Source organism: Phocoena sinus, chromosome 20, assembly GCF_008692025.1.
Source record: "Phocoena sinus isolate mPhoSin1 chromosome 20, mPhoSin1.pri, whole genome shotgun sequence".
Classification (NCBI taxonomy): Eukaryota; Metazoa; Chordata; class Mammalia; order Artiodactyla; family Phocoenidae; genus Phocoena; species Phocoena sinus.
Window position 1 is genome coordinate 20,718,012 of NC_045782.1, and position 69,888 is coordinate 20,787,899.

At 55.6% G+C, this 69,888-nt stretch overlaps 1 protein-coding gene across 1 annotated transcript; it reads right to left on the reverse strand.

Annotated features, from left to right (window-relative positions):
- Window positions 1–7,953: 7,953 nt before the first annotated feature.
- TMEM132E (transmembrane protein 132E) lies at window positions 7,954–59,760 on the reverse strand. Its single transcript, XM_032617459.1, has 11 exons — window positions 59,664–59,760; window positions 58,304–59,082; window positions 57,999–58,176; window positions 19,423–20,353; window positions 17,799–17,945; window positions 17,346–17,538; window positions 16,545–16,688; window positions 13,891–14,096; window positions 11,543–11,828; window positions 10,402–10,593; window positions 7,954–9,527 (listed from the first exon to the last, which is right to left on the reverse strand). The coding sequence occupies exons 1-11, from the start codon at window positions 59,758–59,760 to the stop codon at window positions 8,472–8,474; spliced, it is 4,209 nt and encodes a 1,402-aa protein (XP_032473350.1). The 3' UTR covers window positions 7,954–8,471.
- Between the last annotated feature and the right edge of the window lie 10,128 nt (window positions 59,761–69,888).

Sequence of the window (69,888 nt, forward strand, 5' to 3'; positions counted from 1 at the left end):
AGGAGACTGAGTCACAGGTAGGGGTGAGCCTGAACAGTCGAAGGTAGGGTTCTTCCAATCTGGTCTTTGAAGATAGCTCCTGTCATGCCTGCCTAGTGGCTGTGGGTTTGGGTGGGCCAGGAAATGTGGGAGTTGCCCACTGTGTAGGTTGGGGACCAGCTGAGGCTGCCCTCCAGCCTCCGTGGGTCCCCAGTGGAGAAGAATCAAAGTTGGTGCCCTTTCCTCCCCGTCTAGCAGACGGCCCCAGAGTATAGAGCATCCCAAAGAGAATCACGTAGCAATTCGTTTCCATTTAATCTGGGAATCCTTTGTGGGTCAGTTGGGGCTGGAGATTTGGTCCCATTTTGTTTTGGTTGTGACCTCTACTCCCTGTTGAGATGAGCGGCTTCATTGACTGTAGAAATGCCCCCTTTAGGTGTGACCTGGGGAGAGGTTTCTGCTGGGACCCTACAGGGTGAAGGAGGGGCTGCGTAGGGCCTGGAGTGATGACTTACACCCTTCCCCATACCTACCTCAAGTTCACGTACCATTTCAACAGGTCGTGGACTCCCTGAGCCCATCCACAAACACCCAGCTAACAAGCCTGCTCTCAGGCTTGAATTCAGACCCTAGACCTGGTCCACCTCCCCTGAGCCGGGCCCTCCCTTCTCAGCGCCCCTTCTCCCCTGTGAGTTACCCACCCTGCTCGCCCCACCCTTGCTGGGATCCTTGCTCCTTGTTGTTGCTGGTGGGCCCTCCGTACCTGGGAGTACCCTCAGCTGCCTCCTACACCCAGGGCCACCCCAGGGTCAAGCTGCCCCTGGATGAAGCTGGGATGCTGGATTGGAGGCTGGGAGGACGCCCGGAGCTTGTTACATTGGGTTACATTTCCACACTGGGGAGGAGACTCTCCTGGTGGCGGACCCTGGTCTGAGACAGAGCCTCATTAGACCACCTTGCTCCCTCTATCTGGGTGTCACGTGCAATAATTTATTTAATCCTCACGAGAACCCTCTGAAGTACGAGCTGTTGAATCCCCATTTCATAGGCAGGGAACTGAATCAGGGTGGAGTCAGTTCCACCGCCTTCCATGCTAGGCCAGCTTGGCTAGGGTGACCCCCAAATCACCCGGGGTGCCCTTTCCTCCCAGCCAGCCTCAGCAGGGCTCTCTCCATCCACAGGTGTTTTAATAATCTCTCCAGGATCTCTGTCCCTTTCCTCCCAGAAATCTTCTTGGCTTCCATGCAGAGAATGTCAGCCCAGGAACCAGGGCACACCCTCTGAATGAGGGCTTCTGGTTCTACCTCACCAGGCACGGGCCCAGAATAAATCATTTCATTAGAGTTAATAACATAGTCCCTTTAACTGCAAAGTGTTTCCAAATAGAAGGCCCTCCAGTCTGCTTTAATGAACAGATAAGAATCTTTGTAATTAGCTCAGCAATGGCTTGCATGTGAATGGGTATTCTTCAGAGTGCTGTGAGACTATTTAGTTATTGTTTTAGGTATGGGGTAAATGTGCTCCTGACCCCTCCCTCCTTCCAACAAGCTTCTATACAAACCACCACCCCGGGAGTGTGTGTGTGTGTGTGTGTGTGTGTGTGTGTGTGTGTGTGTGTGAGGGGCATGCCCCTGCTTGTGCACATCTGTGAGGTTGGCAGGCGTGTGAATGAGTAGGGATGCTCGGAGAGAGTGCATTTGTGATGCATGCTCTGTGTGCATACGGAGTGTGTGCACACGTGCTCTGCATGCCCCGCCCACAAGAGCCCAGTTCCTCATCTTCTAACAAAGGCAGCACTTTAATTGCTGGATGCATCTGGTGCTTTGTTGTGTCTGTTCCTGAAGCAAGGTTTGCTGGGGCGGAGGGTCACCCCGTGGCTCTGGCATCACTGGAGATTTCCTCGAGATGTTGCAGCTGCTGGAGTGTTCTTTCCTTGCCTTCTTTTCCTCTCTTCCCTCTTTGAGGGATGTGGTCCTTGCCCGGTGGGCTAGCCACAGTCCAGCTCCCCTCCCCTGGGCCTGCCCCTTCCCTTGATAGAGAGCCATCTCACAGGGGATCTGGAATCTGGAACGGAGCCCGGAGGGGGCAGGGAACAGATTGTGGAAGAAGGACCCCATGGGCAAGTGTGTGTGAGGGAGGAGGCCCTGGAACAGCATCCCAGCTTCTGTCAATGCTGATGAATTGCATCCCATCAGGGGAGGGGTGGGCTTCACTCTCTGTGCCCCTTGGAGGGGCGGACTGTGTGTGTCGAGGTGGCTGTAGGGTGTACATGATAAGTCGGGGCAGAGAAAGGGGAGGCATGAAGGACCCTTCACCTGCTACCTCCCACCAACGGCATCCCTCCACCCTCCCTCCTCCCTGACATGCCTGGGGTGGGGGTCTGCAGGTGGAGTCCATTTCAGGGCCAGGGCTGGGCTGCTGGTTTCGGTATAGAGTAGGAGCACAGGGGTCCACTCCCAGAACACTGCTCATTTTTCCTTTGCTCCCAATCAGCTGTCCTAACTGGCAGGACCCCTCCTGATGGGAGAATCTACAGGAAGCAGCCCCAGAGCCCCTGCCCCAGTACAAGTCATAGGAGGCCTGTTGGGAGTTTTTGCAATGGAGGAGGAAGAAAGTCATTCGAGAACTGCAGAAGGTCCGGAGGGAAAGGGCACCCCTAGCCCTTCTGTGAAGCCCAAAGAGGGCTGGGGGGCTGCCTGAGGTCACACAGGAAGATGGCAGCAGAACTGGGGCTCAAGCCCTTCTGACCTTGTTTTTCTTGGGAGCCTCATAGTGGCCTGCCCCATGGGGCTGGGAACTCCGCCAGGGGCCGAGGCCCCGTCTGTGCACCAGGAAAGTCCTGGCAGGCACTTTGAGTTCTGTGTTTGAATCCACTTGATAGATGGGCTCACAGTTGGCCTCTGGATGGGGGCACAGAGGGTCAGTCTGGGGAGGGTCCTCAGATAGCATCTAGTCCAGACCCCTCTTCTCACAGAGGAGGGCCAGAGACTTGTGCAAGGTCACACTGCAGCTGTGGGGGAGCCAGGGGACTGGAAGCCAAGCAGCTCTCTTCTAAGCAGCCCAGGGCTTCTCCAGGGTCATCTGAGGGAGGGTCCCTTCCCCCCCTTCCCACGCCCACTTCTCTTAGCCAGGCCCCTGTGGGGCTCCATCCCCCAGCCACCGGGGTAAATCCATCCCACCTCCTTACCCTTAACTGTTTGTTTCTGAATTCCTGGCCATCTGGTAGACCCTTCTGAATGCCTCCCCTCAACCCACCTACAGCCCTGGTCCAGGCTGCCTTTCTGGATTAACTTCCCAGGTTCCACATTTATTTTACTTCTTCTGCTCTGTGGGCTAAGTGCATACCTAGGTTACTTTGCACTTATTAGCACCTGTTCGTATGTTTCACTGAATGCATGGTGGCATTTCTTCGGGTGTGTCATTCCCTCAGACTGGAAGCTGCTATGGGACAGGGCCCAGTCCTCTTCCATCAGACTGGGATCTCCCTGTGGGCAGAGGATCTACACGCTGAACTTTCAAGCTCTGTCTTAGCCCTGCGACTCGCTGCTTCTCTGGCAGACATACAGAGATGGTTACCGTTCCCATCCCTCCATGCTCCTTCCCTATGGACACCCCCCCCCAAATCTGGCAAAGTCCAAACTCACAGGAGCAGCTACCAGTGGCAGCATCAAGTAGAGGACGGCAGAGCTGGCAAAGCTTGGAGAACCGCTGAGGACCGTTGAAACTGTTACCCGCCTCCTGCCCACAGCATCTCTAAGAGCGTGGAGGGTGGAAGGTATAAACTAGCAGGGCTGGGCAGTGCCCTGGGCTTCACACCTGCAGACCTGAAAACCATTAAGACTGAAGGCACTGAGGGGGCCATCTGGCCCTGGATTCTAGTTGAGGGTCCTGGCTTGTTCTAGACATGGGCAGTGCCAGGCTCACGGCCACACAACTAGTCAATGGCAGAGAGAGAACCCCCATCAAGCCCCTGGACTCCCAGCCCAGTGCGCTTGACACTGTCAGAATCATTCTCTGAACTCCCGGTCCCCACGGAGGAGGGCAGTGTGGGGCAGAGGGAAGACGGGAGACTTGAGCCAATGTAACCTGGGTATGAATCCTGGCGCTGCTATTTGTTTGCTGTGTGACATGAGACAAGTTACATAACTTCTGAGCCTCAGTTTTGTCATCTGTAAAATGGATATAATGACAGCACCTACCTTACTTGGTTATTGTGAAGACTCAACGGAATGATGGATATAAAATGGTTAGCATGGAGTGAGCTCTCAGGAAATGTTAGTGATGGCTATTTAATCCTCCTGATTCCCCTGCGCTTGGCACTCTGACTGATCTATGATAAGGATTTAATAAACACTCACTGTGCTACCGTAGCTGGGGTGGGGGCCTAAGGGATGGCCTCAGCTTCCCAGTTTCTCTTGCTTATTATACTCCAGAGGCTGAAGGGACAGCCAGTATCCCAAGGGAAACAGCAGGTGCAACTCACACCCACTTCCCTCTGTGTGTGCTGCCCGCTCTCCTAACAAGCCCAGTTCAACACCTTGCTCAGGAAAGCCCTGCTGGTTCTCTGTTCCAAAGATGACCAAGAGAGGGTTGGATGGTTGTCTGTTGTGACAGTCAGCTGGGGGTGGAGCTTCTAGTAGGGGAGGGAGAGTGTTCCCTCTAAAAATGGGAGAGAGGCCGTAGCGCTTACTGTGTTCCATCTGCCCCCCAACACTATCCATGGTCTATATTTTAAATGGGGGTCCCACAGCCTTGCCCCCATCACTTGAGCACATCAAATCCTTAGAGGCCCCTCTGTATGCCCCTCGTACCTTCCGATCTCTCCAACATCATTTCCCTTCAGTTGCCAACATCATCAGTTGCTTCAGGATGTAGCAGAAAGAGGGTAGGTTTGTAGCTGCCCGGAGGTTACTTCTAAGCTGGAGACCCTGGGCAGATCACCATCACTCTCTGTGTGCCTGTCTCCTCATCTATAAAATAGGAGTTAGTAGTTCCTATCTCCCTGGACTTTTGTGCAGTACAGGTGCTAAAACAGCACAGCCCCTTCAGAGAGGTCAGTGAATACTGTCTAGTAGCGGTGACTTCCATGTTTATACAAATGAAGAAATGAGAGCCCAGAGCTGGTTTTGTGTTGGCTGAAGGTCACACAGCAAATGCACCGTCAGACCCCAGGGGTCCCTGCCAACCTGTCTTAAGAAGTTTTATCCCTTTAAATGAGAGTTTCCTTTCCTGGCCCATATACTGTATTTCCCAGGTTCTCAGCTTGGCTCCAAGTCTCTCCCTTTCTCCCTGAAGCCTTCTCTTAAGGGGGGCACAGTGCCTGGCACATAGTAGGTGCTTGTCAATATTTGTTGAAGACAGGTTTGTAGGCATGTCCTGGGTGGCGTGGGGGTGAAGCGGGGAGCCGAGCCGAGCACTGACCTCGGGCAGGGGACAGGCTCAGGGTGGCTTCTCCACACCCCGGCTCAGCCTTCGCCTGCCCCCACTGTCGGAGAAATCTCATTTTGCCAGCAAGCTGATTCATGGGCCTGGTTCCCTGGCACTCCCTGCGCAGCTCTCTGTCAATAACTATTCTTTACAAGGTCCCTTGATTCGGTTTTGGGGTTGAATACAAATTTTTAAAGAGGAGTTCAGCGCCAGGGCCATTCCAGGGGCTGTTAACTTAATGTCCCGCCTTGTTGCCTCCAAGCTTCCTGCCTCTTGAACCGCGTGAGGGTCAGGTCTTGCCATTTCTAGCAATTGCTTCTGAGTTCTTGCCTTCGGACAGGGGGTGAGGAATGAAGCGAAAGGGACACAAATTACAAGCCAGGGTGGCAGGCAGAGCTCTGGCCCTGCTGCTAGGTTTGCTGTGTGACTATCAACCAACCACTCCCCTTCTCGGGGGTCCTCGTTTCCCCATTTGTGAAAGCGGCTTCTTGGCGACAAGCCCACGGTTTTGCCTCCTCTTTTCCTGGCAGGAGCTGGCACATGGTAGGAGCTTAATGCATTGAATAAATGAATTGCATCTACTTTCCAGCTTTCATACCAGCACCCCTCCTGTGCACACACACCCAAGCTGGGATGTTCATCCTTCCTTGACACACACCTACGTCCTCCTCATCTCTCTCTGGAACACTGTGCAGGTAAGTGGTGAGGTGGCAGAGTATGGAAAATCCCCAAATGAGGGATAACAGGGAAGCCATTGATAGTTTGCGTCTGAACTTGAGTTAGCAAATATTTGTTGAGCACTTGCCAATTCTGGGCACCACAGGTGATGAAAAGTGACTGAGGGCCCCCCTGCCCACCCCCTAGGACCCTCTAGGAGGGCACCGTCAGGGCACATTTGAACAACAGGTACCTGATGTCCTGGACACTCCAGGAGAGGCCTCACGCTCTGCTCTGCACGGCTTTCCAGCAGCTCCCGGCTTCCTTGCCGCTGAGCTACACTTATTCTCTGTTGCCAACACATCTTGGGCAGAGCTGGCCAATCTCAAGTCTTTCTTTCAGGCCCACATCCTACCTGAACATTAAGACCTGGATGCAACAAACTCCATTTATTAAGCATCTCTGTGTGCCAGGGTCTGTGCCGGGAACTTTGTCTGCTTCTGGGCACCGCGCACAGCACTTCACAGACACGATCTCATCTAATCCTCACGACAGCCCCGGGGCTGCCCTGATTGGTTGAGCAGAGGATCGTGACAGGCAGGCTTCCTTCTGTGTGTGGGGGCAACAGCTCTTTGGGGCAGGTGCCAACACAGCACTAGTCCTGCCCCCGGTCCCTTCTGGGGCAGATGCTGGTTGCTGTAGCCAACTGTCCAGGGCACTGGAGGCTGGCCAGGCAGCCTTGGCTGGGCTCTTCCTCCCCCGCCACCAGGTCTCCTGTGGTCCCTGGGGCTGCTGCCTGTGCTGGGGAGAAGTCTCCCAGGGCCATGGGAGGCCATGAGGGGCGAGGGGCCAGCCCATGGCCCACCGAGCAGGGAGGAGCCCCCCAACAGCCATTGCTCTTTCCTGCCTGGCTTTCTGACTTGGAGACCCCCAGACTGTCTCCATCAATCCCTGGAGAAGAGAGGCCTCCCTGGGAGGTGGTGATGGTGACGAGGAGGGGTGCCCTCTGAGAGGCACACTGAGGCAGAGGAGGAAACTGGAGTGAGCTCAGGTGTGCACACAACCCTCTCGCCTCTCTCCTTCTTTTTCTGTACCCTCCTACCCTTCTCCTAGAGGAGACATCTCTTTAGAAGGGCACATTTCTGGGTCAGCGAGTCCTCTATCCCCAGAGGTGAGCATCCCCCCAGCACCACAGGGTTTAAAGGGACCTGGATGTTGGAGGAGGAGCAGGACCGCAGGTGGCTCAGCTGTGTTTCCGTCTCATGTCATTTAGCATGACCTCCATATATGTGTGTGTGTGTGTGTGTGTGTGTGTGCATGCACGCGCCTGCACGCAAGGAAGAGACACAGAGCCAGCCACCATGTACTGCCTGTTCTCCGGGAGCTGCTGCCGCCCCCATTCCCAGTCTGGTTGCCTCCATTTACTTAAGAAAAATCTGACACAGTGGTGGGTAGAACCCGAGAGAGGGGTGGCTGTGGGATGGGGTAGGGGAGCCGTGGGATCCCTTCTGCCTTGCTTGTCCCAGGGTCCTTCCCAGCACTGCCTGGCGCCCTCTCCTCCCCTTCCCACCGGATTCTGCCTAGCAGCGGGGCGGGTGGCTGCCCCTGCAGAGAGGAAGGAGTGCCCAGCAGAGCAGGAGGGACGGCTAAGGCGTAGTGCTGACCTTGCTGAGGGGTGGGCTCGGGGCACCCAGGGCTCCCGGGCACCCGGACCACAGTGCTCTGGGGTGGACCGAGGACTCCTCCCCCTTGGGGGCCTGCCCACAGCCCTTGGGGGCACAGGATGGAGTCCTGAGATCTCAGAGAGGCGCCTGGCTTGGCCCCAGACCCCTCTGGAGAGTCAGCTCCCAGGTCCTGGGAAGGGAGTGGGGGTCACCCAGAAGCCAGCAGATGCTACAAATATCCCCTGCCCCCCAAATGTTCTGTCCACAGCAAGATCCTTGGCAGGGCAGGCAGCCGCCGCCTCCCCACCCTGCAGGACAGAAATCCCTGAATAGCGGTTTGAGAAAAGTCTTTGTGCAGCTTGTGACACAAGACCCCCCCAGAGCCCCCCACACAGGGGGAAGCAGGGAACGTGGGGGGATGGGGCGGGGCATTGTGTGGACCCTTGGTGCAAGCTCGGCCTCCTTGCCCCTGTCTTGGGGCAGGGGTCTAAGACAGGAGGAGGGTTGGAAAGGGTAGAACGAAGGCTGGGATTGCTCTCCTCTTAGCAAGCTCCAGGGGGAAGGCCCCTCCACCTCTGAGGGCGGAGGATGGTACGGTGCGAGGCAAGGAGGTGGCCGTCCGGAGGAGCAAAGCTGCCGGGGCCGGAGCATAAGATCCACTTCAGCCGGCCCGTGTCAATTGTGAGCTGGGTCCCGGCTCTGTCCCACACGGAGCCCAGGCCATGGCGGGCAGGGGACGCACCTCTATGCCATCTCTTTGACTCTGCGCCTGTAATTGTGCAGGTCAGGGGGCGGAGTGGGCCGCGCGGTGCCCGCCGCCTCTGGGCAGCCCCATCCCAGGGCTTCTTCGTCCTCCTCGTCCTCCTCGCCGGCGGGCACCGAGTCGTAGGCCAGCCCCTCTGAGGGCAGCGCCGTGAAGGTGGTGAACTTGACCCGCTTGCGCTTGGAGGTGGGAGAGCTGGCGGGGTCTTCGGCCTGGTCCCGGGCCGAGCCGCCCGAGGAGCCGTCGCCCCGCCCGTGCACCTGGCTCTGGACGCTGCTCTGCGAGCTGCCGCTGCTGTGGTGGTCGCCATGGCAGCAGGCGGGCACGGCCTCCAGCGGGTTGCTGGCGGGTGGCGACAGCTCCCCCTGCCCCCGCAGCGGCTGCCCGTTGCCCAGGAACACCCAGTGGTGAGAGTGGTCCATGCTGGTCTGGCCCTCGGGCGGGATGCGCTTGTGCCGGTAGCGCAGCACGAAGACGATGCAGTTGATGAGGAAGACCAGGATGGCGAGGCAGAAGACGCCCAGCAGCGCGTACATGCCGATCTCCAGGTCCGTCAGCCCCCTCGGCATCTGCAGGAAGCCGGTGGGCAGTGGCAGGAAATCTTCTGTGGGTGGCACCGCCGGGCTGGCCGTGCCCGGGCCCACGGCCTCGGGCGGGGAGCCGGCAGTGCCCAGCGGGCCAGCTCCCTGGGCCTCGTCCTCGCCCCCGCCGGGCCCTGGCTGGCTGGGGCCGGGGTAGTCGTAGGTGGGGTCCCCCTCTTCCCGCCCAAAGTGCACCCGCAGGCCTACAGGGGTCGTGGCCAGCACACTCTTGCGCTTGGTTTTCTGGCAGCTCTCGGCGATGGTGAGCTCCGCGCGGAGCAGCTCCCCGGCCCCCTCGGCCTCAGCCACCACCAGTGGGAAGGCCCGGTCCTGGGTCACTGTGGCCACACGCTTGTCCAGACTGCTCACCAGCAGCCCATAGTCCTGGGGGCTGTAGAGGGAGAGTGGGGCCGTGGTACCGTCGCTGTAGGAGAGCCAGAGGCTCAGGAGGGCTTCCTGGAGGAGGAAGAGGAGAGGACAGGAATCAGAGATCTACTCCTGCTGACTTCCCAGTGCTGGAACAGTGCCTGGCAGGTGGTGGGTGCTCGGGAATGGTTATTTGAGGGGGAATTCTCCCACTCAACTCTGTACAGGGAGTTATGGCTCCGTACTGCCCCGAGAACGTCCTTGCCCACTTCGCCCTTCTCCGCCGGGTGAGTTGATGGTAAATTCTGCCTTGGGTCTAACTCAGATCCCTTCTGCTGCAGGAGTCACACCGTATCTCCATGCCTGATCACCCTCAGCAGACACGTGGAGACTGAGAACGCACATATACTCAACCCCAGCCTTGTCCTCTGTTTGTTAAACCTTCTGAGAGTTGACCTCCTTGCAGATGAAGAAGCAGGGCTCAGAGACAAGCAACTGGCCGGAGGTCACGAAGCAAGTTGGGGCAGAGGACTCCTGTGTCCTGACCTCTGGCTCGGTGTTCAGTGCCCACCTTCTCCCTCCCTGTGACCCCCACCTGTAACTTTTCCACCTTTGTCCCATAGCCAGTGCGCTGGCGTATCAGTGGGGGGCTATAGCTGGGGGTCCAGAGATGGGTGAGGGTAATTCCGGGGGCTGGAGGCAGAGGTGACGGGCCCTCTGAGAAATGCAGGAGTGGGAACCTTCAACAGGAGCCTCTCACCATGGCAGGTGCAGGAAGTGAGACCTTGGCCAGACTCCTGGGCAGATGGTGGGGCACGGGCCCAGTAGGGCAGGTGCACAGGGCACAAAGGGTAGATAGATCTTCCATTATCAAATCCCTAATCTGGGGGGCTCGTGGCCAGAAACTGCAAGTCCTCCTTCCACACCCCAAGCCCCCAGGCCGGCCAGCTGGGCATCCAGTTACCTGCTTGAGGAAGCTGAGGGTCTGCTGGGCGGCTGTGGTGGCCAGGATGGTGTGGCTGCTACCGGGGCTGGGCCGCAGGGAGAGGGCGAGGCTGGCCACCACCTGGGCCTGCAGCTGTGTGATGCTGACCTTGTCCTCTGTCACTGTCAGCAGTGTCTCCCCAAGCACGGACTCCGTCAGGGGGGAAACCACCTGAGGCAGGGTGGGGCGGGGATGGGTGAGAGCCAGGAGAGAAGGACACCCCACCCCTCTCCAAATTCCCAACCAGGGAGGAATCTGAGTGCTGCTGGAAGAGAAGCCCAGGGGGTGGGGCAGATTGGGAGGCAGGACTCCTGGGCTCTGCCTTAGGTCTGCAACCGGGAACCAGGGTCCAGAGGCCAAGCAAGGGTCAAGGGCTCACAGGAGCCAGGCAGGAACACAGATGAGTGAGGTGAGTTGATTTTAAAGAAAACAGCAGCCCTCCTGTAGAGTGATAAGTCACAATTGATGGTCAGCCTGAATGTCAGGGAGACAAAAGGGAGTGGTGGGCACTGGGGCAAATGGGAGAACTCATGCTCGTGTAAAAAAGGCAGCAGTGCTGACTCTAGCTGATGATTGCCAGGCGGGAACGCAGACCCTGTGCTGCCAGATTCATATTTTCTAAAGCCAGAAATTTACATTTTTAAAAAAATGAGAAACCTCCCAATTTTTAAACGGTTGGGTCAGTCGTTTTACAAACAAAATATGTCTGCAGGCAGATTTCAGCCCATGGATCACTATGTATAGTCTCTGAGATGGATGATATCTACCCAGGCACCCAGTTATCAAGGAGGAAGGTCAAAGTTGAGTCCCTAGATCTCCAAAATTCCCTCTTCTGGCCTCTACGCTGGCTGGGCCCTCCCACCTCCTCCGCTCCGCAGCCACCGCTCTCAGCGACCACACTGAGCCATGAAAGGTTCACAGAGGCTGATGAGGCTCGGAGACAGAAGCTTCTCCAAGGTTCTTGACCTTCGATGGTAGAATTTCAAGCAGAAGGGCAGGTGGGGAAGTGTGTTTGCAGGGCCCGTCTGGGGTTGCTCCCCAAGGCCGAGGCGCTGGAAATCCTGTCTTAGGAACGTCTGTGTGAAGGCTCCCGGAACCCGGCACGCCCCACTGTGCTTACCTTGAAGGGGGTGGTGCCTGGCTCCAGCCCGGCCAGCGTGCTGCTGTCTACCATGCGTGCCACTCGGGGGTCACCCACCCGCATGAAGTCGCTGACCAGGTCGGTGACCTCCACCAGCCAGTCTGGGCCCAGCATGGTGACCACCTGGTCGGTGCCCTCCGCCGACGTCGTGTGGAACTGGGTGAAAACCTGCAGGGTGGCGTGCTGGTACTGCAGGGTGCAGCCACGGCTCGCGCTCTGCCGTCGTCCCTCGTCCTCGTCCTCATCCTCGCTCTCCCGGGCTGATCTGGGTGGGGGAGGCCTGGAGTCAGGGCTCCCCACCCCGGCTCTGACCTGCACGAGTCCTTCCCTCCCTCTTGCCCCGCCAGCCCCTCCCCGGCTCCCGTGGGTGGAAGGCTTTCCCTGGTCCACCCCTTCTGTCTCTGACAAGCTTGGAGCCCGAAGTCCCAGGCTTTCCTCTCCTAGAAAGGTACCTTCTTGACTCCCCACCCCACCCCGTGTCCCCTGCCTGGCTGCGCCCACGCCTGTGAATAGCTGGCATCAAATCTTAGCAAATACTGGCTCTTTCTCAGCACTAAGCACTTGCTGGGCCCTGGGCTCAGCTCTAACTTGGATCAAAGGTGATCCCTGGGGCTTCCCTGGTGGCGCAGTGGTTGGGAGTCCGCCTGCCGATGCAGGGGACGCGGGTTCGTGCCCCGGTCCGGGAGGATCCCACCTGACGCGGAGCGGCTGGGCCCCTGAGCCATGGCCGCTGAGCCTGCGCGTCCGGAGCCTGTTGCTCCGCGACGGGAGAGGCCACAGCAGTGAGAGGCCCGCGTACCGCAAAAAAAAAAAAAAAAAAAAAAAAAAAAAAAAAAAAAAAGGTGATCCCTGCTCAAGGGCCAGGAGGCTTAGCTGCGTCGTCGTGTCCTAAAGCTGTGTGGCAGACAGAACTTGGATATTCAGCTGATGAGATTGCCAAGCGGAGTGTGGGAGGTGTGTCCTAGCTTCCTCTGGCTGCTCAGAGTAAAATGCAAGAGGAGACAGATAAATGGAGGGAGGAACTGGCAGGCAGAATGGAACCAGGACTTGACAATTTGGGGAATTCTCAGCCTGTCCAGATTGCCAAAAATACGAAAATCAGGAGATTCACCCAGGAAAGCAGGCTGTGGAGAGAGAGAAGGGTGTGGCCAGTGCTTGGCTACTGCTTCGGAAGGATTAAACCACCAGAATATTCATTCACATAGAGGGCTCTTTTACCTGTGTTAACTAATTTAATCCTCACAGCAATCCGCTAAGTGTAAACGTGCCCATTTTAGAGATGAGGAGACTGAGGCACGGTAGCCTAAGGTTACCCAGCTAGCAAATAGCAGTCAGGATTTCACCCCAAGCCATCTGGCTTCAGAGTTCACTACGTCCTTCACTACTCAAAGGAGCATCAACCTCACTGGCAGCTGGCCTGAAATGCAGACTCACGGGCTCCATCCCAGTTTCACGGAATCAGAACCTGCATTTCAACCGCATCCCGGGGCAAGTCGCGCGCAAGTTCAAGAGGCCCTGGTCTATGCTGCCTTGCTTTTCCAAATCTCCGCAGAACTGAACTGATCCCAGCTCTCACTAGGCCGCCTGCTTCTCTCTCCAGCTCCACCCTGCCCGCTCTTAGCTGCCTGTCACTCTGCCTTTCTTCTCTTCCCTGCTGGCTTCTCTCTCCAGCAGCGATGAGTGGGTGAGTGGAGTGTGCTGAGTACACCTGGACCTGCCCCACAGATGGGCACCCAGGTGTGTGAGCCTGTATCCCAGCGAGGGAGCCCAGTGGGGGTCACCGTGTGCCTGGCTGATGTACTCACAAGTGTGCCCCTGGTGTGCCCAGGCTGGGGCACTCGTGTACAGGGGTGTGAGCACCTGTGTTGGTGTTTCTGCTCCATTTTGTCTGCTGCTTGACTGCTCTTACCCTGTCTCCCTAGCCAACTCCTTTCCACTCATCCTTTAAGACTTAGCTCCCAAGTCACCTCTTCCAGGAAGCCTGCTTTGACTTCTTCTGGAGGAAGAGGTGGTTCTTTCCTTTGTGCCACTTGCTTCCCTGTACTCAGGGCTTCCTTCATCCACCACGCTCCATGATATATATAAGACCGCTTCCTGATGGACCCAGAGCTCAACTGGGTCAGGCTCTGGCCACACTTACCTGCTCCCCTCCCTGCCCCCATCCGTGCCTGGCACACAGTAGCTGCTCAATAAGTTTGTTGATTGCAAAACCGACCTGCAGACTGTGTACACCTAGGGCCTTACACACACATGCAGATCAGACGTTGTGCCAGGGCTGTGTCACCCATGAGTATCCCCAGCATCTGCTGTGTTTGGAAGGGCCATACCTCCGGTCAGGAAGGATAGGTACCCTCCAGCCCTTCACTTGGCTGAGGCGGGCATCCGAGAGCTCAATGTGCAGGGGCAGCTTGGGCACCCAGACTGTCATTTCCAGGGGGGCATTGAGGACGTCGTAGCGGAAGGTGACCCTGGCGTTCATGGAACCGCGAGACTCCTTTCCGCTAACAAACACGTAGTCACAGCTGCTGGATACCTGGGGAGGGGGAGAGAGGTTGGTTGGCCTGTCTTGCCCTACAGGTCATCCTGTGGGGCAGTGCAGAGGACTTCATTCTGACAAGGAAGGCCAGAAGGCCATTGGACAGAGAAAGTGCCAGTCACAGGAGGCTGAAGGGGAGAGGCTGGGTGGGAGAAGGCCCCTAATTTAATTCCTCTGGGAGGTGTCAGCTTCCACTCCATTGCTCCAGAGATCACCTCTTAGTGGCTACCTTGGGAGGATTTTGCTCCCTGGCAAGAAGCCAGTGTGCCAATATTTTTGTAAGGGGATGTTTTTGATGTGCCAGGCCACACCTTGGGGGAGTCTTCAGGCTGAGGGTCCCCAGCGCTGGCTCCCCTCCCCAGCATGACCGCCTGCGCTCTGGAGCAGGTGTCTGATGGGTAGAGTCCTCCACAGTACACAGGAGTAGCCTGTCCTGAGCAGGACACTGGGGTGCGACTGGGCGGGGAGGCGGTTGAGGTGGAGGGGGTGGGGAGAAGGGGCAGGCCCACAGCTCCTCCAAGGTGCCTCTGGCCCAGTGGTCCCAGGCAGATGGGCAGATGGTTAATTTCCAGGAGGGGGCTGCTCCAGCCAGGGGTGGAACTGAGGGAAAGGGAGAGGAAATTTCAGGACCAGAGAACCCCAAGCACAGACAGGTGGACAACTGCCACCCACGGGTGCAGCTTCTGCAAATGCATGCCCACCTGGACACCACCTTGCATTCTTCACGGTTCCCCAGATGAGCATATGCTCACTGGACACATCTTGGTGGATAGCTGTGCCCACTCACAGAGGTGTCCCTGCTAGTACTTAAGGGCAGATGCAACGGGTATCTGTGTAAGTGCCCACGTACACACCTGGCATACCTGGAGTGAATCCTGTGTGCAATGCATTTAGGTGCTCCTACAGGGACACGCCCCAGGGTGCACATCCTTGAGTTTGGAGGAGGGTCTATCAGGCAGCCTATGGGCTGATGACAACCTGAATGCTCTCGTGGGGATGGGGAGGGGCTGGGACTGTGGTTCATCCGGGCAGATGAGCCCCTGACGGTCCCAAACTCCTTCGAGCTCTCTTAATCATCCCAGGGGGTGGGTGGAGAGGAGTGGGACAGTGGTTCTGCTAGAAATGCTCATTTCCCACTTCGGAAGGCAGAGAATTCCAGCTGAAGGCTGGCAAATCCCATTTAGAATGTTGGCAAACTCCCGAAAGAACCTGAGTGTATTTCAGTGAGAACAGAAACAAATTCCATTTCGAATCTTTGCTAATTCCCTTTGGTATCTAAGCCACAGTGACTGTTCTGGCCTGCTCTGGGGCGGGGGTGTGGGAGTCTGGGTGGTAGAGGAAGGTGCTGGGTGAGGGCTCTTGGGAGCAGGCCCATTTCTCCCCGTCCCAGCCTGCCAGCAGTGGCAAGCCCCATGGGCCTGACAAGGCTTCCAGCCCTCAGGAGGCCGTAGGTGTGTGGTACCAAGCCGTCTGCTCTGGCTCACTCGGGGGACATTCTTCCTGGATGGGGGGGATGGACGAGGTGAGTCTCGGGGCTCCAGAGACCAGGAGGGATCCAGGGCAGAGCAGAGCAGAGAGAGAGAGAGTGAAAGAGAAAGCACACACTCCCAGGGAGGGAGGACACCCACATCCCCACTCCCCCTGCTGAAGGATTTACAGGAACAGGAAACAGATTCTGTTGCCCAATCATTTGATTTTGGCACCAGCCAGAGGCTGGCACGGCAAACAGCTCACCAATCCCACAGGGACCAGGGCTGGATGCCCTCCTGCATCACTGCCCGCCCCACTGCCTCCTCCCCGCATCTCACCTCTGACCACTGTCCAAAGCCAGAGGAAATCTGGAGGCCCTCCTGGGGAGGTAGCAAACTGGGCCAGATCAACGTCCTGTTTGCTGGGCTGTGGAGGACCCACTGCCCAGAGGGGGCATCTGGGGAGGAGCTCAGGGCAAGGCCTTTGGGAGGTGGAGGGCTGGGGTGGGTGTTCCTGGAGTGGGTCCTTTTACACAACCTTCACTCCTGGCCTAACTCGTGAGCTTCTGGAGGCTTCCTCCTTGGGCTGGATCTCCTCCACCTGGTCACCAGCACCCAGGTTCAGGGCATGTCTCTGAGATTCCCCCCAGGACCCCCTCCCCTATTGCTTTACCTGGTGTCTGCCACACAACAAGGGCTCAGTAATGACTTGGGGATTGAATTCAAGTTGTCAGTGCTGCTTTCTCCCTTCAGCCTGCCAAAAGGTCTCTTCCACATTCCTGTAGGAAGCCCTCCAGGACCTCCCCTTGCTCAGGCTGGACATGGGATGCTCTTCCCCTCACCCCCTGCCACTTCCCCTCCGCTTGCCTTCCAAGGGGACCTGCCTGGGATGTGAATTCCCCTCTGGTTTGGGGTTCCACTCCCCCGGAAGGCCCGAGGCCTTCTTCCCAGGCTCCCCCACCTCCAGGAAGCTCACCTTGATGATGTCCTCATTGTCAGATTCGCATTCCACCAGGGCAGAGACATCTAGGACAAGGCCGGTCACCTCGATGGCAATGACCTTGACAGGGATGGCCACCGTCCGGCCAGTCAGGATGGCTGTGTTGATGATCTCTGTGTCCTGCAGGGAAGAGAGGAGGGCGGGGCTCTGCTGAGCTGCTTGAGGTCCCCTGCTCTCCCAGGACCACCAGCCAAGCCCCGGCAGCTCCCAGCTGTCCCCACTCCTCAGATGCGTATCCTTCCCCTGGGGACGTGGGCAGACAGATGCATCTACCCGGTCTCGCGTGTCTTCTCAGACGCTCTGCTCACTTGGACTCCCGTGGTAGCCTTCAGGGTCTACCCCACTCTGCTGCCAGAAAACAATGCTTCCCCAATCCTCCACCATCTCCTCTCAACATCTTCCATTCTCCTCCGGACTCAGAGTAACGTCCAGCACATTTGCCTGGCTATTCCACGTGCCCCTGGGCACCAGACAATCATTCCACGGCACTCTTCCTAAACCCATAGCTCCTTTGAACAAACTATCCCCATTCCCATCACCACACCTTTGCCCAGGAAATCCCCTGCCTAAAGCACCTTCCTCATCTTCTCTGACTACTGTATGATCCCCTCCTCCATGGGACCTTCAAGGCTCCACTGCATGGTCACCTCATCCAGGAAGCCCCCCCACCAAGTGCCCCCTCCACGGGGACTCCTCCCACCTCCGTGCCCCTCAGCAGCCGCTGGCCCACTCCAGTGCCAGGCGCAGAGCTCGCCTGCCTTCCGTGACTGCACTCACCATGGCCAGGGGTAGGATGGCCTGCACGTCCCGCTGGATGCCCGTCAGCTCGGTGACAGCCCGCTCCAGGTCAGGCAGGGCACCGTGGCCGCGGTAGTCGATATGCCACATTATCCTCCGCTTGACTGACTGGCTGGTGAAGTTCTCCATCTCAAAGTCCAGCTGCAGGATCTCCAGGGGCCCCTGGTCCTCCCTGCACGGTGGGGGAAGGAAGGAGAGCCCAGGAGGAAGGGCTGGGAGCAGCTCAGGAGCTCCGAAACCCTCGCTGAGGACCCTAGCCCTCCTCAGTGGCCTTTCCCCGGGGCCCTCTGAACCTTCCCCAGCCTGGCCTCCAGGGTCCGCAGAAAGTACGCCCGGCCCTTGCGCCAGCCTGGCCTCCTCCGTCAAGAATTCCCCCACCCCTCCCCAGTGCTGTCCTGCAAAGAGGTGGGCAGAGGAGCCACCTTGGCTCACCAGAGGGGCAGCGGTGTGCCCTGGGCCCAGGACACATCCACGGTGGCTGTTGAATGCTTTGCCCCAGTCAGCAGCTCCGAGGTCACGTGCCACTGGCCACTCCGTGACTTGGTTCCTAGAAGGGTCACGCCCTTCTTGGCCTTCACTCTGGGACAAAGCAAGAAGAAGAAGAGGGAGAGGGTCAGCTTGGGGGTCCAAGGGCTGCCCACCTGCCTACCATCCTCAGGCTGGGGCTGGGAGAAGGGCGAGCAGGTGAGTAAGTTACCCTGAGTTCTAGACTCAAAGCCTGAAACTAATTTGGGGGATCTGGTATCATGTAGCTTCAACCTCTGGCCCTAGTGGAAGCTGTAGTCCCTTCTCTTATATCTCTGCCAGGTCTTTACCTAACCTCTACTTGCATATCTTAGTGACAGGGGACTCACTACTTCTGCACACATCCCATTATATCTTTAGAAAGTCCCTAAAAGGAGAAACTTCTTCCCTGCTTGTAGCTGAAATAGAACAGCCGTGGGTTCTGTTGGGGGAAGGGAGGACAACTCTTCCACCTGAAGAGACATCTGGGGAGGTGAGCAGGTGTCCCCTGAGTCTTCTTTTCTCCAGGCCTAAAATCTTCGGTTCCTCCGATTGTTGCTATTTTGCCATAGCTTCAAGTCGCCCATATCCTAGTCACCTTCCTCTGGACATCCTGAATGCATAAGGTGTAGTGTCTTATACTAAATACAACATTTCAGCTCTAATTAACACTAACTAAAGCCGAATGATTATTATCACCTCCCTAATTCTACATACTTTACTCCTATTAATGCAGCCCAAGATCTCTCATGACTGATTTAACTCATATTCACATTCAGGTATTAATCACTGAATTTGGTATGACTCTCCAGGAATACTTGAAATTTAAGGTAGTACATTCAGGACAGAAGGCAATACTTAAAGAAGCTGGAGGTTAATGATGCCGTTTCAGGTCCCACGTATAGTGCTTGGGTTTGTGGGGAGCATTTTGGTGGGACCTTTCTTATAGCCTCAGAATCACCCGACATGGCTCAAACCACGGATTCCTACTGTGAGACATCATTATATTTTGTGGGAATGTGCTATGGCATTTCGGAATTTGTGAACTGTATCCTTCACAAAGAAAGAGCTAGGACTCCCGAAAATATTTCTCCCCACTCCAGGGTTAGACAAATGTCCTGACACACGGGCACCCTCCTGTTTATCTTTTGGCTCCCAGGCAAGGGGCTGCTCTCTGATCTCAATTTCTCCTCTTAGGCCTCTGTCTACTCATCTGTAAAATATAAGAGCTGCACCCGCTAATGTCTAAGGGCCCTTCCAGCCCCGATTCTATCGTTCTGGATATCATGCTTGTGGAAATGGATGTTTCCTCTTCACCATGACACCACTTCTGTGAGGTAGGGAGGACAGGGCAGACATTTCTGTGGTCATCGGGAGGACGAGAACACAGAGGCTCGGGTAAGTGAGCTGTCTTCCTGAAGTTGCTCAAGTGGTAACTGGAAGAACTGGGATTAGGATGCTGGATGGGCAGGTCTGGGCGAGCCCTCTACCAGGGGTCAGGTGTGCATCTGACCTTGGAAGGGAAGCCAGACCCCCAACCATACCCCCGTACCTGAGAGTGAAGTGCTCCAGGCTGGGGCTGGAGGGAGAGGAGGAGTTGGGGGCCAGGTAGAGGAGGATGCTGAGCAGTTCCCCGGGCTTGAGGGGCCGGTCAGGCAGGCGGATCATCAGGTTGCTGTCCAGCCTGTGTTCCTGCAGGGTCCTTCTGGGGGGCGGGCGGAACAGGCTGATGCTCCCGATGCGCAGCAGTGGGTGCTGGGTCGGGCTCTCGGCCCGGGCCCCGCCTCCGGGCCCGGCACCCCGCCGTGTTCCTCCACAGCCTCCGGACGCATCCGGGGCGTGGAGAGTGTAGTAGAGCTCGGCTTGCTGACTCTCCCCTGTCGCCTCGGGCTCCAGCCCATCTGGAGACTTGCGGCGGGCAGTGGGTGGTGCAGCCGGGGCTGGGGGCCCGAACCAAGCCAGGGGCAGCTCGGCGCGCACGAGACAGGTGGCCAGACCCCCGCTGAGGCGGCAGGAGCTCTTGACCTCCCGGGCATCCCGGAAGGCGTGCAGGCGTACGCAGGGCAGCCGCTCGGTGACGCCGAAGTCATCCCAGTCCCGGCCGGCCACGTAGAACAGCACCTGGGCCACGGGCTGCGAGGCAGGCACGCGGGGGTGGACGATGAAGGCTCGCACCTTCCAGCTGACCGTCAGGCGCTCGGGGATGTCCAGGGTGCTGGACGGCTGCAGGAGCTCCCGGGCCACCACCTGGCTGGTGCTGAAGGGTCCCAGGGAGACATTGAGGACGGGCAGCTCCTTGGTCTGGAACACCACGAAGGGTTCGGAGCGCTGCAGGGAGCCGTTTGTGACCGTGGGAGGCGTGCGCTGCGCCTCCCGCAGGAAGAAGGCCAGCCGCGTGTGTGACAGGCGGTAGCTGACCGGCAGCACCGGGCTGGCCTGCAGCCCCGGAGGACTGGGGCTGGCTGGGTGGGAGCGGCCAGAGGCTGGGGACAGACAGAAGAAAGACCCCAGAGTGGTCAGGAGAGGCTGTGCTGGGACTCCAGGGCACCCCAGCCTCCCACCCTTACAGAGGGCCATCCACTCCCAGCCGAGCGAGCTCAGCCCGGCTCTCCATCCTCAAGGCTCCAAGCCGGGCTCCACCTTTGCTGGTGTGTTAATTGCCCTCTTGTTGATGATTCATTTCTTTATCTGCGATGCAGGGGTAAAGCTAATGCCGGTACAAAGCATTGTGAAGGTTTAAAGAGGTTTTATCCTCTGGCATCTTCGTTTGTAAAATGAGTATAAAAATTGTTTCTGCCTCAAAGAGCTATTGTAGGGGCTTAGCGAAGTCATGTGCGTAGAGGGCTAAGAGCAAGTGTGATGCCGAGGTGGTAAGTTTTCACTCTTACCATTATTAATGGTACAGTACAGTACGTATTTAACGATTTAACATTGTTTATTAAAATTAAACTATTATTCATGCATTATTATGACAGGCAGTGGCTTATTTGATCCTCATCAAGTCTTTGAACCAGGTATTATGATCTCCATTGATTCACCCAGTTTTCTATCAGTAACTTCTCTTTTTGGAGAGCCTATTCTTACCTCTTACAAATGAAGGTGCTGGATGCTTAAATAACTTACCCAAGTCACATGAGTGAAAGGGGCCAGCAGCTGGAGTTGAACCTGGGGCCACCTGGCTTTCAAACCCAAGCCTCTACTCCTTTACTGCTCCAGCTGCCTCAGACGGTGCAGGGTCCCCAGGGATCCCAGATCGCCCCCTACCCCCTATATGTACCACCCCACAAATACACACTGGGAAGTTGATCCTCGTCCACCAAACCCAAACGTGGGCCTTGGGGTCTCGGGCTTGACTTCTCCCTTCTCTCGGCCACTCACCCCATCCTCGCAGGATCCCGCCAAGCTGTAGCAATTCTACCTCTTGGCTCTCTGGTCTGTCCCCGGCTGCCCCTGACCTCCATCCCCAGGCCCCTGCTCCAGCTTTGGCTTCATTCCTGTTGCTATGACAACATAACGTTGTCTAAGTGGGTCTCACCTCTCCCCAGCTCTTCCCTTCCCTGGCATACCCTTCCCCCCTATAGCAGCCAGAGGGATTTGTTTCTCCCAGACACAGACGGGACCTTGTTGGCTCCTTACTCCCAGCTCAACCCCTGTTGGACACTGTTAAGGAACAGGAAGGACCAAGATGGGGAGGTCTGAGGTTTGAGAACCAGTTCTGGATCTGCTGCTTAGAAAGCAGTTGGGTTGGCTGCTGTGCCCTGGCCCAGGTCATTACCCCAGATCCCACGTGTGTGCCTGCAGCCAGCCTCCCTTCAGGGGGCAGGGACATGCTCTCAGAGACTCCAGTGGACCCCTGAGCCATGTTTCTCACCTTTGATGTTGTGTTGTCATTTATTTTCGAGAATCAAGAAATCGCTCTATAATTTATGTAACACAATGCAAAAGTGTATTATTAAAGACTGTCCCTTCTGCTTACAGAACTCACCTTGCGCCTTAGCGTGGCATTCAGGGCCCTCTACAATGAGCTCCAGGCTCCCCTTTCCCCAGTATTCCTCTTCCCAGGCTCCTGCTGCCAGCATAACTGGACAACTTCTGGCTTTAGTGCTGGCCGATGCTGCCTTACCGCCCCTCCTATGCTCATGCTGTGCCCTCTGCATTGGATTCTCTCCTGTCCTATCTGCACACATCCAAATCCGAATCTTCCTCTAAGGCCCTGCTCAAATGCCACCTCCTCCACGAAGCCCTCCAAGATATGACCTCTACTCCTGGGAATTTCCTCAGAGCTTTGCCCTTCTCTGAGGGAACCTCTCATCCTGCCTTGCGTGAGAGTTATCTACGAGGCCTTGCACTGAACAAGTCTTTAACAAATCACTGTTGATCTACACTGAGTGATTCGCAGAGACCTCCGTCCCAGGGAGACTCCTAATCAGTGCTATGGTGGTTACTTGCCGCTTATGCATATTATCATGTTACCACCATCAATGAAACCTTGATGGTTCCACAAATGTTCACACCCAATTCCTCATAAATGCGATGAACTAAAAATTCCCTGCCCTTGAGGCTCTGGTGTCTATGTCTGATGTTTTTTAATTTGTGGTTTAATTTTCTCATTTAACAAATGAGGCAATTGGCTTGGGTCACAACAAAGGCCCTGGGTCAAGTGTCCTAAGAGGAGTGGCACCTAGTCTGTGTGACTCCTTAGGGCCCTGCTTGAGCAGTCCAGCTGGTCCCTGGTCCTCTAGGCAGCCCATGCTTTAACCATCAGACTGCTCCCTCTGTTCCCAGGAGAACTCTGTTCTCAGGCCACCCTTCTCCACTAGACGTCCTGCAGCCCTGCAAGGTAAGCCAGCTGCCGATGATGGGGTAGAGATGCGCAGCCTGGTCCCAAATGAGAATAGGAAGGCGTTTGGAGAGACGGGAGCCTTCCCTGCTGCTGCATGGAATCCCCGCCCCACGGTTACCACTGGAGTTTCTGAGAAGGTGTCCCTGCTGCCTGGGGCGAAGCTGGCCAGGCACACATGTGGGATCTGGGGAATGACCTGGGCCAGGCACAGCAGCCAACCAACTGCTTTCTAAGCAGCAGGAAGCAGGCAAATGGAGGCTTCAGGACTCAAGTTTAAGGCTTCTCCCTGCCACGCTCACGAGGCAACTTGCTTCCCATTTTGAGCCTCGGTTTCCATCTCTAAAATTGAGGAGATGACATCAGCCCCCTCACAGGGACGTTGAGAGTAGCTGAAAGGCCAAGGGGAGGAGGGGGCACTGCTACAGGTGGTGGGATGTCCAGGACCTGCAGGTACTGAGCTGAGATGGGGAGAGGCCACCGTGCTTGTCCTGCTGGAGTTGGAGAAGGGCACCGGTTGTCCCTGAGCTGTAAGTGCTCAGGCAGGGTGGACAGGGTAGGGATGTGGATGTCAGAACCACTGGCCCTGTCTCGTTTACCATCCCCAGGAGACCCCAGAGGCTACTAAGACTAAGGGCCCTTTGGCCCTCTCACCGTCCCAACCTCAGGCAGGGCCAGCCACCGGGACCCCTTGGAGGCACAGTGGGGCAGGGCCACCAGATAGGCAGCAGACTCAGAGGGGCACGGAGAAAGGGATTGGAGAAATGTGCTTGCGTGCACCCCTCCGCCCTCAGATTTTTGTTGAGTGAATGCAGTTCTCTGAATGAGCTGCCCAGCACTGACTGGGATGCCATGGGCTAATGAAAGCGCCCTCCATGGGGCATCCCAGAGGAGACTGGATGGCCAGTCAGGGCAGGGTTGCTGGGCTGGGGGTTCTTGATCTCTCTCAGCAACCTTGCAGATAAGGAGACTGAGTTTCTGAAACAGGGAGCAACTTATATTAAGAAGGCAGCTAGCATTTAGAAAAGGGAGCCAGAAAAGATGGTATTAGGGTACTACCATTTTGTACTGATGTCATCATGACACACAGCACCGCCCCCCATCACCACCCATGAATCATTCTATCCTCTGGGGCCCTGAGACCCCTCTGTGGGCTGAGTAGGGGCAGGGGTGTTCCTGAGACCCCAGCACTAATCTCAGCTCTATGGCTCAATTACTCTGGAGCCAAAAGGAAGTTGCTTGATGTCTCTGGGCCCCAGTTTTCCCAGGGAGGTAGGGGAGGCCCTGGAAGCTGTCTGGTGTGGTGGGGCTGCCAGGAGGAAGGGGAGACTGGGGGAGTTGCCAGCAGATCAAGTTTTTGGAGACACGATGTGTGAATGTGTGTGCACACATGCGTGTGCTGAGCTGCACGCTGGCCGGCATCTCACAAGGAGCTCTAAGCTCCGGGCATCACAGAGCGTGGAATGGGCTTGGGAAGGAAAAGCTTCTAGAAGTTTCCCTGAAGGAAGACGGATGGGGTAAGGGAGGATCAACCCGGAGCTGAGCTCAGCCAGTTCCAGAGGTGAAGGAGGAGTGCTCCAGGGGTGCCGCTCGGGTGGACTTGCTGGCCTGGACCCGCCCCACCTTGGCAACACCCAACACAACTCCCTCCAGTCTGAGGGGGGAGCGCGCACGCACACACACTCACACGCCCATGCTCACACACAGCCTGGCACACACCTGCTCGTCAGGCCCCCCACCAGGAAGCCCGTGACAGGTAGTTCTGAACCCCGGCCACCCCCGGGCCTCTCACCTGCCCCACTTGGCTCCCCGGACCCCAGGCTCCACCTGCTGACTTCTGTTTCAGCCCAGCTCTCCCTGTGGACCAGACTTAGTACTGCCTTCCTGTCAGCAGCCTCCCCTCTCCTGGGAGCAGCAGTTGGATTCTCCCTCCGTCTAGGTGGCCTTGGGCCTAAGGAATCATATGGGTCTGGCTTCCCTGCTTCTGTCTCCCTAGGGAAGGGGCTCTCCCTGTCTCATCATGTCTCATGGTCAGCATTACATGCCCTCCTTCCAAATTCATACGTCGAAGTCCTAACCCCCAGCACCTCCTAATGTGACTGTGTTTGGAGATGGGGGTCTTTAAAGAGGTAATTAACTTAAAATGAGGTCATACGGGTGGGTCCTAATCCAATATGACTGGTGTCCTTAAATGAGGAGATTGGGACACAGACACACACAAGCGGGAAGACCATGTGAAGACACAGGGAGAAGGCGGCCGTCTACAAGCCAAGGAGGGAAGCCTCAGAAGGAACCCACCCTGCTGTCACCTTGATCTCAGACTCCCAGCCTCCAGAACTGTGAGAAAAGACATTTCTGTTGTTTTTGTAAAAGTCTCTGGGACTTTGTTATGGCAGCCCGAGCAGGTTAATAATAGATGGGGATGAGCTATTTCTGTCCCTCACGGCCTCAGTTTCCCCAGTAAGATGTGGAGATACCGTATGGGGGTGGAGGAGGAAGACAGGCTGGGATCAGGCAGCTTTTGTAGACAGGGATAATGATGGAGGCTGAGGCGTTCCCAGCGCCTCCCCTGACTGTGCCTGGCATGTGACCCTTCCTAGCTGAGCTGAGCCAGCTCCTTCCTCCCTCAGCCCTGGAGGGCACATCCAGCTCTTAACAGCTTGGTAACTAAGGATGAGGTGTCTGTGGATGTAAGAGGTCTGAACTCCCATCTCCCCCCACCTCCAACCATCCCCTCTCCCACCAGCTCCCCTGGGCCCTGAATCTGCCCACCTCAGGGACCCTTGGGGGCACCATCCTGGGGCCACTTCAAGACTATGCTCAGCTGACAGCCAGAAGCCATCCTTCCCTTCTTGTTCCAGAACGAGACTAAGGCATGAAGAGAGGCTTCACTGGAGCTAAAGAAGGGCACTGGACCCACTAGCACCCAAGAGAACATTTGCCCAGGAGGTGGGGTGTGGGGGTCCCCTCATCCTTCCATGCCCAGCTTAGGCATCACCTCCTCCCTGAAGCCTTCCCGGATACCTCCACTGCCACCACTGCTTTGTTCTGTCCAGCTGTGGCTCTGGCTGATCGGGAGCTTGGCCCTGGTATGAGTATGAGATGCAAGTAATCAATGATCTGTCTCAGCCACTTCTGTGAATTTTTCCTGGGGGCAGGATGCTGGTCCATGGACCCCTTCATCTCTCAAGCCACCTCCAATCCAACAGCAGAAGGCAGGTACTTGTTTATGCTTTTGTTTTTCCAGCTGGACTGGGATCTGGGCAGACACTGGGTCTAGACCAGCTTTGCATAGTGCCCGGCGTGGCACACGGTCGGTGCTTAACAGATGTCAGTTCTACCCTCTTATAAGGCTGGGGGCACCTGCTCAGGGCCATTGGCTGGATAGAGGCCCTCCCTTTTCATCTCAGGCTGGCCCTAGGTGTCTGGGAGTGCAGCAGGGGCCTTTGCCCAGCCCCAGATAAGCTTCACACCTTCTCCCCAGGCACAGAGGCCAGTCCCTCTCCCCAACCTATAGAATAGATAAATGAATCTGCGTGGAGGCTAGGGCCAGGCAATCTGGGGGAGGGGGCGCCTCTGGCCATCTCCCTGCTTCTAATCAAGATCAGATGCCTCCTGCTTCTATCTCTAATTGTCCCCAAATTAAAACGAATCGCTTGTAAATCGGAAAAAAAAAAAGATTGTCATCAGTTTTGGTGAGTTTGAGGCTGAGGGGCACAGCAGGGCATGCCAGCAGGGCCAGAGGACACGGGGCTGTGCTGGGAGAGGGATTGGCCTGCTCACCTGTGTGTGTGTGTGTGTGTGTGTGTGTGTGTGTGTGTGTGTGTGTGTGTGTGTGTGTAAGAGCCACACCTCAGGTCTGGTGCTTGGGGATCCTTCTACTCTTACTCCTGAACTTGCCTGAATCTAAGAATCAGCCAGAGAAAACAAAACAGCAATAGTAAACAGATTCTCGGGCTGGATCCAGGCAGACACAATCACAATGTCCAGGGGAGAGACCTGGTGATCTGTGTTTATTAAGGATCCCAGGCGTTGATATTATCATAGGAGTTTGGACCACACAGCGCTAAGCAGGAAGGACTGGGAGATGCTGAAGGGGTCATGACCTGCATGGCAAAACGTGGTGATGCTGAGGGTGCAAGATGAAGCACTCAGAGCCCAGAACAGCGCTGGGCACGCACTGGTGCCAATTCTACAAAGGGATGAATGAACGGGTGAGAGGAGGTGAGAGCCAGGGTTGATGCAGGTGGTGAGGATCCTAGCGAAATCGAGCAGGACCCTGGAGGGCCCTCTGGGGTACAAAAGCCTTTCCCTGTCCCCCATTTCTTGTCTGTAGGAAAAAGGCTTCGGTCTCCTAGGCCTTCCCAGAGTTCCACAAGAGCAGGCACAAGCAGTTAGTGATTTGGACAATAGAGTCACAGCGCTCCTAACTCCTCCCGCAGGGATGTAAACAACAATCTGATGCCTACCTTTGAGTTGTTCTACTGAAACTAAGCCCCCCACCCAGGTGGAGGATGGTGACTACATGCTGACCACAAGCGTGTAGACCTCAGAATGGCTGGAACCAGAAGGTTGAGATCCTGTTACCTCACCACCAACCAATCAGAAGAAGGTCCACAAGCTGATCATGCATCCTCTGACCCTCTCCCCTAGCACCATCTTAAAAAGCGCTTGCCTGAAAGCCACCGGGGAGTTCAGATCTTTTGAGTACAAGCCGCCCGTTCTCTTTGCTTGGACCTTGCAGTAAACCTTTTCTGCTCCAAACTCCAGCGTTTCAGTTTGTTTGGCCTCACTTGGCATCGGGCACATGGACTTGGGTTTGACAGCACTAGGGGCCATGCGGTCCAGGATCAAGAAGCCAGGGATGGGCTATGCACAGTGACCCCTCCCAACCCAGACCTCCAGGCCCACAGGAGGGGTGTGACCTAGGGGGTACACTCCCCTGGCCCAGGACAGTGGCAGTGGAGGAAACTCTCCACTGAGGACCCTGAAGAGCTAGAATAGGGCTCTCACCGGTAGGAGGGATGCTTGCATTCCAGCACTGCTCTTCCTTGGCTGATGGGTGGATCTGACCCAGGGCAAGCATGTCATTTCTGCACCCCAAGGCCCTATTTCTCCATCAGCAAAATGGGGAATTAGCAACCAATATACCAGTTACTCCAGAGCGGGGTGCTGAAGTAGAAAAACACTGTGTCTTGAGAAAGGTTTTATTTTTTCAATTAGTGATACCCGGTGTTAGTAAGGGCTTTAAGATATGGGGCGGTCACATGACCTGCTGTCGGAGGGTAAACTGGGCAAGCTGTCTAGAAAGCAATTTCAAAATATGTTTTGAAGGCCTTGAAACCGTTCATGCTCCTTGCCCCAGTAACTCTGCCTTTGGGAATCTACTAAGCAGAAATCAGCTCAAAAATTTATGTGGAAAGATATTCACCACAATGTTCTGTTTATTAGTAAAAAAATTAGAAACAACCTAAATGTCCAAAGGCAGGGTATGGTTAAATAAAAGCAAATGGCTAAGCAAGCAGGTTTCCAAAAATTTTTTACTCAGGTTGGAAAATGCTCCCAAAATAGTTTGAACTAAACAAAGGATGGTGAGAAATTGGCTATATGGCATGATATCAGTTTTTATGTAGACACTGGGAGGAAATACATCAAAATGCTATTGGTGGTTATCTCTGGGGGGCTGAGGCTTATGCATGATTGTTATTTTTTACTTTATGCTTTTATGTATTTCTAGTTGTCTGGAAAGAACGTGTATTGCTTGTAAAATTAGAAAGAAAACAATAAATGTCATTAAAAATGAAGGAAAGTGTTTGAAGCTATTGCAAGAATTTTTTTAAAAAAGGAAATTAAAAAAAAAGAAAGAAAGGAAGAAAGAACCTGTGTGGTTTGGGAGCCACACAAATTCATATAGAAATCTCGGATCTGACACTTCTTAGCTGTGTGACTTTGGGCCAGTTACATAACCCCATCTGAGCCTCTACTTCCACACTTGTAAAATGAGAATAATAGAATCTATTTCATAGAGTTGTCATGACTAAATGAGCAAATTGCTTGGTGTAATTCCTGGAACAGAGTCAGTGATGAGGGTTCATTCATTCATTCATTCATTCATCACTTACTGGTTATTTAGTTCTGAGAGGAGGGAAGCGCTGACCTGCTTTTCTCCAGCACTTGGTGCATTGCTTAACTCATGGTAGGTCCCCTGTCAAAGTCCGTTAAGTTAAATAGGACAAGTACAGAGGTGACAGGCACATGAAGCAGAATGTCCCAGGGACCTCGAAAGCAGCGCTGAGGCTGGAAGGAGGGCTCGTTGTTGCGGGCTGTGAAGAACCCAGACCAGGAAACTCTGTGTGACCTTGAGCAGTTTCCTCCTCTCTCTGGGCCTCGGTTTCCTCCTCTAGGAGAAGAGGCTGGTCCCTGCTCAGCCTGCCATATATGACTTAGGGCTGGGCAGGGGCCATGTGTGCAGGGAAGTCTGGTGGGTTCTGAAGCAGGCAGGGGCAGCTGGATAAAGGGGAGGTGACAGCTGGGCCAAGTGGTCCCAAACATGGCCCTCCCCTCGCCCCACTAGGACAGGGCCTCTACGTACTGTTTAGCAGTTTGGATCTTGCACAAAAATGCTAAAACCCAGCCCCAGATCTGCTCACCAAGCCCGGAACCTAGTGTGGGGCTGCTTCTGTCTTTTTCCAAGCTGACAGAGATGCCGTATAGGCTGGTCCATACCGGCGTGTTCCCACCCAAGGCGGGACTGCGGTAATCCACCCCTTGGAGGAGGAGTCCAGCCGAGGAGTGGGTGACTCCCTGACATCCACCCCCTTCCTGAGCGCCACTGCATCTCCCTCCACCTGGCTCTGCCCCTTCCCAAAGCAGCTCCGGGCAGGGCTGCATGTCACCCATCAACCCAGTCCTCTGGCCCCCTGTGTCTCCAACACTGAGGGCCACTGTGTGCCTGAAGCCTGGGCTGGGCTGCGGGCAGCAGGAACTGCAGAGGGGAGGACATCCAGCCAGTGAATACGTGAGGACTCCCTGCAGCGTGGGGGCGGGCTCAGGGCTGGCCACTGAAGGCTCCAGCCTTCAACAGCCCCCAGTGGCTCCTGCTGTCTCTTAGGGGGCTGTAAATCCTGGGGAGCCAGCTTCCCCATACTGTCCCCATGCCCCACCCGGCTGGAGCACAACATTGGAATAAGTAAGCTGGGGGAGGGGCCAGCGGAGGGGTCCCCTTCCCCCACTTGGCCCTAAATTCACTCCTGCCAGCTCACTGCCAGCAGCACTGGTGATTGGCCAGGTCATTTCCTCCTATCCGCCTCGGAACTCCCCATGTCTTAGCTAAAGGGGTGGCAGGGTCCCTACTCCCACATTTTACCTATAAAGAAACTGAGGGTCTGGAAGGCTCCCGTCAGACTGGCTCTGCCAGTCATTAGCTGTGTGACCGACCTTAGGCAAGTGACTTAGCATCTTTCTACTGGGTTTCCTAAGCTGTAAAATGAGGTGACAGTGGCCCCTCCTTGAGCAGCTAAAATCCTTCCCTCCACCGGACCGGATGCTACCGCTCAGCTATGCCCCCTTATCTCTTCTTGTCTTGGAGAACAAAGGAGGAAATCAGAGAGATGTAGGTGGAGGAAGAGAGGAGGGAAGGAGCAGACACTGGCGGATGCAGGAAGGAACCGAGCTCAGCTGACTTGGGAGCTAGGGATACTTCCCGGGGTTCAAAGGAGGACCAGGGCACTGGAAGATCAGGCAGCCACAGGTCCCCGAGAAGTTACTGCTGGGACAGCCCCTATGCGCTGGGGCTGTCCCAGCAGTAACTCTGCATCTAGTCTTGCTCCAGAGCACCTGGAGGGCACCTGAGGCCCCGGGGGTGGGGGGCGGGTTGGGGGAAGGCCTGCTGGGTACCCAGCAAGGTAGATCACAGCCCACGGGAACGGGGCTCTCATTTCCCTGGTCGTCCCAGGGGCACCTTCTTACCGTTCCGGAGCCTTGCTGCCAGACAAAAGCAATCCCAAGGGGAGCCCGAGGAAAGGTCTCCTGGTCCCGAGAGACTGTTTGGGCCGGGGATCACTCCCTCCTCCTCCAGCTTCTGCTCTCGTGGGATCCTGTAAGCTACATGTGACACTGGGGTGCAGAGCCTCGGGGCCCGTGACAGAGAGAGGGTGAGAAAGGGTAACCCGGGAGGCGGTGATATGGACCTCTTGGGGGCGAGGACCTTGAGATGGACAACTCAGATGGTGTCCCTGGGCTGGAGGAGCCTGAGCTCAGAGGTAGGGCTCCTGGCAGGGGCGGGAGTGGTAGGGGGCAGGAGAGGAGGGGGCATCAGCTCTGGGGACAGAAGCTCTGCCCCTTCCAAGTGCACAGCGACCCTGCCCTTGTAAGTTGTGAGCATGTGTCTGTCTGTTAGTCCTTCTGCATTTGTGATCTCAGGATCAGGACCAGAGGCTCAAACAGGCTCCTGAAGACAAGGAGGCCTTGTATTTCCAGGCAAGCATCCCTCACCCCGGGAACATCTCTTTTATAATTTATTTCTGAAAATCTGGAGGGGCCGCATCCTCACCCCTGTCCCCAGCAACAACCGGCAAGGCCAGGGCACACCCTTGGCCCCAGACCTCAGTCCCCCAGCCTAATGGGCCAGATGTGAGGTCCCTTCTGTTATGCAGAAGGCTCGGTGGGGCTCAGCGGGGGAGGGAGAGGGTCTGATTCATCTGCTGCCAGGTGTGCCGGTGGCTATGGGACCAGGGACAGAAGGCAGGTGTGGGAACAGCTCCTTGTCCCTGGTGGACAGATGGCCCTCTGCTCCCACAGCCCTCTTGGACTTCACCCCCCACACTCGCTTCTCATGGGGCCTGGTGCGAAGCCACCTGATGTGGTCTTTTGGGGAAAGGCCTTTTTGAGACAAAGGCCTGCCTCTGCCAGTCCAGTCCTCAGGCAAACAAGGGCCAGGGACCTCGGGCAGGGAAGAGGGGTGGACAGGAGCAGGGGGCGGGCACCCTCCAACAGAGCGGGTCTGAGGGAGGTCACCCTGTATAGGAGAACTGGCCCCTCCCCCAAGGACCTGGAAACCCGGGCTTGACCTGCTCGGCTGACCTACCTAACCAGACCGCTGGTCAGGCTGCCAGGGAGGCCTTGGGGAGGGAGAGAGAAAGCAGAAATAGGCAAGGATGGGGGTGGGAACTGAGAGGTACAGAGGGAAAGGCAACAGGAGGGAAGAGTCGGGGTGGGGAGAGAGAGAGAGGAGGTAACCCCAGCCTGGTGGGTGGCCAGTGGGAGGCTCCGGGGGGCGGCCAGGCCTCCCAGGAACCCCTGTAAACCTGTACAGCCCAGCCTGGATGCTGAGCGAGCTACAGCGGGAGCAGCGGGGGAGGGGAGCGCGGGGGAGGGGCTGCTCTCTGAGTTACACTAAATGACTAATGTGCATTACCCTAATTATAGCAGAGCAAGCTGAGCCTTCCCACTGGCACAGCCGCCTGCATCTCCTAATAAACAATTAGCTGCAAACAACAGGAAAAGAAAGTGTGTGTGTGAGAGAGACAGAACGTCGGGTGCGGGGGCGGGGGGGGGGGCGGTTTGGAGCTGGGCCTTGAGTGGGGGGGAGCTGGGGAACCACATCACTCTTTCAGCTCATTCCACCAGGTCAGGGGTCAGGGTTGCAGCAAACAGCAGGGCCCCAGAGGTATAGGGTGGGCCAGCTCATATTTAGAGGCTGCTTATGGAGTGCAGGCACTGGGCTGGATCCCACCTTCCCACCTTCCTCACAATAACTCCCGGAACTAGCATCCCTGTGGTTTTTTGCGGGCCTCTCACTGTTGTGGCCTCTCCCATTGATTGCGGAGCACAGGCTCTGGATGCGCAGGCTCAGCGGCCATGACTCACGGGCCCAGCCGCTCCGCGGCATGTGGGATCTTCCCGGACCGGGGCACGAACCCGTGTCCCCTGCATCGGCAGGCGGACTCTCAACCGCTGTGCCACCAGGGAAGCCCTAGCATCCCTGCTTTTGCCAATGAAGGAACCAAAGCTCAGAGAGGCTAAGGGGCTTGCCCAAGGACACACAGCTGTGTGTCAGCCCTCCTGAGTTCCCTGAGCTCATCTATAAGCAGCCTGGAAGCTGGGGACTGACTAGGCAATCAACTAAACTATGCTCCCAGATCAGCACTGGAGGTGGGCATGAAGGTAAGATTTTCTTGCTGGTCCACAGTGAGTTTTATGTGAACCATCTCTGATGTTTTGACGACAGTCCAGAGACAGGAGCCTTCTTCCGATGCCCATTTTAACTGAGGCTTAGAGACAGGCAGATATTTTTTCGAGGTCTTGGAGGTGTAGTGGCAGTTTGAGGTTTGGAAGTGACTCCTGATCCTTGGGGTGGGGTGGGGGGGGTCCCTCAGTCCTGGGCAAACTGGCACAGTTGTTCACCCTAAGAAGGAGGCCAACCATCCCTCTCTCTGCCCACAGGGTACTGACGGGCCCTGAAAGGAAGAACTGAGTGTGTGCAGGGGTAACTCTGAGGCCTGGGCCAGTTTCCCAGGCAGGATGGGAGCCCCTGGAAGATGAGCTCTGCCTGCCCATTGGGGAGAGACTCAGAGGATCAAAATCACAGCCCTGGATTCAAGTTGCTTAATCTTTGAGCCTTGACTTCCTCATCCACAAAATGGGGCTAATGAACACAGGTGTCGTGAAGAGTAAACGTGGGGATCCATGCAGAGTGCTTCACACAGACCCTGGCTCACAGGTGTCCCCCATGGAGCCCTCCTTGATCAGCCCTGTCCTGCCCTGCCCACCCCTCAAAGCCTAGGCCCTGTTGTACCTGGTTTCTCTTGGCATCACATTGATTGTCTAGCTGCTGCTCCATTGGTATTTCTAACTCACTGCTGGACAGAGGTCTTCGAGACTCTCGTTCAAACCACCCACTTTACAGATGAGTAGACTGAGATTCAGAGAGGAGAAAAGCCCCGCCCAGGTCTCACATCTCCCTACTGCCCCATTGCAGCCCATTCCTCTTGCCTGTGGGATGCTTCCCTTCCTGCTTCCCAGTCCAGCATTCCCATGAATGTTTCCTTCTTCCCACAGTACTCTGTGTTACCTGCTCTACCTCTTCCCACTCCCCAGCCCACACACCTGGGTCTGGGCAACTCCAGCCACGCTCTCCCTGCCTTCCGTGCCTTCACACATGCTGTTCCCTCTGCCTGCTGTGCTGTTCCCCTCACACTCCACCTGGTAGGTGTCACTTGTCCTTTGACTTCTCCCAGGTGTCACCTCCTCCATGAAGACTTCCTTGACCCTCCCCCAATGCTGGGTTAGGACCTGACTTCTGAGCTGCTCACATGCATCATTCTGTACTTTTTTTCTCTGTGCTGCCACCATTGGTTTACAGAGTTTGCTTTCTCTTAGACAGAAGCCTTGGCTGAGGGCAGGGAGCGGGCCTTTCACTATGCAGCCTGACTGCCTAGTACAATAGTGGGGCTTGTAACTAATACTCAATAAAGATATTCAACAAACAAATATTTATTCAGCCCTTTCTCTGCTCAAGACCCTGCTGGGAACTGCCAGGGAGACAGAGGTAGAGAAGATGGTTTCTGCCCTTAAGGAATTTGCTGGCTAACAGGGAGACCAGACAAGTACATAAATAACCACATAAATAAAAGGTAGGAAGTGCTGTAAGGCTTTGGAGAAGAGCAGAGCTCCCTGGGTGTTTGAAGAAAAGCCAGATACCTACACAAGAAATGCTTGAAGAAGGTGGAGTGATTTGAGTATAGGGTGTTGAAGAATGGGTGGAAATTCAACGGCTGCCTGGGTGTGATGGGGCCTAGGTGGGGGTCGGAGACCTTTCAGGTAGAGAGAACAGGGTGGCAAAGGGGCCAGGGGTTAAAGGCAGCTTTGGACTGAGTGGCATGTCACAGGGAGAGCTGAGACTGGATGGGCATCAGGGGGCAAAGGGCTTAGAATGCCAGGCGAAGGCATCTGTGGATTTTATCCCAGCGGTTTTCAAACTGTTTTCTGTGGAGCCCTGGGGCTCCACGGAAGTGTCTCAGGCCCAACAGGAGGAGGGTTCACAGCCATTCTGATCAGCTTTTGTAGTCACCTAGGCTTTTACATGAATAATAGCTCCTATGCCTTTAAAAGCCTGCCCATGATGCCATGGGCGATGGGGAGCCACTAGGGTTCTTGAGCAGGGGAGTGACGCCAGGAGGTGGTACCTGGCCTTGTCTCCCTGCCCGCTCCCACCCATACACACACACTACATACACTCAAGACAGTGGGGCAAAAGCTGGGGAGATGGATGAAGCTGCCGCTCTGAGGGGCTGACACATAGCATGAGAAGCAAGTGCTGTAATTAATTTCCCTGAGCTTAAGTTACCTCAACAACCTGGCAGGTCGGCCTGGGCTCTCTGCCCCGGGCTCAGCTCCTGGCATCCCAAGGTGAAGGGGCAGAAACCCCTGTCAGGCACCTCCCCCAGCTAGGCCCCGCCCCCCACCTGACAGCCCTTTCTGCTCCCAGTCGCCTTCCTCTTCCTCCTTCTCCTGTCCCCATCCCACTCCGCTTTAATCCACCCCTTCCTCTGGCCGGAGGGTGCTGGGCACAGCAGAGCAGCCGTAAGGCTTCTCCTCCAGCCCATGTGCAAAACTGAACACAGGATTCTCCCCAGACATCCCCCAAACTCCACACCTAGATCACGCTTTCCCCACTCCTCACTGTGATTCACACACCATTTAAAAAGGTCCTGAAATCCCACCTCTTCCAGGAAGTCTATCTGGGCTGTTATAAAAAAATCTGAGCTGAGAATGATTCTGAATCCTCACTCAGGGGAAGAAGAGATCCATAATCGATGAATGATGTCTGCTGTGAGTGCCAGATAGGAACTGTGGCTTCTGTGTCACATCTTTATCGTCTTTACCCTCTTGATTCCCAGCATCAGATGGGGGTATACAATGAGACATTTTTGAGGTCGCTACCGCCCTCAGATTCTGGAAGAGGCTGCACAAAAACAGAGGATATCCTCTTCAATGCTGAGGCCACCTCCTCCCCCATCTCTGCTACAAAGATCTGCATTAACTCTTCTGTGGTCTGATCACCCATAGCTGGGGTCTCGCTGCTGGTCCTCATTTCTGGGAGGAAGCAACGAGAAGACAGAAAACAAGAGTCGCCTTCCCAACAGTTCTTTGCTCACTCCAACTTGGGGGCAGTGTAAAGTTCCACTTTGAAGGTCAAAGTTTTAACTTCACGAGTGCAGACATGCCAAATGCTCATTCCATCTTGGGGTGTGCAATTAATAACAGTGACAATACCATTCATGGAGCTCTTCCATGTGCCAAGTGCTTTCTGTCCTCTACTTTCCATTCTTCCATGAGAGCATGTATCCATTATCCCAATTTTATGGAGAAGGGTGCTACAGCCTAGCCATGTCCAAGGTCACAGATAACAGATGACAAATCTAGAATTCAAACCCACGTCTGACTAGCACCAAGGCATCCTGGGGAAGAGCTGTCTATTGCCTCTGAAAGGTTAGGTGTTCTTCCCAGGACAACCATGGATCCCCTACCTGTCACCTTGCACCCTTGTCTGCCTCCCCTTGTGGTCTGCGGCCCCTTAAGCATGTGGTCAGTGACTCTCATCTCTGTATCTCTAGTCCCCAGCTGCCACACAGTAAGTTTTCCCTAAATATTGATTGAATTAAGATCAGTGAACAGAATTATGGTGGAGATAGACTTGGAGCTAAGAACGAGTTGGTAATTTCTTGGGATCAGAGCTGCCCAGCAACAGAAGGGGCCGCCTTGTGAGGTATCCCCGTCCTCAAGAGGATCCCAGACACCCGAGACTGAGGATCTCCATCGAGGATGCTGTGCAGGGGCTTCTGTACAAGCGGAGGGTTGGCCTGGATGACCTTTCAACTGTGAGATTCTGTGAGGCTGCCGTCCTTAGGAATTGCCGTCTGCTGTGTGGAAGGCATGGGAAGAAAGAAGGAGGCAAGAAAAGGAGGAGAGAGGGAGGGGTGAGTGGGAGATGCCGAGCTGGGGAGAAGAGGGCCCCTGTGCTGTCCTTTGGGTGGGGCAGGTGTAGTCAGGGATGGCAGATGGAACTACAGCTAGAGAAAAATAGCCACATCTCTGCTTATCTGGAGAGGTCATAGGATTGGGGTGGCCCGGTCCCCCCCTCTTGCCAGGGGACACAAGCACAAACTAAGGGTATGAGGCTGGTCCCATGGCTCCCCGGGCACCCCCTCCCAGGGACCGGGCCTCATAGAAGTTCCTGAGGATGGAGAAGCAGGGCCGAGAGGCAGAACCCATCTAGAGCCCTGAGTATCCAGCTCTGCCCGGCCCCTGCTGTGTGACTTGGGCATGTCCTGTCTCCTCCCTGGGCCTCAGCTTCTATGCCTGTGACTGCTCTGGCCCTTTCCACTTCTTACTGTGGACCACTCTCTTCCTGCGTGGTAGACAGAATTAGCATCTCCGTTCTTCTGGGCCCTGCAGTGGCATGATGCAGCCACACCCCTGCCCTGGCCTGTGGTGGGTGAGGTCTACTTCCCTACTTCCTGATTCGGGGCTTGGTCATGGGGACTTTCTTGAGCCAATGAAATTTTAGCAAATGAAACACACATAGATGCTTGAATTGTACTTGCAGAATTGGGTCTTTTCGCCAGGAGAAGAATAAGCCTCAAGTAGCGCCCGGTCCAAAGAAGATGCAAGAAACATGGACAGAAGGAATCAACCAGCAGCTTGGAGTCTTGCCAGCCAAGCCCAGTCCTGAACAGCCAAACCCCAGACACCTGCAGACTTACAGGAAATAAATGTGCTGTGTTTTACGCCACTGAATTTTGGGGCGGTATGTTATGCGGCATTCTCATGGTAGTAGCTGACTAATAAATCTTTCCTGGACGCATGGAATCCTGTGCTTTGAGGGGTTGTCTCAGCCCTCTTCTGCTTGGAGATAAGGCCACAGCTCATTGGAGGCACAGGGCAGTTCCCTGCAGCCCAAGGGGGACAGCAGGATGGAGTCTGGCTGCTTTGAGGTTGGGAGTGTCTTTCGGGGAGGCTGGCTCAATGGGGCCTGCTCTGGAAAACGAGGGAAGGGCTTCCATCGGCACTGCTGACCCCACCACCGAGGTCAGGGTGCTGAGTACACCCGGCCTTATTCCGAAAGGAGACACCTTTGCTGGGCTGAGCTTTGAAGAACCACGTGATTCTGGAGCTCTGCTGAGCCTCACTCATCATACGGTTCATGTTCTGAGAGTCGCAATTGCCCGTGTGAGAGTCAGGGACTTCATGGCTGATTACATAAGGAAATACAAGCAGCTCTTTAGGCAGTGGGGGATAGGCACGTCCCTCTCAGTGCTGCCTCGGCATCTGCTGGCCCTCCAGCCTTGCCCTGGGATTCTGGGTAGCTGGGCTGTGGGCATTAGAAGTCTGCGGCTTAGCTTCCAGACTCACATAAACCTGGCTTTGAATCCCAGGCCTGCTTCTTTCCAGCTGTGTGACCTTGAGCAAGTTGCTCACCCTCACTGAACCTCTGCCACCTCTCCTCTAAAGGGCCCACAATAGTAGTAGACATTCCACGGGGTTGCCATGAGGATGAATGCAAATCCTATGCGTGGTGCCTGGCACAGAAGTGCTTGGTGACACAAGTGAGCAGGGCTATTAATAATAACTCATTCTCATTAGACTCAGGACTTTATCTTCCTCGAGATGCATTCATTCCTTTACTCGGTCCTTCAAAGGCTTTGCATGTGCCAGGCGGGGCACAGAGAGGTCACAGGTAGTCTCTGAGGGGGACGGATCCACAGGCAGCTGACTCAGATGCTGAGGGCGTGCAGAGACAGCACCACCATCCAGCCCCCTGCAGCTGCTTCGCTGTTTCGCACCAGCACATCCGGAAAGATCTCCTGAGAGGTGGCTCTCATTTCTCTGCAGATACTTCACTTATTCCCTCCCACTTGGACCTGCTTCCCCATCTTCTGCCTTTGGCGTACATGATCCCGGTCACAAGACAGGTTAAGGCAGCCAACTGGTAGGGTCTGAAAGGGAAGCTCAGCTAATTGTGTGGTGGGTGCTGGCCCTGCTCCTGCACGGCTCCCAGACTCTCTTCCCCCACGGACCTCTCCAGAAACCACTGCCCGGGCCGTGCCCTCCCTCTGCCCTGAGTGTTAGGCCCAGATTGGCTCCATGGGGATGAAACCTGAGCTTCAGGGGACACTAGGGAGCTCCGGATCTTCCTCTTCCCTGCCAGTCTCCCAATGTGACAAGTGTCACCTGTTGGGAACGGAGATAGAGAGGGAGTACTCTGTTTCCCAGCCCCTTCCCCCTCCTCCCCCATCGCCTCCAGGAGGGCTGTCAGAGGCGAGGTGTAGGGTGCTAGCCTAACTTCTTCAGGCCCTGCGATACTAGAGATGGGAAATTGAGGCCCACAGGAGTGAAGGGGCCTGTCCCAGCTCACACAACTCAGAGTGAACAGAGCTGCGTGTCAGTCTGGGGATGGGGCCTCTGATTCAGTTCTCACCTAAAACGCTGCTGCTGCCGCCCCTTTTATGGGTGAGGCCAGGCCAGGGCACAGCCTCACTACCTCTGCTCCAGAGACAGACAGGCCCTTGACTCACAGGGCCCAGCTTCCAGGCAGCACTCTTACCCCTGCTAGAAGACTGACCTCTCCTTGGTTGGGAGGCCCAGCAGAGGCAGCTGGCTTTTTTCTGGAGACACCAATTTGGTCCTGTCTCCCTTTTCTTGTGGAAAGTGGAGCCTGATGGGGTGTGGGAGTGCTTTCCAAACTGTTCCTTGGAACCCCTTGGGGGCCATGGCAGCAGGGCTCCCCTGGGGCCAGAGCACAGACTGAGCGCCTGGAGGAGACTGTAGAGTCCAAAGGATGCAGCAAGAGGGGCACTGGCCCAAGGCACCCAGTGCTGGACCCTTCTGCTAACCTGGTGCTTCCTCCTCTCTGGAGGACCCTCAATTGCTCATCTGTGGAAGGAGGTTTAACCCTGCCAGATCTGCCTTACGGGGCAGCTGCAGGGAGGACAGCTGTGGAGGCCCTCGGGCAGTGCCACACAGGCGCCACAGGTTCAGGAATGTCCCTGAACCCAGGGCTTTGGGACAGGGTGGGAGAGAGGCAGCCGTGTAGCCAGGGCACTGCCCCCTCCTTCCTTCCTTCCTTCCTTCCTTCCTTCCTCGGAGGCCCCAGAGGGGCCAGAGCCATTACAGAGAAGGGACTTCAAGTCAACAAAGACAAATTGGCTTAATTGACCCAAATTAGCAGCAGGGAGGGCCCCAATGGCCCAGCTGCTGGTACATTTAATCACTGTCACCCCTGTGTGATCAGGGACAGCCCCCCTCCCCCAAGGCCGTTAGGGTCATCTCCCCTGTGAATGCCGCCTCTCTGGAGTCCTCCATCAGCAGGAAGTAAGGCTGGGACTTTGGGGACAAAGACAGCCTTAGGCCAGAGGTCAGAGCACCCTGCAGGGCTGAGCCTGGCTTCAGGAGAGACAGCCTGATCTGGGAGGGGGGCAGCCCTGGGAGCTGGGGGTTCTTCCCAAGCCCCTCATTCTGAGCTCAATGGCCACCCCTTGGAGAGGGAGGGATCCACTGGGGCCAAATGACCAGCAAGGCTTCTCGGAAATGCTGCCCAATTCCTGCACTTTACAGAGGCTCACGGAAGGGAAGGTGCCCCCAGGCTCTGGACCGGCTTCTCTCCTCTCTTTCTGCTTTCCACCCTGATGACTGGGATAATGCTAGGGTGGTGATCAAATCGGGGTCTCCTGCAAACCCTTAGAAGGTTTAGAGCCAGAGCCCTCCTTGGTCTCTGGTGACACCATTACCAAGATTACTGTTGGCTGTTACTGCCAAAAATCCTGTGCCGTGAGAAGGCAGGAAGGACACTCTTTCCCCTGCCACAAATCCCCTCCTGGTGTCTGCCTGCTCCTTGGTGGGGACCGTCCCACAATACCCACTGGCAGCGGGGCCTGGGCCCAGGAGCTCCAGGTCAGAGGTCCTGTGACCTCAGGCCCTCCTGTGACCTCAGCCCCTCTCCAGTTGCATCTCTATTTCTCCTGCTTGGAATCTTTGATCTGCCAGACCTGTCTTTGCATCCCTGACCAAGACCTGAGGCCATTCGAAAAGTACCCTCGTGCTCTGTGTACTTCACTGATCTGTCCTGGCCCTGGCCACACTCTAGCCCCTGCCCCTCCCACCCGTGGCTCTGCCTGCCCTTATGCATCAGCCCTTCTCTGGGCTCTTCCCTCCTGCTTCTCTCCTCACCCACCACTCAGGCCCCCCTCCCTCTGACCACGTTCCTCTCTTTGTCTCCATAAATGCTCCACTGGCTTCGATCTGGGTGCTGATATTACATAGCACAGACCCCCAAGGGTGGCGTCCATGCTAGGTTCATTGAGAGCAGAACATTCTCTCTCTCGCTCCAACTTATAAATGGGCCACTTAACAAAAGTTCATTGAAAATTGGCTGTTAGAACTGGGAAACACATTTCCACACCTTTCTCTATAGGGACAATAATATCAATAGCAGTTACGTTTCAGGCCAGCCCACCAAAGAGACGTTACCCATAATTAATTCCATAAATATTTATGGAGCACCTACTATGTGTATAATGAGACTGAATAGTGGTTCTAAGTGTGTTACCTTGAGTTCTGGGTCCTGGGACAGAGGACTAAGTGAGGGTAAGAAAGGGAATGAGAGAGAAAGTGAAAAGACGTCTCTGTGCAAATCATTTAAAAATAGGCTAAGTCCAGTCATCAAAACCTTTTCCACACTCCTCCTCCTTCCCAGGGCCCCTCTCCTCTGGGGCTTCCAAGTCTCCCCTCCCCACCGGGACTCCCAGCATTGGGGCGACCCCTCTAGGATTATCCTAATTCCAGGAAGCTTTATAGAATGCAGGTTACCAGGCCCTTCCCCAGCCAAACTAATCCAGAAGTTCTGGATGTGTCCTGAGAGGTGACTCTTACTCTATTCCCATACCCTCTACCATTTTTAGGGAGTCTTGCTCTAGCAGTGAGCCTCAATCATGGTTTCCCTTTAGAATCACCTGGGAGCCCAGACCACACCCCAGGCTAGTGAATCCAGAATCTCTGAGGCTGGGACCCAAGGCATCGGCATTTATTCAAAAAAAGATCCTGAATGTGTAGCCAAGATTGAGAACCACTGCCTGGGTTGTTCTATTTCGCACAAAGTTTTTCCTTCCCTGCCCCTTCACCCACAGATGACCAAACTCATACCTGCCCTCTCTCCCCACTCCCCTCCCCCTCTCCGTTTCTCCTTGGGACCCACGCTCATGCATCCACGGTGACACTCATTTCCATCTGCCTGGACTCGGACCAGGCAAGGGTCTGTGGGACCTGGGATGGCGAGTCCACATCTTGGGTCAATACAGTTTGGCTGAACATGAATATCGGAGGCTGGGGGTCCGAGGCTGTGCTCCTGCAAAAGGGGCTGGACTGGACCACCCTGCTGCTCTTCCCACTGTGGGGTTAGGAGCTCTGCAGGTCACAACTTCCCCACCCCAAGGAAACCCTAAACTGCTGGGCCAGGGCCAGGTTCCACCCTGGGTCTCATAGGCTCACCGCTGAGTGCAGGCTCCCATCCCCAAGTTGGTGGAAGGCGATTTCACATTTGTAACAATTATTCACTTAACTGGGTTCCAATTAAATCAGAGATGAAGTGGAGGGCAGTGTCTGTGTTTGTTCCCCTCCTTCCTTCTTCTGCACATCAAAGAGAGTGCAGGGAGGATGACAAAGGGCTTTGTGGATCTGCAACAATCCCACCTTCTGTACTGGGCTGGGCCTCACCTGCTGCCAGCAGCTCCCATGCCTGCCTTTCTACTTGGGGGCTGGAGTCATTCAAAGGTCCTAGGTGGTGCTGGCAAGAGCCAGTTCTTTTCACGGTATTCCCCCGCAACTGGGAAACAGAGTGGGGTCCCAGGGAATCGGTGGCAGAAGTGAAGGGACCACCCCCCATCAACAGCACCACCAAGATTCCCCCAATGGCAGAGTGGCAGGGCCTCAGGGATGGGCTAAGTGAACCCAGAGCTTGCCAGCTAGGCTCACTGGGGGTCTCCAGGGCTGCCATGGGGTGAGAGGGTGGGACAGATAACTCAGTGAGACACTGCTGCTCTCCAATCAGCAGCAGCTCTGCTTTGATCTGCATTGTATATCATCTGGATTCTATATAACATTTTGTATGCTATAATATATTATATATTACATATATATGATGTATTTCTCTGGCCAAAAAAGAAAAAACCCAGAAAATCAGTGATTGAGTCCAATCTTATCACATCTCAGAAAGGGAAACTGAGACCCAGAAGGGGTAAGGGGCTTGCTCAAGGCCACACCACCATTTTGGGGACTAAGTTGCTTGGATCAAGGTCTCCTGGCCCTGATCTCAGCCCCCAGTGGCCAGGAGATGGTGGAGCTCCATGGGCAGGAAGTGAGGAGGGGGCTGGATGGAAGGGTGAGCCAGGCTGGGGTCTCGTAGGAAGCACCTCCCTCCCACCTCTGGCCTCTGCTCCCCAAGAGAGACCCCTCTCTGGTCCACACTGAAAAGAGGCCAGGAGGTCATGATGGTGACCAGGGGCTGAGGCTGGGTTCATGTCCACAGGGCCCTTTGGCTGGATGCCCTATCCCATGGAGAACCAGGCCATGTCTGGGGGCTCTGGTCACAGGGGTGAGTGCCTCAAAGGGGCCAAATCTATAGAAGGACACACATGTCTGGTCAGCATCTGGAACACAGTAGGTATTGAGGAAAGCTGTGTAGAATGAATGAATGAATCAATCAATCAATAAAACAGATCTCAGTTTAGGAATCAGGACCGAGATTTCTAATCCGGGGTGAATGAGATGAGGCCTGTAAGGGAACTGGTTGCAGAACAAGGAAAGTTAGAATCAGAGGGGGCTGCTGAGTGCCCCCCGCAGCTCTGCCCAGAGAGAATCCCCTGACTGATGGGACAGGCACAGTCTCTCCTGGGGAAGCCCATAGTCTGATGAGAGAGGCACAGTCTTCTCTGGAGGAGCCCCAGAGCGATGAGGGAGGCCCAGCTTCTCCTGGGAGAGTCTGCATGCAGTCTTGGGGCTAGGGAAAGGAAGGGAAGGACGTTGCTACCCGGGGGAGCTCCCTGTCTCATGGGGGATGCACTTGACTTGGGCAGCCTCTTGCTTGAGAGAGGAGGCAAGGCTGGGTCTCGGAGACAATGCACCCCTTCCTGGGTGTGGAGCAGAGGGGCACGCGTCTGGGTGCCCAGCAGCAAGGACCTGGGAGCTGCGGCCAGGCAGGAGGAGAGCCATCAACATTCCGGTCAGGCAGCCAGTCGCTGAGTTATTATTATTTCTTTTTTTTTGAGCTACTTAGAGCAATTTACAGAAATCATTTAGGGGCCGTTTAGGGAAGAGAAAAGATGAAGAGTTTTAAAGGCAGGGCCCGGGGATGGTTTTATGCAGATCGGCTTTGCAGGGCTACGGAGAAAGAAGGAGGTTCTGGATTCTGAAGGTTGTGGGTTGGGGGAGGGTTCTGGTCTGACATATCTGCCTGGGAGCCCCCCAGGCAGCAGCCAGGGACCGAGGAAAAGGGATGGCTGGAGGCGGTGGTGGGGGGCGGTGTATCTTGGGCAGAGACGGCTGAGACACATGAGGAAGAGGGAAAGGGGCACGGGTGGGTGAGCCAGCCGCCCTGCCTTGGTTTCCCCTTCTGTGATCAGGGCACCTGCATGGGTGAGTTGACCATACTGGGATCAAGCTGATTGAGTGTGTCACTTCTTCTATGATACTGGGGCCTGGAGGAGGTGCTTTGGGACCCAGAGCTCCAGAGTCAGGAGATTAGGGCCCCGGGGGAGTGGAAGACATAGTGTCTCTGCCTCTTCTTCTTCTGTTACCTGAGCCAATCACTTCTCCCTAAGCCTCAGTTTCCTCATCCACATAATGATTACCAACTTTGCAGTGAGGATTACCTGTAATAAAGTCATAAAGTGTAGCCATTTTTCAACTGCCAATGGCTCCAGTTGCCTCCGTCACGGTGGGGAACAGTAGGACACTTCGAGGTTGAGAACCTGACCTTCAAATACTCACATCTCCTGCCTGCTACCCAGACAGAGAAGCCACACTTCTAGGGCTGGACAAGGACAAAAGTGGCCTTCATTGGGCTGGTATCAGAGGCCCAAATGGGATGCATGGGGAATGCAGGGGTGTGTGTGTACATGTGTGCATGATGTAGAAGAGGAGGGGGGAGGTCCTAGGGAGGGGAACGGAGGGAAAATGAGAAAAACAGTCATACATTTAGCAAAGAGTTCCCCACATGTCACATTTCATGCTGTTTGTGATGTGATTATTGGAGATGGAATCTGGTTACTCCATGTAAAGATCATGCCTGCTGGGCTCTTCCCCTGGATACGCCCCTGGGGAAGCTAACTAGGTGTTGGGGGAGCCCCAATCTGTCACCAACCAGCTTCCTCCAGCAATAGTTGGCCATGCTTCCCCCAACCTCCAACACCCTCACGAGAAACCTCTGAAGACACAACAGCAAGCCCACTGGCCTGGGAGCAGGGACCTGGGTCTCAGGTCCGGCTCTGCCACGCCTGACTGCTGTGTGCTGGGCTAAGATTGTTCCCCTGTCTGGACTTTAATCTCCCCATCTTTCAGATAAGGATGGTTCCAGGATGAGAGGGGCCTGAAGTTCCCAACTACCTCCCCTAACTTTAAGTATCTCCCCCCACTGAGCGGCCCCTCTGCACCACAGTCCAGGGAGAATTTCAGAGTGCAAACCAACTGGCACTGATGGAGGGCTAGCTGCACACAGGGCACCACTCAAGGAGGTTCACACTTTCTCTCTCCCCTTTGGCCAGTTCTTTAGCAGGGAGGGTACTGATAGCATCTCCTGTCTATCCAGCCTCTGGGCAGTGCTGAGTACTTCACACATCAGCTCATTGAATCCCCATGATCTGAGATGCAGGTGCTGTTTGTTATTATCCCACTTTACAGATAAGAAGCCTGAGGCTTAGGGAACAGAAGTGACTCCCTCCAGGTCGGTGACAGAGTAGAGGTTCCCTGGCTGCAGTGCTGTAGTCTTTCCACTGCTGTAGCGGATGGACAAAGGTCACCCCATGTGGAGCTCAACGCACCAGGTCACAGAGACTTTGGCAGTGGTTGCCGCTTTCCGAAATCCAGGTGAGCCAGTCTCTGTTTGCCTTCCCCTCCGCCCCCTGCACTGAAATCGTTTGCATCCTTGACCCACACTGGCTGGTAACCGTGTCTTCCTGCCGCATGATCAGTGTTTGTCACAGTGCTTGGTGTGGAGCAGGTGTTCAAAAACACGAGCTGAATCAACCTGTAGCTACTCTTTACTGAGCACTTACTACAAGCCAGGCTCTGCTGCAAGCACACTCCATGCATTTATTATTTATTCACTACCACAAACCTGTGAGGAGGGTACTCTTATTATCCCATTTTACAGATGTGGAAACTGAGCCACAGGGCAGTGATGTAATTTTTCCAAGACTGCAAAGCAAGGTTATGGCAGCTGATTGTGACTGAAGGCAGGCAGGCGGGAAGGAATAAACATCCCCCTCTCTGGTCTCTGTCACTCATTTAGTGCCCAGATGTTTCTTCTGGGTGGTGCCCCAGGTGGAAAGGGTGAGGGGAGGGAAAGGAGCAACGTTTCTATTCATTCATTTCACACAATAAGTACTGAGCATCTTCTCTGGCGAGGCACCGGTTCAGGTGTTGGGAATACAGCTGTGAACAGAATAGATGTGGCCCTGCTCGTGGGGCTTCCATTCCAAGGGGGGGAGGTGTCAGTCTATGAACAAGAAGAAACATAACTATACAGTATGTCAGGGGGAGAAAAATGGAGCAGGGTCGGGTCAGAGCGAGGGGCAGGCAGGGCTGTTTTAAGTAGGGCGTGGCTGGGAGGGCCACCCGGGTAAGATGCATTTGAGTGCGGACCTGAAGGAGGCAGGGGGGCGATGAGTCATGCTTATTTGGAGGAAAAGACCAGGCAGAGGGGTAGGAAGGACCTGAGGCTCGGCACCTGGCATGGGTGAGGACAGCAAAAGGGACAGTGTGGTCGGAGCTGAGTGGGTGACAGGAAAGATATGGTCAGAGAGGTATTGTCAGGAAAAAGGACACTCGTGTGGCCTGTCAGCCCCTGAAGGACTCTGGCTTTCACTCTCAGTGAGTTCAAGGTGACTTGATCAGGCCTATGGTCTGTAGCATCTCCTGGAAGAAGGGGAAGGAGCGTGGCCTCTGGGAGGCATCTGGGAGCTGCTGCCTGCATGAATGGGAGTCCCCAAGGCCAGCATGAACCATGCCAGGGCTGGGGAGGAGCTGAGCCGGCTCTGGGCTGGGCAGGGAATCTCCGAGAAGGACCCCAGAGAGTCCCCAAGGCTCACCGGTCCCCAGAGCACTAACTCCAGGGCCCCGAAAATACCTCCAAGCAGAGAATGTGGTAGGGCCCTTGGGGAGCTCCTAGCCCCGCACCTTCCAGGATGGCAGCCATTTGCCACGTGTGGCTATTGAGCCGTTGAAACGGGGCCAGTTGTGACGGAGTTGTGACGGAGTTGTGATGTGCTGCTGACAGTGTAAATTGCATGGGGGTATTTCGAAGATGTAACATAAAAGGGAAAAAAAAGAATGTAAAACTCTCATTAACTGTTTTTACACTGATTACCTGTTGAAACGTTCATCTTTTGAATATATTGGTTGAAATATACTAGTAAAATTCATTTCACCTGTTTCTTTTTACTTTCCTCACATGGTAACTAGAAAAATTGGAATTACACATGTGGCTCGTGGTACGTTTCTGTTGGACAGCACTGATCCAGCACGGCAACCCTGCTCTCATGGGCAGGGAAACTAAACTGCAGCAGGAGGAAAAGATTTGTCTGAAGGCAAGCAGTTGGCTGAAAGAACACCGGGGACAGAGGAACCCGGTGGGAGGCTGGGGAGACGAGGGCCCTCTGGGTGGACTGGGACACCTGAGCGACTCCTAAGGGCTCATGATGAATTATAAACGGTTACAGAGACCACACACTGAGTTCTGCCTGTTCTCCTTACCCAGCCCCCCACAACCCTACAGGATGGGCAGCGGGAGGGGTCAGCTCTGGGACCAGGGTGTCCACGAGCTTTCAGGTTGCAGGATGCAGCAGCAGACGTGCTTCAGAGATGCCTGGGCTCCGTCAGAATCTCCCTGTATCCTTAGACCTGATTTCTGGCAATGGCACAGGCTGCCTGCCCTGATGGTGTACAGGTAGCCTTTATGCCCACCTTGGGGGCTGCCACAGAGGAGATGCAAATATTGGGAAGCCGTGGACTCAAGGGCCAGGTACACACCCTGGCATTGTGTGCTCTGGGTTCAGCTGCATTCGCAGGAAGGCCTCCTCCACCTTGGGGTGGAGAGACCCTGGAAAGTGGGGGAGATGCTTGAAGCTGTTTTCCTGGGAAGGGAAGGAGGGAGGCAGGGAGGGAGGGAGAGGGGCCAGCAGCTGGCCACTGCTGTTTTTAAAACAAGCAGCATGTTGCTAGGAGGCATCAAGGGTAAAAAAAAAAAAAGACCCCAAAGAAAACAAAACCAAAAAACCCAACCACCAGAAAACAGCTCTCCGGAAACTCTTTGGCACTGTCTTAAACATGCTTCCTGGCAGTGAGGCCTGGCACCGGGCAAGAAAGGAAGGAAACAAACCTGCTGATTGTTTCCTGAGCCCCTCGGGAAGGCACACAGCTTCTGTTCTGGGCACGTCCATGTACACTGGTTTATTATCCTTGTGGCAGCACAGCAGAGAGAGGTGATGCTATTATGCCCATTCTGCAGATGGGGAAGCTGAGGCTCAGGGAGACAAGGCAGGCGAGTGCTCCCGGGTAACCTAGCGACACAGCAGCAGGGCTACGATTCCAACCTATGTTTGGTTTTGGGCGACTCGAAAACCACAGTCTGACGTGACTGGCTTCTTCTGAGGCTTTCCTGGAGCCTCAGTCACTGACAGTGACCCTGGATGGATCGGACCCCTGAGCTTCTGGCTGCCAGGGTGAGGGAAGAGGAGGGAGGCTGGGCCTTGGGCCTCCATTAAAAATTGCGAGAGAGATCCTGTCTGTCTCAGTGCTCTCACTGGGCCACCTTCCCCAGTACTCCTGACCAGACAATAAAGACATTCCTGTCCCCACCCAAGGGGGTCAGAACCGGCTGTGAGCTACAGGCAAGTCCCTTCTGCTCTCTGGGCTTTAGCTGCTAAAATAATAAAAAAGCTCCAAATACTGAGCCATATGCTACAGGCTCCCCATTTGCCATCCTATCTTACAGAGGCATAAACCAAGGAGTAGAAATGAGAGGTCAGGCTGCTGCTAAGTGGCAGAGCTGGCGTTCAGATTCGTCTTCCCGGTTGTCTGCCATGTGGTGGTACCTCTGATGATTTCTAATGGTCATTCCCCATCCCAAGAGCCCTCACTCCCATATCAGCTGCTGGAACAGCTTCCTTCAATATTGCTCCAATCTGCAAATTGCCCCCAGCCAAGTCATTGTTGCTAGATCCCTGCTTTGATCAAGCCACTCCCTCGCTCTACAATACGCCACCGCTCCCCAGTGCTCCAGGGAGCACAGGGTCAAAGTTCTGAGAGGTCTTAAGAGATCATCCAGGTAACCCTGCATTTAGCCCCCTTGCCTGCTATTCCCTCACAGGCAGCTGTGGCTCTTCCCATGCTGGGCTCAGAGCTGGTAGGCCAGGGACAATTTTTGCCCTATGTTTCTGTCTTCCTCAGGGTCTTGGACACAGAGTGGATGCTGACTGATTAGTCTTAAGAGGCAGAATTCTTGAACCTGGGTTAAGGCCTTCTGCAGTGGCACTTCTTCCATGAAGTCTCCCCTGATTTCTCTAGCAGATACGAGATTTCTCCCTTCACAACTCTGTATCCCTTCCAACATGTCTATGGCATAATTTTATCACAATCTGTGGAGAAACAGCTCATCTCCCCAGGACAATGCCTTAGAAGCTCCTCGTGGGACAGGCCCTGTATCTTCTTCATTTTCACACTTAACACAGTGCCTGGCATGTGCTGATAATATTAATAAAAATAATACTGAGAACTATCATTTTCAGACACTCTGTGCCAGGCACTATTCTCGATATCTGACTTGGAACAACGACTCAACTCATCACAACAGCCCTCTAAGTTGGGTATTTTTATAATCATTTGCAGATGAGGAAACATGCACAGTGGTTAAGTAACTTGCCCAGAAATCACAAGGGGATGGACAAAGCCAGGCAGGTTGGTGTTAGAGCCGAGTGCAGGGAAGAGGTGAGGGTGGAGGAGAACTATGAACGTCAGGAGAGACCGAACGGTCTGCTGGCTCCAAAGGTGCCCAGCACAGGGCATGGCACATATTAGGTGCTCAGTTAGTAGAAGTGACTATTAAGATAACTAGAGGGCTTCCCTGGTGGCAGAGTGGTTAAGAATCCGCCTGCCAATGCAGGGGACATGGGTTCGAGCGCTGGTCCGGGGGGATCCCACATGCCGCGGAGCAACTAAGCCCGTGTGCCACAACTACTGAGCCCGCGTGCCGCAACTACTGAAGCCCACGTGCCTGGAGCCCGTGCTCCGCAGCAGGAGAGGCCACAGCAGTGAGAAGCCCACGCACCGCAGCAAGGAGTAGCCCCTGCTCGCCACAACTGGAGAAAGCCCGCTCACAGCAATGAAGACCCAACACAGCCAAAAATAAATAAAATAAATAAATTAAAAAAAAAAAGATAACTAGATCAACAGCCGCTCAGACCCAGGTGGGTGGTCGGCGGGTGCTGGGTGGGGAAGGGCTTCCCAGGCAGGAGCGCTGCAGCCAAGAGGGGAGCTCAGCCCTCTGCACCAAGCCAGCCCTACTCCCACCCCGGCTTCTCACCCTGCCACCTCCCCCAGCTGCAGCCCCCTTTCCTCAGCATCTCAGACCTCTCATGCACGGGGGCTGGCGGTTGGCAGTTTTTCTCCTGTCGGGAACAGCCACAGAAAACTGAGATCATTTCTCTGCTGTGTTGGCAGCTGAGAAAATGGCAATTTTTTGTATTTCCAATCCAAGAGTTCCTTCCTATTGGACAAAGACCCCACATGCCTGTCTCTCCCCAGAAGGGACAGGGCAGGGGAGGCTGGGGTGACCCGGGGAGACTCAGGACATGGCAGTGGGTCAGCTCGGGGCAGGTCATCTCGTTGGCTAAGAGGCATGGGCTGCAGTGGTCTTGCGGTGGCGGGGGCCAATCGTGGGAGGAAGGGGCCACCGGCTGAGCACTTGCAGACATAAAACAGGGACAGGCAGAGAGGTCAAAGCAACAGGTAATCTGGAGTCGCTGTGGGACTTCTCAGAGATCCAGGCAGACTTGGTTTTTGCTGCAGCCCCATTTTACGTAGAGGAAGCTCGAGTCCATGGAAGAGGCCTGGGTGGCCACATAGCTAATTTGGCTGGTCGGGTCTGGAAGCCAGCCTTGCAAACCCTTGGGTGGTCTCTGCCGCAGACTGCCCCCTGCACACCCTGGTCCTGCCTCCGATGGGGTGGCCGCGCGGTGGCAGGAAAGACAGCCACAGCCAAGATTGTGCGGGGCAAGGAGCTGGAGAGCAGACAGAGGTCCCCTCTGTGGCACGGGGGCCGGGGTCCCTATCCGCACAGGTCTGGAGCTCTGCAAGCCTGCAGCTGCCAGCAGCTCAGGTCACTCTCACTCTAAACCCTGCTATGGCTGCCCATTTCACTCAGTTTACCAGGTAATCTTCTAGGGCCTCCCTTCCCTACTTAATCTCCCTGCGCCCTTCCCAGCTTGCACTGTGCTCCAGCCCCTCTGGCCTCCTTGCTGTCTTGAATGGTCAAGCTCACCCCTGCCCTATGACTGGTCCCAATGTGATATTCAATATTTGCTTAGTATGCTCCCTTGCCTCCTTCAAGTCTGCTTAATGACATTTAATCAAGTGAACATTCATTTTAATACTGCACAACCCCTCCCAACACACACACACACACACACACACACACACACACACACACACACACACACACGCTGGAATTCCCAATTCCCATGCCCTACCTTTCTTTTATTTTCCTCAGCTCTTGTTGCCTTCTGACATATAATTTACTTATTGTATGTATTTATTATTCACTGTGGCCTCCTCGCTGCACCCCCGCAAGAATAAAGGCTCCATGAGTGCAGGGCTTTTTGCTGTATTCATGGATTAAGACCAAGTGCCTGGAACAGTGCCTGGCCCACAGTAGGCAACAACTGAATACTTGCTGAGAGACAGGGAAGCGGTCTATGTGTATATGTATGTGCACAAGTGTACAGTCAGCGACTCATCTGACAAACTGTCAAATGCCTACTTTATTCCAGAGATCCCAATAGACACCGGGGGATACAGCACCGGGAAGAGGGCACAAAACTTCCAGGTCCATTCAAGTTTAATGCCAGTGAGGAGGCCAGGCAGTGCAGTTTACAAAGAGGGCAAATTGGAAATGAGTGGCAGGGGTTGGTGGGTCTTTGTTTAACTCAGAATCAAGGCAGGCTTCCAGGAGGAAGTGTGGATCCACTTGGGCCTAAAGGCTGAGTAGGAGATGGGGCAGAAGAGTGTTCTGGTCAGAGGGAACAGTATGTACAGAGGCTCTGACATGGAAAAGCACGTGACCCATGTAAAGGACTGGAGAGATGAGTGCGGCCAGATGGGTGGGCCTTGCTTAGGTATGTGGGCGTGTGGCTGTCAGTCCCCATCTGTGCTTATTCCCTGTGTGCATGAGACAGAGGGGTACGGCAAGAAGACCTCTGTATTCGTGGTCAGAAAACCTGACCTCAAGAGCTGGTGTGGCCAGGTCTCCATTGAGCCTCAGCTTTACCCTCTGTAAAATGGGATCCTAGTTGCTGCCTTTACCTGGCGGTCACTGGTCTCCCAGTGACCAAATGAGATCATGGATCTAAACTCCAAAGAACTGCTGGGACCCTCAGGTGTACGGGTGAGTGCCCATGACCGTGTGGGTGTGCATTTGAGTGCGCTGCACTGCCAGCTCCCACCGACACCTTTCTCCTGCTGTGATGACCTGGATCCTTGGATGGGGATGCCTCTGAGAACCCGGACCGTTTTGAGTGTCATCCATTTATCCAGGTGATCCTGGGCACATCACTCTCCCAGCTCTAAGGATCCTGAGAGATGGGCTCAGGAAACAGAAGCTGAGAAATTCCTCCAGCACACGACCTGCCCACTGCCCTTCAGTTTGAGTTGAACAGGAAGTCACACAAGAGAAGAGAGTAACCAGTTGCCCATTCTCATGGGCCAAAAAAGGTGTGGGTGAGAATGCAGCAGGAAGGATTCAAGTCTGATAAAAAGCAGAACTTTCCAAAGGCAGATAATTACCTAGATAATTTGGACCAAAAAGGGTTTTCTTCAATTACCTTTTCTACCCTTTTTTTCTTCTGCACTGAATTATTCATTCTTGCATTCATTCATTTGTGCAATAAGCATTGAATAATCCAGGTAATTGCTTCCATTTTCCACTTCATCCTGCTGGGTTGTCTGGCAGCCAGCAGGGCCTGGGGCGGTGGAGTGGAGGGGGGGACCTGGGGGGGAGGAGCAGAGAGGGGCAAACTTGGCAGAGGAAAGGAGATAATGACTTCTGGACGCTCAGCCTATCTCCCAAGAGTGGCTTGTCCCCTCTGTTACCACACCGGCCTCACCTGTCTTAGTGCGTGCCCCGCCCCCTCCCCGGCAGCCCATTGGTCCTCCAGAGACTGATGCCGCAGTTGGCAGAGAGTCGGTGCTCCCGGATACACTGCCCCATCCTTGGGGACTGCTGGATTACGGCACCGCCAGCTGAATCGATGATAAGGAGGCCCACTTTTCATTTAAAAAGACAGAGCAGGAAAATAGAAAAATTAATTGATTAAAAAAAAAAAGCCACCCCACAACTGGTTCATTAATCTCTTATTAAAATTCTGTGCTGAGCACAGTCAAGGAAGAAGTAAGGAAGACCCCGGGGAGGGAACGGGGAGGAAGAATCATATCCATTTGCTAGCGTCTGTGGCTGGCCTCTCTGGAAGGAGCATGGGTGTGGGGCGGAGAGACAAGGGAGGCGACAAGAGGCCTCTCTGTGGCAGAGCAAGTGAGCTGGAAGGGGGCTCGGCGGGCATCGCCTCCTCTCACTCTGCAGAGGAGGAAAACAAGACTTGGAGAGGGAGGTGACCGTCCTGTGGCTACGCAGCAAGCTGATGACAAAGTCAGGATTTGAACCTCTAAATGATGGATCCCAGGGATCCAGACCGCCCGGAATTTCAGAATGCGGGCCTTTTTCTCATCTCCCCAACTGGACTTCAAGCTCATGAAAAGGAGTCGAAGATCAGGTCTTGAGCCCCTCCATGTGCCCTCTGTAGTGCTTGGCAAGGTTTATTAACACTACTGGTGATTGATTACCTTGACTGCTTGGGACCTGAGGCTAGTTTGAGGCCAGAGATCTTTGTATGAAGCCGAAGCCTCAGATAGAGGGGATGACAGAGGTGGTGGAATCTCTGCCGAAGGGCCTGGGGCAGACTGCCAATCTAGCAAACCCCTTTGGGCTCTGGTGCTGGTCCTGGTTCCAGAATGAACTAGCAGGGTGACCTTGGCCGGTCCCTTTCCTTCTCCGAGTGTCCATTTCCACATCCACACAAAGGTTGGATTTGGAGGTTCTGTGATCTCTTTTAGTTTCGGTGTTGTGAATGGCCATCACTGTGGGTAGGGCAACAAAGAGAGACCACCCCGCCCCCTATCCCCTCTGCCCCAGGTTGGAGTTGGTGCCTCTCTGGTTCTCAGATTCTGCAGCATCGCAAGCACTCACTACCGATCTCAGGCCTGGGGTCTATCACTTTCAGACACGCCCCGAGGGAGGGCCAGGAGATGCCCGGGTCCCGTCCTGGTGCTGCAAAGTGGCCTTCCCTCCTTCAGCCAAGCACTATCCTCCGAACGGATTCCAATACAGCTTATTTTCTGCCACCAAGTTTATAACACATCCCCACCTACTGGTCTTAAACATTAACAAGGCTGTGTTGTGGCATAAGGCTCCATGTGGCCAGGAAAATGGGTGTGTGTAGAGGGGGAAGGGGGAAGCATCATTCCTCACTCCCAGTAGTGAGGGAGCCTCCCAAGGCCAGCACTGACCCTGTCCTCCTGCTGTGTCCTCCCTCCATCTCCAAAGGAGCCCAGAACTTGGGTGATTGGTGGGGTGGGGACAGCACGGACACAACCCGGAAGAGAAGTCAGGCTGGTGACCACAACGGTGAGGACACGTGCATTTGAGATCACGTATTCGGAGCATCATGGGACACTACATTCACATCCGTGTTACAACACGTCACCCTAGACACGTATATCCTATACGGGCCACTCAAGGGGTATGGCACAACTCTGCCCCATCCCCTTGCTCTCTTCCTGGTGTCTCTGTCTGTCTCCTCCCACTCCCCTCTTCTGCCTCACACCCCAGAGCTCCCTTTTCAACTGACACTGCGAGGGCCCCCAACAGAGTTATCTTCACACCCCATCCATTTCTTTTGAGTGCCTGCTATGTGTCAAGCACTGGAGAGTGGAGCAAAACCGAAGAAGACATGGCTCTTGCCCTAAATGCAAGTGTGTGGGGATCAGGAGGGGTACATGTAAAGATATGCCCATAAATATTGCCCACACATACCCTTCACACACACACTGCCGTCCCTGAGGAGTGCTGGGAAGGCAGCATGAAGGGCCAAGGCAGCACAGGAAAAAGACCAATTATTTCTGTTGGGGGTTAGGAGCTGCTGATGAGCAGCCAAAGGGTAATCTAGGCAGACTCCCTGGAGGAGGTGATGTTTCAGTTGGGCTCTGAAGGCAAGGTAAGGATTTCCGGAGGCAAGGTATTCCAGATGAAGGGGTTGGTGGGTGCAAAAGTAGAAAGGCAGGAAGGTGAAAAGAGTGATATCTCATAAGATGCACGGAGGATAGAGAGGGGGCAGTACCGCAGAAGTGAAGATGTAGATTGAGACAAGATCACAGAGGGCCTTGTATGTTGAGGGGGCAAAGAGTGTATCCTTGATCCTACAGGCAGTGGGGAGCCAGTGAAGGATACTGAGTAGGAAGCTGACACAATCAGTCCTCCAACAGGTTAAACAACCACCATGCCTTGCTAAACTCCTATCCAAACTAAAAATGGAGCAGAAAACCTCCCCAGAGACCAGATGCAGGAAAGTGGCCTTCTCAGATGGTTTCTGGCAGAAGCCTTGAGACTGACAGCAGTGTAGGGGCTGCCACCCCAGAGGCTGAGCTGGGCCCTGAAAGGTAGTGGGGCTCCATTCACACATGGTATCTGCCCAGCTGTCCTGGCAGAGAGTGAGAAGGGGAGGGATGGGCCAGGGGCCACACTGTTGGGGAAGATGGGGAACATGAGGGAGGCAGACCGAGGTCACCCTGCCTGATGGCGCCAGAGTCAGAAACCCAGGCTTATTTGGCTCCCTGTCTGGCTGTGTGGTCAGAGCCCTGTGGCCTCGGTAGCCTGCCAGGCATGAAAAAGTGCAACTGTACCCCCGCTTCAGCATCTTTGAAGAGCCCAGAAAACCCTACCAAGAGTTAGCTTGAAATGAGACTAATCCACGTACCCTTTTCCTGATAAAGGCATCGTTTGGGTGGGTGGGTGTTAGGTATTCCTGAAGGGGAAACCCAGGCGAGATGTATTTTTGTGGGAGGAACTTCTTTGGCCTTATCCATCTGGGGGGGGGTCCCCAAGCTTTGAGCATCTGCTGGTACCCTTCCCTAAGGAAGGGGAGTCTGAGGCATGGGCTGGGGATTCAGGGAAGAAACTTGGAAAGGGAGACAGATAATCAGCGGGGGTGGGGGGAAATGCCTGCCCAGTGGGGGACCCAGGCTCCACCTCCTCAAATAGCTTCCTTCTAATCGCCAGCCAATCCTGGGCCCTGGGTGTCCCGCGCAATGTGCTAAGCACTGGCTGTGTGGGGGACAGAGCAGAATAAGCCCACCACCTGCCTCCACCACTCCAGGACTAAATGGGTACAGAGAAGGAAGAGGAGGCAGATTTATTCCAAGAGAAGCAATGCCAGGACAGCAAGGCCCTACTGGGGCTGGGTTTTAGGACGTCGACAAGATTCTGGGAGGTGAGGGAGGGGAAAGGATCCTTAATTGGAGGCTGAGGGGTCAGAAAGGTGGGCCGTCGGAATCCAATAAGAGTGTCTGAGCTGCCTGGAGGTGAGGCCATGGCTGGGCTTTTGGAAGGGAACTCTGGGAGCAAGACGCAGGGGATGGGGGCAGAACCACGCCTAGACCCAGGCCTGACCTGGGTTTCCTCCTGCTGCGCCCCCAAACTCCCTGCTCACTGGGTCCAGGTCACAAGCCTAGCCCCTGCAGTTCCAGCGTGCAGACATCCAGAGTCCCCTCTCCCCACCTCCTCCCCACCCTCAGTCTTGCACACGGAGCCCGAGATTTCTGGGTCCCAGCAGCATTCCCCCTGCCCATTCTTCTGATAAAGAACTGAGGTTGGCTGTGCCTGGTGAAATGAACGCAAAACAGCCCCCCAACCCCGAGCCACCCCCTCGCTGAAGCCGGGGAGAACCAATCTACTCGTAGAGGGAGGTCAGCCTGTTCCCCACCCCATCCTAGCTTCAGGACCCTAGCTTCCCAGAGCCCATTCTTCTCCTTATTCTTTCAACCTTGAGAAGGAGCCTTGGTCTGGGTGAGAGAGGCCGCTGGTTAGAGACCTTGGGCGTGCTCACGGCCCGCCTGGGCAGGCTCCTAGGGACCAGGCAGACGTGGGCAAAAGCTGAGCAGGGTACATGGAAGGTCCTCCGCCAACGCGGAGAGCCCACTGCCCCCTCCATCCTAGCCCCTCTCCAGGCTGTCCAGGCTCACCCCTCGGCGTGGGGCAGCCAAGTCCCCCATCCCTTGCTGGCTGGGGAACTATGTGCCCGCTCCGCTCGTTTCCGTTGGGAGGGGGCAGAGACCCTCTCTTTCTCCATTCTCCCCTCCCCCCCCAGCTCTCTCCCTCCCCCGTCGGTCAGCGCCCCTCGCCTCCTGGAAAGCCTCCAGCTTGCGGAAGGCCCGCTGCAGCCTCCTTCCGTCGGATAGGAGTTCCCACTCTGGGGGGCTGTTCCGCGACCCTAGGTCCCCCACCCATACCCCTGCTGTCCCACTGCCAAAGAGCGCCAACCCCGGCTCCCACCCCCTTTACCGCGGAGCCCGGGGCGAGCCTGGGGAGCAGACGCAACAGATTGCAGAACGCAAGAGCGTGGAGCCCGTTCCCTCCGCCCGCCGCCCAGACCCCCGCCCTCTGGCTCGGCTAAGCCGGCCATTTAGATGCAGCTCACAGGACGGCGGGCAGGCGATCCCCGGGCCCCTGTCCACTTCCCTTCTCCAGGACCGCCGCAGGAAGCGAGGCAGCGGGCGGCGCGACCCCGCACCGGCCTGCGCGCCAGGGGCGGGGGTAGACACGATCACCGCGGTCCCAGCAGCCCTCAGCCCCGCCGGCTGCCGGGCTGGGAGTGGCTGGAGGGGCGGCCCGGACGCGATCCAGCGGATCCCTCGGGTCCCTTTAGATTTCCGTGGGCGGACACGCCCCCAGACTCCCGGGTTTGGACCCTGCTCTCTAACCAGGAGGAGGTTGGAGTGATACCCCCTCTCGTCCTTTTCCGGGGCCGGATTCGGTCCCCAGGGCGGGCCTTGCAGCCTCCGCTCCCGCCAAAGGGTTTGGGGGCTGGAAGTAACTCGAGCTGCCGCCCGAGATGCTAAGCTGGGAACGGCGGCTGCGAGCCCGGGGGTGGAGGTTCTCCTTCTCCAGGCTCCTCTCTGCCCCCTCCAGCGGCTCCCGCCGCATCTTCACTCCCGAGTCCGCGCCGCGATACTCACCGTGGGCGAGCAGCGCCGAGAGGCAGAGCAGGGCGGCGCCGCCGCGGCCCGGCATCCCTGGGGCCATGGCCGAGGAAGCAGCGGGAAGGGGCCGAGGGGGCAACGGTCGACGACGACTTGGCCCCAGGCTGGGCTTGGTCACATCCAACTTCTGGTGGCCGTGGCGCCCGGCTGTCTCTGCTGAGGCTCTGGGGGCCAGGGAGTGCAATTCGGGGACACTTTGAGGGGAGGGGGCGTCCCGGGCGCCGCCGGCTACACCCTCGGAACTGGTGGGGTCGCAGCACCAGGCAGGAGGAGCCTCCACCTCCCGGCTGGTGCCCCCTGCAGGATCTGTGCGGCTAGGGGGGAGCCGCACTTGCGCTCCTGGGGCCGGGTGGCCACTGGCGTCTCGCGGGTTGCCTAGGGCCAAGTGTCGGTTTCCACAGCCCCGCGGTCCCGCTCGAATCCGAACTCGTTCGAGGGTGCAGATTTCCGATGCAAACCCCAGTTTCTTCGGTTTCGGTAGTAACCCCACATGGATATCGCGGCTTACTTCCTCTGAGCGCCCTGCAGCAACACCTCCAGCATAAAAATCCCAGGTTAGGTGCAAATGAATGATTTCTTTCGCAGAGAAAGAGAAAATCCAGGCATCTTTAATCCATCTGGAGAAGGAAAAGTTTCCGTGCAGTGATGAGACCGGCGACGCGGGTCGCCACGACCCGAGGCAACGCCCGGACCGAATGCCCGAGATGGGCAGCCCGCGACTTGTCCCCTCGCCGAGCTCCCTGCTTGGCTCCAGCGCGCTATCTCCAGTCTCGATCAGGGCCCAGGCTCCACACAGGCAGGCTCAGCGCAGCCTGCCTGGGCAGCGGCACCGCGGCTGGCGCGAGGGTGGCGCGGCTGGAACGGGCTGCCCCATGGAGATGGGGTTTGGAGAAGCGAGTGAGCGGGAAACCCGGCTATTGCGCCTGACCCCAGACCTTCCTGCCCCGTGCGCCGACTCCAGCCTCCTGGCCGTGAGCGTCGTAGGATGGAGAGGGGCTCGGCCAGCCCGCGGCAGCCCCGGGTCGCCCCCCTCTCCTCCCTGGTCTCGCTGTCTCAGCAGAGGGCCACGCTGCTCCGCCTTCCCCGGGGGAACCTGCACAAACCTTGAACTTTTCCGGGGTTCAGAGTCTCCGATGTCTCCTCCTCCCCGCCGCCCGCGCCCTGCCCCCGGATGCCCGATGTCTCGGTGCAGCCGGGCATCTGCTCTCGCTCTCTCTCTCTCTCTCTCTCTCTCTCTCTCTCTCTCTCTCTCTCTCGGAGTCAGTTTGGGTGAGCGGAGCGCCGCGCCTGCCTGTGCTGCGGGCGGCGAGACCCCGGCGCCACGCCAGGGGCCGGGGCACCAGGCGCCCGCCCAGCCCGCGGCCAGGGAGGCGGCAGCTGGTGCCTACGGGGCCGAGTGGAGAGGAGGTGCCAGCAGGGGGGCCGGCTCCCCATGAACGAGTGTGAGGGGAGAAGAAGAATCAAGGAGCAAAAAGGAAGAGGAGGTGGGGGGAGCCACAGTTGCACGAAGCCGCCGCAGCCGCCGCCGCCGCCGCCTCCTCGGCGATCGCGCCGGCTGCTCCGCCGTAAATGACTCGAGAGAAACACACACACTCGCGCTCGCCCTCCCTCCTCCCTCGTCCGGGATTCAGCGCCCACCCCGGCAGTAGCGGGCGCGGAGCCTGGCGCGCTCGCTCCTTTCCCCTCCCCTCCCCGATTCCCCGTGGTCACGTGGCCCCGGAGCGCGCTGCCCACGACTCGCGCACCACGGAGACGCCCCCCCCCACCCCTGCCTCGCGCCCCAGCTTCCCCTCCCCTGTCCACGTGTCCATTCCGCATTCCCAGCCTGGGAGCGCGCGCGTCTCCTTAATGAGACTTGGGCAAGGGCCGACCTCACGATTCCGCTAACCCCTGTTTCATGTTTTATTTTTCCTCCCCAGAGCAGGCTAGCGCTGGGACCCCAGTGGGGCCGGCCGGCTGCGGCGGCCACATATCCCCCCGGGAAGACGCCACCGCAGCCACTGTTGTCCCTTTTCAAAGGATGCTCTCTCCTCGCTGGTGGCCAGAGGTGTTTTACAGCCTCTCGGACAGAGGCGCGCATAGAGGGTACCCTATCCCCACCCCCAGAGTCTGCGTGGGGCTCTTCGGAGCCCTGGGTGGGAATCAGCCGCGCTGTCGCGCCCAGCCCCTCTCGGGCCGCGCCGGAGCTCGCCGGCTCAGCTCCGTTTGGGGATGGGTCCGGGACGCACGCAGCTCCTGCAAAACCTGTCCGCTGCTGGGGGTGGAGGGACACGAAGAGGAGGGGACATGCCTTCCTACAAGTTGTTTTGCCAGCCTTTAAAGGGACATGGGGATGGGGGTGGGGAACCGTCCTCTTGCACACTCACCCAGGCACCTGCCGAGGGGGAGGGGTTGGGGGGTGGCGTTCTTTCCCACCGTCAGGCCCGTTCCATTCGAGCGCAACCCAGATCAGACCAGACGAGTCAACCGTCAACTGTCAGCCAGGCATTGGATCAATAGAAATGATTTTATAGCATCGTTGGGTATCACGCCCCAACCCCCAAGGACCGGCTCTCAATCCTACTCTACTCTGGAGGAAGAGGGTCTTCAATCCTATGGACATAGCTCGTATGCCGGGGGTGTGTGTGTATCTTCAGGGTCACCCCCCCCGCCCCCCATATCTCTTCACTCAACCAGACAGAGTGTGGGAAGAGGTAGGTCAGAGCAAGGCCAGCTGGGGCGCTTCGTCTCTGTCCCTCATCTGCCTGTCTCAGTCCTAGAACTCTCGACACTGTTCGTTTCCTTTTCATCTAGAAAAGTGACATTTTCTTTTTGGAAAATGGGCTTGGAGCCTTCCCGGAAGCCTCCCTCCTCCCCGGTTGCTGGCTGTTGCCGCCTCAGCTTGGCACGGGGGCCTGCGGAGAGCGGCTCTCGCCCCTACCCATAGCCCACGTCTGTCTGGAGCTCGGAGGTGCAGTGTGGGGAGGGCTGGCCGGGCTGTTGGCGGCCCTGGGGATGGAAGGTGCTGGAGTCGTCAAGGAAGTTGATTCTCATTAGGCCCCTAATGCCTGATGGCAATTAGCATCACCCAAGGGCTTATTCACCATCCCACTGAAAGGCGAGCCAGCCTCTGTGTGGGAGAAAGGGGGAAAGAAACCACCTCCTGAGACTGGCCTGGGATGGGGGTGGGGGGTCCAGGAGGAGGAGGACGGAAGCAGGGAGGTCTCCTACCTCTGCCCACCTCCCCACAAGGAAGGGGCACGGGGCTTTGTAAAGAGTAAGTCCAGAGGACAGACACAAGTTTGCTTTTCTGAGCTGAGGACCCACTGCTCCGGTGATGTGGGTCAGCGATTTCAGTCCACTCTCCCAGCTTCCTCTGCAGACTGGGCACAGTGTTCCGGTTCTTCTCTCTAGCCCTGCCCCTGTAACCCAGAGCCCTTAGATAATAGGAATCCAATCTCCCTCTGCCCACTCAGTTTCCCCTCCTCCCTCCCTTTCACAATATGGTGAATATTTCTGATACCACAGCCACTGCTCACAACGGTGAGCAAGACCGACGTAGCCTGTCCTCGTGGAACTTCCATTCTAGAGGGGAAGACAGATACTAAGCTTGTCATTGATTACAAGCTGTGATGAGTATATGGCATAAAAATGCATGCATGTTTGCTCATCTTATGGAGAAGACTGAGACCCAGAGTAGGAAGGGTTGGGGGTGGGGGCAGCCTGCTATCATTAGGGAATATGTAATTTCAGCCTCAGATTCTTCCGGTACCTTCTATGTGGACCCACCTTCATGGACCCTAGAACAACCCCAGCCTTCTGCCAGGCAGCCGGGCAGAAGTTGAGCCCATCAGGGACCCACACAGAAACTGCCTGACCTGCCACGACGGTGGACCTGGTGACATCTGCCCCTGTTTTTCAGGACCCCTGCCCACAGAAGAAGATAGGACCGGTCAATGTGGGCCTTCACTAAGGGGAGCTCACTGTTTGTGTGTGTGGGGGGTGCTCCTGCGATCCCCCTGGAATCCTAGTCTGGCTCAGCTGGGGAGGGGTTCAGAGATTCCTAAGGTTCCTGGCAGAGGAAAAGGGAGGCCTTCCTGGAGGAGGTGAGCTTTGAGCTGCGCTGAAGGAAAGACCAGTTGGTGTGGGCCAGGGGAGAAGAGAGAGGAGAGGAGGCTGTTACAGAAAGAGGGAGCAGCTTTTATAAGGGCGCGGCATCAGGGGGGATACAGTGTGATCAGGAAACGGCAGGCTGGAGCATGGAGAGCTGGGAAGGGGGGGGCACTGGGGAGGGATGCTGGAGAGGCAAGCGGGCACACGGCCTCTGCCCACAAAGGTATATGCCTGTGATGACATGCACTCCCAGGGTTATTATGTTCAGTTACACACAACTTCACATGCACATGGTCACAGACTCGGAGATGCTTGTAAAGCATCTTATCAGCTTATGCGTGCGCACAGACACACACACACAAACTCTTTGCAAGATGAGTTGGCCCCTGAACTGTTTAGGGTTTCTACTCTCATTTCCCTAGAGCACTCCACCTTGAGTTCCTCGGCAGGCAGCACGCTCTCTCCAACCCTCACCCTCTGCCAAACCCTGATCTAGGCGTCCCCCATCCCTCCTCCCTCTGGCACACAGGGACAGTAAGCTAGGACCACCCCCGGGCATGCAGCCAAGGGAGGATTTGGACTCAGGCCATGCTGGCTGTGCTGTGCTCTCCCATCCTTTCCTCCCCACCCCCAACAGAGCTTCACTTAATTCCAGGGCAGAGCTTTGATCAAATGTGAAGCAGAGAAGTAGAGAGCCAGAGCCAGAGAGAGAGAAAAATACAAAGTGAACAAGCGTGCGCTTTTTGCCACAGCCCAGCAGCTAAATGGCAGTCAACTCATGACGTTTCTACAACTTACTCAACTCCTCTCTCATTAGCCAACTTGGCTGCCAGGTGCAGGTGGAAGAGGAAGAACCAGGGGCCCAACTTCTCCCCAGAGCCTCCCCAGCTGTCGCCTGCAAGGCCACAGAGCCTTCGAGCCAGCTCCGCCTGGCTCCTGGGGTTGGCAGTACCCAGGATTCTTGCTTTGGGTTGAGACTGCCCAAAGCTGCTGGGGAAGATGAGAGGGGAGCCACGAAGGGGGAGGAAGCCCTTACACCACAGATTTGTATGATCTTCAGAGGCCATCCAGGAAATCCATGAGCGTTACAGGTGGGAACGAGACCAGAGCAGTGGATGATTTGCTTGACTTCACAGAGGGAACTCATTTCAGAGCCGGGATCAAAACCCAGGTTCTCCTTCCTGCTCCCTTAACATGGGAATCCTTGCTTTAATTTCCCACCCCACCTCCCAAATCTGATTCTCAGTTTCTTCCTGTCTCACTCTTGCTATAAAACCATCTATGGCTACCCACTGCCTATAGGATTAATTCCCAATTCTTCAGATTTGCATTTATTGCTTGATACATACCTTTTCCCCCCTTGGCCACTCTCCCCCAAACAGGGTGTACATTTTTCTGCCTTGGTGCCTTTTGCCTGTGGTTGTCTCTGCTTGGAATACCTGTTCCTCCTTCCTCACTTCCTTATGGAGCCTTTTCTGCAAAGCCTTATTCATCACTCCAGAGGGAATTAATCACTGTCTGTCTCGTAGTTGGAATTCACCCGCTCTCTTAGCTTCTCCTTATAAAATCCTTAAGGACGAAGATTATGTCTTATTCATCTTTCAGTCTCCCACAGCATTGAACACAGTCCCATACATACCTTAAGTGTTTAATAAATGTTTACTGGATGAACGAACAAATGAACAAACGAATGAACGAATGAATGAATGAAGGGCAGAAAAGGCAATAGTTTGGACACCAGTGTCCTGCAGTGTCTCCCTATCCATTACCTTTTTGAATCTTCACTATAATCCTGAGCAGTATGTAAATATTATCTCCATTTAGTGATGAGGAAGCTGAGGCTCAGAGAGGCAAAGCAACTTGCTCAAAGTCACACAGCTTGAAAGTCAGACAGCTGGGATTTGATTCTGTCTGCCCGTAAAGCCTGTGTTCGTTTCACCTGCTCAGAGCACGTAGGATTAAAAATGCCCTCTCAAGATGATATCCTCAGGACTCCTTAAGTCCACCTTGGAATCCAACAACAGGGGACACTCAAAGAGAGTCTGGGCCCACCGCAGTGTTTTCCTCACTTGGAGATTCCGCCCCCCCACCCCATCCTCAGGCTAAGTGAAAGCATCTTTGTTTCCACCTCCCCGTCTGTCTCTCAGAATCTCACGGACAGGTACCACGGGCTGTCTATAGGTGGTTCAGAGTCTAATTCCTGGAGCCAAACTGCCTGGGTTCAAATCCCAGCTCTGCTGTCTACTATCTCTGTGACCTTGGGCAACTTACTTAACGTCTCCTGTCCGGTTCCTCAGCTCTAAAATGAGGATAGTGATAGTACCTACCTGGCGGTGTTGCAGAGTACCTGGGAGCAGTAACTGGCGAGTACTCTGTGCGTGTTTTGTATAATTATTATCAGTATTATCCTCCCTTCTCCTTTCTCCTTCTGTGAAGAGTGGTCTCCGGTTTTTTCTGTGTGTCCTTGATGGGCCCCCTAAACTTCCTAGGGGTCCTATGTAAGATAAGCACGCAAAACTGGGCAGGGAGAACAGCTCCAAGGAAAGCCAAATCAAAGTGACTTTTGTGGTGACAAATGCTTAATAACTTTACAAATCCAGTTGAATTACTATGAATAAAAATAACCCTCTTTTTTTTTTTGTACGAATACCGCTCCCGTCTCCCAGAGAGCACACAGCTACAACCCTGAAATCCACCCGAAAGAATCATTACTGAGAAAACAAGCTAAAAATAACCCCAAAGGAAGCAGTGCCAGCACAGAAGCAGTTCCTTGGAGATGGGGGCGTCCAAGGAAACTCTTCTGTTGCTTCTGGGGTAATAGATTCTAATTTTAAATCTAGAGTTGCTTTGGGTGGTGGGTCCTGGCCCCCGACCCCGCAGTCTAAGCCTCTAGGTCACATTCAGTAAACTTCCTGGGCATCCGGCCTTGCGCCATCTGCTGGTGCCCAAGGAGGGCTGCGGTAGGTTGGGGCCCCCCTCCTGGTCCCACCGCTGGCTCGGTTACTACCTTGTGGGACCTGGGCTCCTTTCCCCTCTCGAGGGCCAGGCTTCCTGAGCTCGCTGGGCTGCTTCTCTGCCCAGTCCTGTGAGTTAGCCTGCCCTGGAGGCCGCTGCCCTCCACTGTGGGGTCTCCGTGTGCCAGACGCTCTGCTGCGTGCTTTACATACACAGCCTCCCCACCTTCTCCTCAAGGCAGGTCCTGTTTTCCAGGTAAAGAAAGGAGGCTCAGAGAGGCTGAGTCACTGGTTCAAGGACGCACAGGAAGGAAAGCATAGAGTTAGAATTTGAACTCAGGTCAAGTCTGCCTGATGCCAAAGATCCTTTGGGCAGCCCTGAATTGAGGGGCTCTGCATCCCCAGGGCCCACAAGGTGGAGGTCTCGGGGGGATGTTCATGTGACAGAAACTGCATTTGCCCTTTAGAATGAGTTTCCCAAGGCAGGTGCTGTGTCTGCCCTTTAAGTCTGGGAGCAGGGGTCGGGGGGTGGAGGGCAGGTCCTCTGGGCAGGGACTGTATCTCTCAGACTGGGCTTTCCACGAGGCAGGGGTATGTCCCCCTGCCCCCATCAGAAAGGAGGTTCCCAAGGGCAGGCCTCCCTGCTTAGTCTGGGACTTGCCCCAACAAGACTGTCATCAGTCCGGGAGAGGCCCCGGGGCAGGACCCCTCTTTCCCCTCTCGAATTGGGGGCTGCTTTATAGAAGGGCTGAAGCTGCCCCACGAGGCAAGAGCACCCCACCCAGGGACCCCACCCTCCTCAAATTAAGCCCAATCAGACTCTGTCCTTGGTCTCCCATCCCCCCACTTGCCACTTCCCTGAGATTCTAGAGTTCCCCGCTGGCCGGCTGGCTGGTGACAGCCCAACAAATGGGAAGGGCAGAGGCATAAACATGGGGCTCCCCTTGGCAGGGGCCAAGCTGTTTTTCTCCTCCTGGGGAGATGGATGCTTGTCCCTGGGAAGGCTGACAGCTTTTCTTCCTGAAAGGGCCGCAGTTCCTCTTGATTGAAATGTGTCCCTGTCCTGATGAGGCTGTCTCCAGGATGTGGGGCACTTCTGGTCCCCCCCTGCCTGGCCTGTAGGCTCCGTCCGTCTAGGGAAGAGAGATGACGTTATTCCAAGCCAAGATGATGCAACCAGGGTCAGAGTGAAGTGTTAAATTGGAACGTCAGGGGCTGTGGCCTGGCTCTGCTGGGATGATTGATTTCCCGGTGGTGCCTGTCAAAGGAGCAGCCACGGCAGGGAAGGAGGTGTGGGGGAGTCTGCCAGTGACCCTGGGGAGGCCAGGGTGGTGGGAGGCTGCCAGCCCCTGCCTATATCTTCAGGGAGGACACCCAATGGGCTTCTGCCTACTGCAAAGGGGAAACTGAGGCACAAGGAGAGAGGGTGACATGGTGGGAGGCATTATGGGGATGAAGATACCAGGGCTTCAAAGCTCAGCCTTCATTTCTGGCTGACAGCTCTGTTTCCGTCCTGCTCTCCATCCCTTCTGGTCCCTTCCCTGTGCTGAGAGGAGGGCCATGGGAGAGGGCATGGTTGTCCCAGGACACAGGACACAGTCCATCCTACAGCCTCCCATCACCCCACTGGCTCCAGCCTGCTGAGGACTGGCAGGGTGGCAACTGAGTTTCGAAGCCATTGACCCTCACCTGTGCTGGGCAGGAAACTCATCTCATTGCTTCCAGAGACTGAGGTCACTTCCTTGTGGGGAAACTGAGGCAGGGAGCTGGGTTTGGTGCCAAATCATGAACATCCCTTTCTACCCCACATGGTCCTGTCCCAGGGGTTGAGGGAGAGATGGGGGTGGGCAGCAGGCTGGGCTCTGTCCATCTGACCTCCCATCTTAGAAAGCTGACTGCAGGCCGGTGGGGAATGGAAGGAGGCCAAGGCAGGAGACATGGGAGGTGTTCCCGGGTATAAAGAGCTACGGTGAGTGTGCTCCCTCTCCTTGCCTGTGCGTAGGAGTGAGTCGAGGGAAAGAACAGTCTGGGGAGGTGGCTGGGGAAGGGAAGCCAACGCTGCAGAGAGAGAGGTGACACACAGGCTTGGGCTAGAGTGGCAACAGCAGGGGAGGGACTGGAGGAGATGGGAAGGCTGGAGCCTGGATCTACAGTTTGGGGTGACTTAAAGGAGAAGGTGGGATTAGAGGAGGTTGCTCTCTCCAAAGAATACCTTTTTTTTAATCTCAGCCTCAGAAGGTTGAATCCAAGACATTACGTTTGGTTGCTGTCAACATGATCACCAGAGTCACTCATCATCACCGTCGCCATTGTCACCATCATTACCACCATCACCACTTTCATGACCGCTATCATCGCCACTCTCACCATCACCATTATCAACACCATCACTACGGTCACCGTCATCACAATATAATCAGCACCATCACCATCACCACTCTCACCAGCATTACTGTCACCACCATCATCACCACTGTCACCATCCACATCAAGGGCCATCTGTATCATCAGTCATCAGTCCTTGTCCTGCCCTCCATTCCTGCCTGATGCTTTACAGTTTATTTCAAAGCACTTCCATATCCTTCCTCTAATAAAAAACTAATCAGAGGCTGGTGAAGCAGACAGGGTTGCTCTGATTATCTCCATTTCACAGCAGAGGAAACTGAGGCTCAGTGATGGTAAGTGACAGCATGCTCATGGACGGGCTATTCCTAGAACTGGGTTCTGTCTGCTGGCCCCAGGGTCTCCCTGCCCCCGCCTTGCTGCTGTAGAATCATCGTGGTCCTCTCTCTCCTGTGCTTCCTCTTCCTGCTTGCCATCCACATGAACTGGGGAGGAAGACTCTAGCTTTGTTACAACAAGAGAGGCTTTGGCCCTAATAGTACAAGTCCAGGTGTCTGCCCAGGGGCACCTCCCTTCCCCTTGTCAGGCTCCAGTTTCCTCATTTCCATAAGTACATTTTGGGCCTGATGAAATCTATGGGCTCTTTCTACCCTGCTAGTCCGCGATGGTGCTGCAGAAAAAAGTCATCGAAACAGAGGAAGACATAGAAAAAGACAGTGAAATGGAGACATAGACACATACAGACCAAGACAGAGACCCAGAGAGACCAAGGAAGACCTAGCTGAAAGACTCATTAAGATCCAGGGATATACAGAAATAGAGACAGAGACAGAAAGCAGGAAAGCAACCAAGAACATGTCAGAGGAGATGTAAGAGGCCAAAGCTCAGGAGGAAAAGCAGGATGGAACAGCTACTTCTCTGCCTGGTGGTCTCTCCGCCTGCCCCTGCCCTGTTTCAGAGTGAGAACTGCCTAAAGAAGGGACAGCCAGCGCCACCTCAAGGTGCTTCTGAAAGGCTGTGTCTGTGAGGGCAGCTCCTGGGTGTTTCTGTGTCTGTGTGCACGTCCCTGCGTGTGGAGTTTCGGGTCGTGGAATTCTTCTGTTTGGATACCAGGAAGGGTGCTGGAATTCCCACCATGGCTTTGTACCTCTTTATAGCCCGGCCCTTGCAGCAGCAAGGATGCTGATTTGGCTGCCCCTGCCCTTGTCACATTAAGTCCGGAAAAATGGGATGCAGCGGAAGTGGGGTGGCAGGTTCAGTCTGCGTTCATAAGGGAGCTGGGGTGGGACCTGTAGGGGCTCCCCATGTCCTCTCAGAGGGTTGGAGATGGCTTCTTCCTTCCCGTAAGGCTCCCATGTCAGTTCTCGGCCACAGAGGTTCTGCTACCCTGGACTGGAGGCTGGGCTCAAGCTCAGCTTGTGTACACGCTGCTGAGGGTCCCCCAGCCTCTACTCAGCCAAGTACTCACTGGGGCCGTGACTCACATCTTCCCATCATCTGTTTCATTCACAAGTCCAGCATTGTCACTTCCCTCTTCAGAATCTCTCTACGGCTTCCCATGGCCCGCAGAGTCCAAGTGCTTGGACTTGCTGCAGCAGTAGACTTGGAGGTGTCTGGGCTGCTCATTCCTGCCTCCACACACATCAGTCTCGTCTCTGCAAAGCCCCACTGAAGGAGCAACCACAGGACCCCCTAGGTTTCAGCTGGCTGTACTTGGGGCGGACCTAACTCAAGGGCAGGCCACCCAAGGCTGCAGGGGACTGGAGAGCGTGAGAGGGGCCAGAAATATGAGGCAGAAGCAGAGCGTGAAGGGGTCATGGCAAGCACAGGCTAGGAGGAAGCAGCAGTGCAGGTGGGAGGCTTGGGTGGCCCCGGGCTCTGCTAGGGGATCCCCAGAGAGCTCCAGCTCCCAGGCGAGACCACCTGTCTCACGTGTTTC

Excerpts from the sequence above, each read along its gene's own strand:
- TMEM132E (XM_032617459.1), bottom strand. The coding sequence starts at position 59,760 with ATGCCCGGCTGCACCGAGACATCGGGCATCCGGGGGCAGGGCGCGGGC. Across the intron at positions 59,083-59,663 it reads GAACCCCGGAAAAGTTCAAG|GGCGCTCAGAGGAAGTAAGC; the intron begins GTTTGTGCAGGT and ends GTGTTGCTGCAG. Across the intron at positions 17,539-17,798 it reads GGCACACCGCTGCCCCTCTG|GGAGGACCAGGGGCCCCTGG; the intron begins GTGAGCCAAGGT and ends CCCACCGTGCAG.